Source organism: Panthera uncia, chromosome X (assembly GCF_023721935.1).
Source record: "Panthera uncia isolate 11264 chromosome X, Puncia_PCG_1.0, whole genome shotgun sequence".
Classification (NCBI taxonomy): Eukaryota; Metazoa; Chordata; class Mammalia; order Carnivora; family Felidae; genus Panthera; species Panthera uncia.
Genome location: NC_064817.1, coordinates 25,414,623 through 25,486,711, shown reverse-complemented (window position 1 = coordinate 25,486,711; position 72,089 = coordinate 25,414,623). Strand labels below are relative to the sequence as shown.

Here is a 72,089-nt window from a genome sequence, read left to right as displayed (position 1 = left end):
CACCTGAATTTTGACCACCCTGAAAGTGTTTCTCTCGTGAATGAATTTTACAACAGGCCAGCAATACCTATCATTCGAGTCACACGGGCATTTGGAAACTTTACCACCTGAGTTGTATATTCGAGTCAGACAAGTTTCCAGAAATCCAGAGAACCGAAGTGATTTTTTAGTGCTACCAAAATGACCTCACACGTACAGTAGATTAGATATTTTTTTTTCCAAAGATTAAATTGTAGAGAAGAAAAACACGCATGTCACTGCAGTATTCTGGCCTTGCTGTGGCCAACTGAATGCGAATCATTTATTTGGGAACTGTATTTTTAACAAATAGGGTGCCAGATTGCTATTGAGGTCTTGGATCTCTGCCAGAAAGTCTCAATTCCAATCACTGTGGAAAACGACTCCCTCCGGCCGTGGTGGCTCGTGAGACTAAATGTGTTGTGGTTAGCGCCAACTTGGAAAAAACACACAACCGCCCTAATGTTCGATGCATGGTGCCTTTGTGTTCAACAATCCTTGCTTAAGAATGGATTAAATCAATGCTTTCTACAGACGTATTTTTATGTCAACTCGTGCCTGAAGCTGACTGCAAACCCCTAAATCCTGCCTGCTTTTCAGTGCCCCTCACGTTCCTAGTGCGAGATTTTAATTTTGACTTCAGAAAAATCCGTCAGGTAAAATTAATGACCTCACTAATGTGCTGCCTTCCACACATGGATAATAGAACCAGGATCCAAATCTGTTTTCTGTATCCCTATCAAGCTGTAGTTTTATGCCTCCGGGGGATTGAGTTATGATTCTTTGGGGCAGTATTTTGTCAAAGAGATAGAATTTTTTTTTTTTTCTGGCTCTAATGAAAACCTCCGTGAAAAACATTGCAGTCATTACTCTGCTGAAACAGGTATTTGTAAATAAAGCAACCAAAGGCAGAATACAGATGCGATGAGGGGACTCTGAACGTTCTTCATTTTTCTAGCACAGGGACAGCCGTGAGGGCACTTGTGAACCTTGTAGACCGTCCAGACAGGTTACAGGCCACCTGGTGTTTTGTGGGCGTGGGCGTGGTGTATTTAAGAGTCACGGACGTCTCTTTTACCCAGTAACTTTTTAAATAGCAGACACCCCTAGAAGTGATGCCTCTGGAGAGGCTCGAGAATTTGCCTTCCGGGTAGTAAACTGAACACCGTTGCAAGAAGTAGAAGCGACACGTACGTGGCTGTATAATCCATGAGCGCATTTCCTCTCGAACTGCAGTCCATGTTCCCTAGCACACAAGCTAAAGTAAAATAGGTACTTTTTGATTATGATCAGTAAGCCCGCGGGGAAAAGGAGTTCTTCCCTGTTCGGTTTGTGTTTTGTAATACATGGTCTGTCTCCCAGGTGGGCTAGCCCCTAGTTGGATGTGGGTGATGAGAAATAGTTTGAGTTCTAGTCACTTACCAGCTTGTAAGGGTCTCAGGTTTTGTTTTTCCTGGCTTCGTTGATAGCTGCGAAGACTCCAAGTAATTGCAAACTTGCAGGTAGTCCACACGAGTAATCGGGTAGATCTCCCTGGGTTTCCCGGCAGTCCACAAGAGATACGAGGGGGCCGCTGGGTGGCTCAGTCGGTTAAGCGTCCGACTTCGGCTCAGGTCGTGATCTCGCGGCTCATGGGTTCGAGGCCCGCATCAGGCTCTGTGCCGACAGCGTGGACCCTGCTTGGGATTCTCTGTCTCCCTGCCCCTTGCCTGCTCTCTCAGAATAAATAAATAACCTCAAAAAAAAAAAAAAAAAAAAAAAAAAAAACCAGACACAAGGGAAGCCCTTCAACCTGGCAGCATCAGTTAAGTGTCTGTGCTCTAAGGAGCAGCCAGGGGCCCACCGTGTCCTCCAGCGGTTTGTATGGTTTAGAAAAGCCAAAGCTGATTTCCGTTCTTCACTGAGGACTGCCACACTGCTGGCTCACTCGAGGAACGGTACACCTGCTTTGCTCCACAAGTTTTTCTGTTTGCAGCCTCAACCAACATCCAGAGTGTTGTTTTTGTTTTGTTTTTTTTTTTAAACAGCCAGTTCTCGTTGGAACTCTTCGCGTTAATACAAAGCTCCACGAGAGTTACAAACTTCATCACCTCCAAGTCAGTGGCAGAATGGTGTTCAGTTTGTTCTAAGTCTTAACTTGATCTGGTGCCATCGCTGGGCAGGTGCCTGCCTGTAAATCCTCCGCAGACCACCCCCCCCCTTGCTCTCATTTAAAAAAATTGTTTTAATGTTTATTTATTTTTGAGAGAGAGAGAGAGAGAGAGAGAGAGAGAACGTGAGCAGGAGAGGGGCAGAGAGAGAGGGAGACACAGAAGCCGAGGCAGGCTCCCGGCTGTGAGCTGTCAGCACAGAGACCGATGTGGGGCTTGAACTCAACAACCTCAAGATCACGACCTGAGCCGAAGTCGGACGTCGAACCGACTGAGCCACGCGGGCGTCCCTCTGTCATGTGGATTTCTAAAATGCTAGGTCTCTTGAAATAAATATGAGAGCAGAACACCCGCCCTAGTCTAACACCGATAACGTATATAAGGTCGATACATGGCAAAGTAGTAATAGCCTAGTAAAGCATTTTTAGTTCCAAAGGCAGTGCTCCAAGAGTACGATGATTTACTAATGTCCGCGAATGAAAATCAGCCACATGAAAATATGGGACACGTATGAAAAGGCAAGTCATAAACTCGGTCTCAGATGATCTGACTCTACATCTGAATTTGGCCACAGAGTACCAGAGACACTGCGGCTTTTGTGCTCCCTGCTGGGGGATTCATGCTAGGTCATGTCACATTACTACTAAAAGGCTGTTCTGATAGTCCACCCTCATTGAGGAGGAGAACAAAAAACGCATTCACAGGATCCCCAAGTCCATGCTTTGCATGTGGGTCGGATCATAATTAGGCTTGAGAGCAATTTGGAATGAAAAGGGATTTTTTTTTTTTTTTTTTAAGAAGCAGCTTCCAGATTCAAAGGTTCATATCCCAAAAGGTCGAGTCCAGAGTTTGTTTTCCAATTCCAGTAAAAGCAGAGAGCAAACAGCCTCCTCGCCCGTGGCCTCGGAAGGAGGCAGCAGCTGGAGACGGCACGGAAGTGAAGACTCCATGTCTTGGTCACGGTGGTGGCCATGATAATGGCAAAGGCGGTAGATAGAGTCACGGTGGCAGCGGAGGTAGTTGGGGTGGCGGTGGTTTGGGACTGCAAAACTTGGAGTACAAGGACACAGTACGTCATCTCCCACAACAAGGTGGAAAAGGGACACCCCATCATGCAGCACTCCTGTTATCAAGGGAACCTTGTGCTTCCCCGTGCAATCCTTTTGCTAGATCCTTCCATGGGGAAGATGAGTGCACTCTCTGACACTCGTCCACGCCAACGACCCCAGTAGCCCGATCCGGTAGTCAGCCGATACTAACCACGCAGAATGGCTTCATTAACAAGGCTTTGCTTCTTCCGGGAAAGTGGTGACAAATCCAGTCGTGTCGTGTAAGACCTCGATGCGGCTTCTGTGTTGTCTTCACCTAGAAGCGGGGAAGGATTTCCCAAACGGCAGAGAGTCAGGCTCCTGTTCCCTGCACCTAGTGTCAAGTCTTTCTTTCTCTTTGTTTTCCAGGACACAATGTAGGAAGCCTTTTCCACTTGGCAGATGATTTGGGCAGAGCGATGGAGTCCTTAGTGTCAGTCATGACAGATGAAGAAGGGGCAGAATAAATGTTTTACAACTCCTGATTCCCGCATGGTTTTTATAATATTCATACAACAAAGAGGATTAGACAGTAAGAGTTTACAAGAAAAAAAAAAATCTATATTTTTGTGAAGGGTAGTGGTACTATACTGTAGATTTCAGTAGTTTCTAAGTCTGTTATTGTTTTGTTAACAATGGCAGGTTTTACACGTCTATGCAATTGTACAAAAAAGTTATAAGAAAACTACATGTAAAATCTTGATAGCTAAATAACTTGCCATTTCTTTATATGGAACGCATTTTGGGTTGTTTAAAAATTTATAACAGTTATAAAGAAAGATTGTAAACTAAAGTGTGCTTTATAAAAAAAAAAAGTTGTTTATAAAAACCCCTAAAAACAGACAGACAGACACACACACACACACACACACACACACACACACACACACACACACACACACACACTTGGAGGCAGCGCATTGTTTTGCATCGTTTTAGCGTGATATCCATATGAAATCCATGCTTTTTTCTTTTTCTTGCATATTAAAGATAGGACACTTCCTCTAACACCACCAGATGATTACTTCACAGCGCTCTTTTTGGAATCGCTGGCCGAGTGGGACTGGCTGTGGTTTTTCGCTTTCTGCATCTATATGTCTAGAAGTATGTAAATACTGTAGGGATATAGATAAACAGATCTGAATTTCTGGAGACCTTTGACATTTCTTGTTCAAATGACCTGGCCACTTCCTAATGCAAAGAGATTGCCTCTGGTCCCGCAGGCTTACCTGCTTGGTCTAGAATGAATTCTCCCTGGAGCCTGAAACCAGGGGGCAGCTACCACACTGAACCACTGTCTGGGGCCCCAGATGTTTCTCATTTGCAACTTTCCACTGACAGCGACGGTACCGAATTTTTGCAAAGGGACATGTGAATGAATACACAGGACTTAACTGTGTCCGAGTGATCCGTTAGTTGATACATTCAGCTTCCGGCCGCTGGCAAGGCCACCATCTACATTTAACGATGCTTCAGCGGAAGTCACGACATCAGAAGATATTTTTCACTCGCAGACAGTAGGAGATCCTTCTGGTAGGGCTGGAAGGCTGTGGCTTGCCAGCCGATCCCTGCGAGGGAGGGAGGCCACTCTTGAAGTAAAGGGCTGGATGAATGTTCCTAACCACACTGAGAGATCTTGGTGATTACAACGAATCCCCTCTGCCCTCTTCTCACAAACAGCAGTGGTTATTTTAGGGGTTTTTTTCTTTTCTTTTCTTTTCTTTTCTTTTTAAGGACTTTCCCCATTGCAATGAGTTTTTAAATGCCACGAGACTTCATTTAAAATAACCCTCGGGAAAATGTGTAAGACAGCCTCATCACGGTGTGTTACTGTTAAATATCCACCCACACGCCCATGAACTTGGTTGCCCTAGTTCACATTTCTCTACAAGCAGTTCCACACAGGTTTGTAAGGGGGAACGGAGACGGATTCGCGCGTTCCGAAAAGTACTCCAAACCCTTGGCTGGTGGACGAGGAAGGTTAACGATACAAAGATTGTTCAAAAAGAATAACCCAAGAGGACTAACTGGTAGGAACAAGCTTTACTCTTTCGTGTTCTTAGCCTTTCATTTTTTTTTTCATCATTCATTCAATAGAAATCACCGTGTGACCTATTATTTTGCAAATCTGTTACCTCTTAGGTCAAGTGTTAACTTCTGGGGAGTGGGTTTTGTGTATTATTTTATTAATGATGATTAACATCCAACATGGCTTCTCATGCTATTTCTACCTCACTTTGGTTTTGGGGTGTTCCTAATAATCGTGCACACATGCTTTCACCCACTTGTCTCCTGCGTCAACATTTTTCTCGATTTTTTTTTCCCCCCGTTGTAATTTCCACAAGAAAACCCAAAGCTCTAAGGTAACAAAACGACCTGAAGATTCGGTTTTAGTCTTGCATTTTTTTTCCTTTCTGTGACACCGGACTTTTTCCTTTACCCACAAGTTTGGTTTTTTTGTTTGTGTGTTTGTTTGTTTAACCATGATTAAACACAAGGGGTTGTGTTACTTCCTACGAAGCGGTTTTGAGTTTCCTTCTAAGAGCAGAGGTAAATAGAGTGCATAATTTTATTTTAATCTTTTTGTTTTATCTTTTAGACATTAGTTCTGGAGTGAGTCTGTCAAAATATTTGAATAAAAATTGAGAGCTTTACTGCTGCATTTTAAGCATAATTTGGACATTACTTCGTGTTCTTTATAACCACCAAGTATTAAACTGTAAATCATAATGTAACTGAAGCATAAACATCATGTGGCATGTTCTGTCATTGTTTTCAGGTACTGGGTTCTTACTTGAGTATCATGATAGATTGTGTTTTAACACCAACACTGTAACATTTACTAATTATTTTTTTAAACTTCAGTTTTACTGCATTTTCACAACATATCAGACTTCACCAAATATATGCCTTACTATTGTATTATATTACTGCTTTACTGTGTATCTCAATAAAGCACGCAGTTATGTTACAAAAAAAAAAAAAGTGTTGAGTGTGGTGCTTTGTTTTTCGTTGTTAAATATGTAATACAGTCACATGGTTGAAGGGTGAAAAAAATCGAGGAAGCCAAATGGTGAAAATCCCCTATTCCCATGCCATCCACACTGGCCTGTGAGTGAATGTCGCTTTCTTGTGTATCCTTCCACACTACCATTATTGAGAAAGCAGGTAGCAAAGATCTGTGCCTCCTTTTGTTCTTTTACTACACCTAAGATCGCTTTCTATGCACCCAGTTATATACCTTGCTTTTATGGGCTCAAGAGAGCCACATTCTTAATTATATTGAAACAATTTTTTCCGTTTCAATATATCAAATGCTTTCTCGTTGTTTTTTTTTTTTTTTTTATAGCTAATAATATCCCAGTGTATGTTAGTGGGATAGTATTTAGGCTGTCCTCTTTGGTAGGATGTGTGGGTTGTTTCCAGTCTTTTCCTGTGACACGGAGTCCTCCACATCTTCCATTTCATCAGGACACCTGTGCCAAACTTGGGCCGGGGGACACATTCCTATAGCTGAGATTTCTCGATCAAAGGCGGCATTTGCTTCTCACGACACTTCCTCACAGCTGAAGGGCAGTCTGAGCGACGGGGGTCCCACCTAAAAGGGTATACCTCAGAACTGGTTCTGGGGAGGATAGCCCTCCTATGCCCAAGTCACGATCACCACAGAAGGAGATCCCCTCACCCCTGCCCCAACTGCAGAGGCGGCTAGCGAAAGGAGTAGCCCATCGGCTCCCCTTAGGACGGGTCTTTTTTGCCTCTGGCCAAGATTCCTGGAGCGGAGTTCCCCAGCAGTGTTCACATGGCAGACAGAGGTCCAAAGACGTTGCAAAGCGCGCTCTGGACGTAACAGGAGATGGTCAAGCTTATTAAGAATGATACCAAGAGAGGGGCGCCTGGGTGGCCCAGTTGGTTGAGCGTCTGACCCTTGATCTTGGCTCAGGTCACGATCTCACAGGTTGTGGGTTGAAGCCCCACGTCGGGCTCTGCACTAACAGCACAGAGCCTGCCTGGGGTTCTGCCTCTCCCTTGCTCTCTCTGCCCCTCCTCCGTCTCTCTCAAAGTACGTAAATAAACTTAAAAAAATAAAAGGGACCATACTGAGTACGTATGGCATCTCTGATAGGAATCGCTGCTCAGTTTCTTCAGGTGGGCCTGAAGGCCACATACACCGAGACTAATTTTCACCATATTGCCATCAATCATTTATCCCTCCCACCATAACCTCCCCAGACCTGCGTTGGTTTCGGAGACTGGCTGTTTTGATGGACGACTGCACGGGGAGGACTGTGAGGAGGGCGTTTGGCTCTCCGCTCTCCCCTGGGCACAGGCCGGTGGGGAGGGAATCGTTTCGCTTACAATGTAGAATGGATCACGCTGGTGCAGGTTGTGCGCGAGCAAGCAAAATGCGTGTTTGGGGGAAAGTACCAAGACGAGTGGCTGTCTTCTGCGGAGCCGAGCTGGGATCTCCCTGAATTTGCAATCCTCTGACGGGGGAACGAATACAAAAACCGGCGCGGTGCACGTGCAAAGACTTCCCTTCCGATGAAGGGTGGCAAGGACGTGCCTCGGATTCTTTCCCACGGTAGCAAAGCCCCCAGACTGGGAACCACAAACACATTCTGCATCACTCCTTGGGCAGCAGGGTGCCGGGAGCTCATGAACTCCCTTGATGACCTGCGAGCAGCAACACATCTGACTTTCCATACAAAACAATATCCTGTGAGTGTGGGAAGGGGGGGGGGGGATGTCCGAGCGTGGCTTTCATAGGCAGCAAAGATTACGTAGAGTAACACACACACACACACACACACACGCACAGGATCAAGTTTCAGCTCTTCCAGGACTATTCTAACTCAAGCTAAAAGAAACATGACGAGAATAACACCAAGAACCCCTATCTCCCCTTTATCCCAATTCGACAACTGTTTACACATTGCACCATTGACTTTCTCCTTCCATAGTCTATTTGCCTCCTGAACCATTTTGAGAGTTACGTTTCAAGCATCATGCCCCTTTATGCTTAAATACTTCATGTGAAGTTTCTGAGAACTAGAACATGCTCTTGCATAAGCACCTTATCATTATCAGAATAAAGACACTTCACACATTCAACAAAGATACCATCTACACGGCCATATTCAACTGCTGTCAGTTTGCAATGTCTTTTGTAGTTGTGCGTGTTTCCCTGATCTGGTCTAGGATCTAAGTCACGATCTTGTGACATTTAGTCAGGTCTCCTTAATCTTTGATGGGGAATGGTTTCTCCGCCTTTCTTTGGTTTTTGGTGGTTTTTTTTTTTTAATTTTTATTATGTTTATGTATTTATTTTTTGAGAGAGGGAGGGAGAGAGAGAGAGAGAGAGAAAGCAAGAGACCGAGCCAGGGAGGGGTAGAGACAGACCGAGAGAGAGAGAATCCCAAGCAGGCTCCGTGCTGTCAGTGCCGACCCCCAGGCGGGACTCGAACCCACAAACTGTGGCATTATGACCTGAGCCAAAACCAACAGTCAGATGCTTAACCAACCCAGCCACCCTGTTGTTTTTTTTTTAATGTTTATTTCTCTTTGAGAGGAAGAGCAAGCATGTGAGCAGCTGAGGGGCAGATGCGGGGGGGGGGAGGCGCGGAGGGAGACAGAGACCAAAAGCGAGCTCTACACTGGAAGACCTTGATTTTTTTTTTTTTTTAAGAGTACAATCCAGTCACGCTGTAGGATGTGCCTCAATTTTGATTTGTCTTTTGCGCCCTTCACGATCAGATCCAGGGTGTGTGTTTTAGCAGGACCAGGACATGAGGCATGATGTGCCCTCAGCACACCGCAGCAGGAGGCACGTTATGGTGGTCGGTGCCATTCTCTGTGATGTTCACTTTATCCCCTGGTGAACGTGGGATCTCCAGGTTTCTCCGCTTGGCATACATTTTGAAACCTCATTACGCTTAAACCTTTGGGTTCACCTGGGAAATCGCAGTGTTTTCCTATGTGTTCGTGGACACGATCTGTGTCAAATAAGCACAGTCACTTGCAGAGAGACAATGCAGACTTGCAGAGATGGCAAGAGAGCAGCCTTCCGAATTCACCTGCTCCCACGGACACAGCGCATCCACAGCTACGCGCAGGACAAGTCCCCCTCAAAGAAACCCGGCTCCTATACGCGTCAGGCCAACGAGAAAAACGACAGGAGAGGCTAACACACGATCTCGCCACAAAGCCCCATCCCTCAACGTGGCGAGACACACAACCAGGAGGAAACTCCCAACCCCCGGCTTCTCCCTGGGTGGGGGGGGACGGGTGGGGACCCCACATCTGGCACCCCAACTTCCTTGAGAGCTATGGGACCCCAAGACATCTGGGTTTGAGAGCCAACGGGGCTGATAGCCGGGAGACGCACAAGGCTATGGGGAACTAGGAGACAGGTGTGAAAGGGTTCAAGCACACCCGGCACGGCCGATCCCCTTGAAAGAGGCCCCGGTGCTTATATTAATAGCTGTGGCCCAAGGGGCACGCTTCTAATTTAACGCACATCCAGGGACTGACTACAACACTCCCCGGAGAGCCAGGACGGCGGCCGATGCGATTCCTGTGCTCGTCCCCGGCCTGGCTCCAGCCGGCCGGGATCTCCCAACAAGAGCTCCTGCTCATGCGTGGCACTCCGCTTGCCGCAGCCACTGGCCAGGGGACGCCCCTCCGTCCTCTGGCCCGCGGGCCCAATGGGGCCCCCCTACGTGGGTGCCACAGGCCTGTGACAGAGAAGTGGCTCTTCACCAGCTGTCCTCCCGGGGTGAGGCACAGAGGCGGCATACAGAAACATCTGGTCCTTCCTTAAAAGAGGCCCATTTGTTTATCGTAATGGCCCCACGTGGCCTGAGAGACCGGCTGCTAATTTCACGGACGTGCGGGGGCAGACGGTGATACTCTAGAGAAACCAGAGGATGCCATCTCTGTGCTGTCCCTCTGTTTCACTCCAGCTCACCGGTGTCTCCCATAAGTCCCAGGGCTTAAGAATACCATAACTGGGGGCACCTGGGTGGCTGGGTGCAGCATCTGACTCTTGATTTTGGCCCGGGTCACGACCTCGTGGTTCCCGGATTCAAGGGCCACATCCGGCTCTGTGCAGACACTGCTTGGGATTCTCTGTCTCCCTCTCTCTCTCTGTCCCTACCCCACTTGCTCTATGTCTCTGCCTCCGTCTCTCTCTCTCTCTCTCAATAAATAAATAAACTTTTTTAAAAATTTAAAAAAGAATGCAATGACTGAACTGAAACACTCAATAGTGTTCAACAGGGTCGATGAAGTGTAAAAAGACCCCCACGAACTTGGCAACAGGGCAGTGGAATTGATCCAGAGGAGCATGAACAAAAAACATAGAAAAGTCAAGATCGCTCGAGAGACTTATGGGACACGGCAAGTATTAGGAGGGTCCCGGAGGAGGACAGAGAGAAAGGGGCAGAAAACTACCCCAACCTCAGGAAGAGAGAGAGACCTCCAAATCCAGGACACCCAGAGAGTTCCAAAGAAGATGAGTTAAAGACAAGAGAACTCTTAAAACTGCAAGGGAAAAATAAATTGTTACATTCAAGGAAACGCCCGTAAGACCATTAGCAGATTTTTTTTTAGCAGAAATTCACAGGCCAGAAGGGAGTTTCATGTTATATTCAAAGTGCTGAAAGAAAAAAATTGCCAACCAGAATACTCTATCCAACAAAGTTGTCCTTCAGAAGTGAAAGACAGAGTTTTCCAGAGAAGCAAAAGCTGAAGGAGTGTAGCCCCAGACACTTAGCCTTCTAAGACACGTTAAATGGACTGCATAAAGCTCAAACAAAAGGGCACAGATGAGCAACAGGAAAACCTGAAAGTATAAATCTCACCGGTAAACGGTAAATAGTGAAGAGTTGAATTCCGAGTAATCTAATGTAACAGCGGTGGGTTAATCACTTACAAATGGGTATACAAGACAGATGTAAATTGTGACATGAATAATATAAACTGGGGGGGTGAAGGTAAAAACGTGGAGCTTTAGAATGCACGTGAACGTAAGTTGGTAACGACTGAGAATAGACTGCTATAAATGTAAGATGCCTTATGGAGGCCTCCTGCTGACCAGGAAGCAAAAACCCGTAGTCAATACACAAAAGATAAAAAATAACGAAGTTAAGCATACTGCTACAGAAAAGCGTCATATCACAAAGGCAGAGAACATGCGAAGAAATGAACAAAGGAATTCCAAAACAACCAAAAAACAATGAGCCAAGTGGCATTAAGTCCATACCTATTAACAAGTACTTTAAATGTTAGGGGACTAAATTCTCTAGCTGAAAGACAAAGAGTGGCTGAAAAGATTAAAAAAAAAAAAAAAAAAAAAAAAGATGGGGCGCCTGGGTGGTTCAGTCGGTTGAGCGTCCGACTTCGGCTCAGGTCATGATCTCGCGGTCCGTGAGTTCAAGCCCCGCATCGGGCTCTGTGCTGACGGCTCAGAGCCTGGAGCCTGTTTCCGATGCTGTGTCTCCCTCTCTCTCTGACCCTCCCCCGTTCATGCTCTGTCTCTGTCTCAAAAATAAAAAAATGTTAAAAAAAAAAAAAAAAAGACAAGACCCAATGTTATGCTGCCTACAGGAGACTCACTTCAGCATTAAGATACACGGAGGCTCGGGGCGCCTGGGTGGCTCAGTCGGTTAAGCGTCTGACTTCGGCTCAGGTCACAATCTCGCGGTCCGTGAGTTCGAGCCCCGCGTCAGGCTCTGGGCTGACAGCTCAGAGCCTGGAGCCTGCTTCGGATTCTGTGTCTCCCTCTCGTTCTGACCCTCCCCCATTCATGCTCTGTCTCTCTCTGTCTCAAAAATAAATAAAACATTAAAAAAAAAAAATTTTTTAAAAAAAGATACACGGAGGCTCAAAAAGGAATGGACAAAGGTGTTCCACGTCAACGAAAACCAAAAGAAAGCTTGGGTGGTTATACAGGTAACAAACACAACAGACTTTACACCAAAGACTGTAGTAAGAGACAGAGGTCATCACATAATGATAAAGGGGTCAATCCGACCAGATACAGTATTTGTTTCTATTTATGCACCCAACATAGGAACGCTGAAACATATGAGGCAAGTATTAACAGACTTAAAGGGAGAAACAGCGATACATTAAGAGGAGGGGATTTCAATCCCCCCCTTTTACCAACAGATAGATCGTACAGACAGAAAATCAATACGGAAACATTGAGCTTACACGTATATTAACAAAACATCCTATCCAAAAGCAGCTGAATACCCTTTCTTTTCAAGTGTACATGTAACATTCTCCAGGATAGAGCATACATTAGTCAATAAGACAAGTCTTAACAAATTTAAGAAGATTGAAATCAGATCAAGCATGTTTCCTAAACACAGTGTTATTAAACTAGAAATCAGTCATGAGAAAAAAACCTGGAAAATTCACAATTATGTGGAGATTACACAACATAGCAAATTCAGGAAAAAACTCACTACTAGTAAGAAGATGAATCAGTAATCAAAAACCTCACAATAAGTAACAGTCCAGGACCACAGACCTTCAAAGGTGAATTCTACCACACATTTAAAGAAAATTAATACCAATCTTTCTTAAACTCTTCCAAAAAAAATAAAAGGGGAGGGGCGCCTGGGTGGCTCAGTCGGTTGAGCGTCTGACTTCGGCCCAGGTCGTGATCTCGCGTTCCGTGAGTTTGAGCCCCGTGTCGGGTTCTGTGCTGACAGCTCGGAGCCTGTTTCAGATTCTGTGTCTCCCTCTCTCTCTGACCCTCCCCTGTTCATGCTCTGTCTCTCTCTGTCTCAAAAATAAATAAACATTAAAAAAAAAATTTTTTTTTTAAATAAAAAATAAATAAAAGGGGAAATACTTCCAAACTCATTTTACAAAGCCAACATTCACCGGACCCAAAAACCATACAGTGACCCCGTAAGAAAAATCAATTATAGACCAATATCCCTCATGAACACAGATGCAAAAATCAACAGCAAGATATTAGCAAACCAAATTGAGTAATACGTTAAAGGATCATATACCATAATCCAGTGGGATTTATTTCAGGTCGGCAACCACGGTTCACCATCCACAAATCAATGTGATAGACCACATGAACAAAATGAATGATAAAAAACCATCTGACAATCTCAAAAGATGAAGAAAACACATTGACAAAATTCAACCACCATTTATGATAAAAACTCTCGGGAGCAGGTGCTATGGACAGAACATACCTCAACATGACAAAGGCCAATATCACACTCAGTGACTGAAAAAAAAAACAATGAAAACTCTTCCTCGAAGATCAGAAACATGACAAGGAGGTCCACTCTCACTACTTTTATTCAACATAGTATCGAAAATCCCAGGCAGAGCAGTAGGTCAGAAAAAACAAAATTCAAGGCATCCCCATCAGAAAGGAAGAAGTGCGGCTGTTTCTATTGGCAGATGACATATTATGTAGAGAGAGCACTAAAAAACCTGAAAAAGCCCACCAAAAACTATAGGAAAAACCCCCAAATTCAGTCAAGTTGCAAGAACAAAATCAGCGTACACAAATCCGTTGTGCTTAGCAGAAAGAGAGATCAGAAAACAGTCCCCCTGACAAGAAATAACAAGTGTTGGCAAGGAAGCGAAGGGCAACTGCGTGTGCTGTGGTGGGAACGTAAATTTATACAGCCACTATGGAAAACAGTATGAGGTTTCTCAAAACCTTAAAAAGAAAACTACCAGGGTGTCTGGGTGGCTCAGTCAGTTCAGCGTCCAACTCTTGATCTCAACTCAGATCATGATCTCACGGTTGGCGGGATGGAGCCCCGTGTTGGGCTCTGTGCTGACAGCATGGAGCCCGCTGAAGATTCTCATTCTCCATCTTTCTCTCTCTCTCTGCCCCTCAGCCACTCACGCATACGCTCTCCCTCTCTCTCTAAATGAACAAACCTTAAAAAAAAAAAAAAAGTAAAAAGAGAACTCCCTTATGATCGACCAACTCTACTTTTGTGTATTTATCTGAACAAGATGAAAACAACCAACTTAACGTTTATTTATTTTTGAGACAGAGAGAGACAGAGCATGAACAGGGGAGGGGCAGAGAGAGAGGGAGACACAGAATCTGAAACAGGCTCCAGGCTCTGAGCGGTCAGCACAGAGCCCGACGCGGGGCTCGAAATCACGGACCATGAGATCATGACCTGAGCCGAAGTTGGACGCTTAACCGACCAAGCCACCCAGGCGCCCCGAAAACAACCAACTTAAAAAGCTATCTGGACCACCATATACGCACCCTCCTTGTGGCATTATTTCTAACAGCCAAGATACGGAAATAACCTAAGTGCCCCTCGATAGACGAACAGACCAAAAAAAGAATGAAATCTTGCCATTTGCAACAACGTAGGTGAAACTTGAGGGCATTATGCTAAGTCAGTCACACAGAAAAAGACAAATACTGTATGATCTCACTTATAGGTGGAATCTAAAAAGAAGCCCGGTGCTCATAGATACAAAGATAAATACACAGAACAGACTTGTGGTTGTGGGGGCAGAGAGTGGTGAAGGGGGTCAAATTTTCATTTATAAAATAAGTTGCGGGGATGTAATGTACAGCATAGTGACTATAGTTAATACTACCGTGTTGCATATTTGAAATCGCTAAGAGATACATCTTCAAAGGTTTCATCGCAAGGGGAAAAAAACCTTTGAACTATATAGGGCAACGGATGTTAAGTACACTTACTGTGGCGACCATGTATTTTGTGTTCTTGGACTGGAAGAACTAACATCCTTAAAATGTCCATACTTCCCAAAGAAATCTGCAGATCTTTTGAAAAAAATTTTATGTGTATTCATTTTTGATCAAGACAGAGCATAAGTGGGGGAGGGGCAGGGAGAGAAGGAGACACAGAATCCAAAGCAGGCTCCAAGCTCCGAGCTGTCAGCCCAGAGCCCGACACGGGGCTCGGACTCATGAACTGTGAGATCGTGACCTGAGCCAAAGTCAGCCGTTTAACCGACTGAGCCACGCAGGTGCCCCAGAAAGCTCCAGATTTAATGCAACTAAATTCCAAAAACATTTTCACAGAAATAGAACAAACAATCCTAAAATTTATATGGAACCACAAAAGACCCTGAAGAGTCAAAGCTATTTTTGGAAAGAAGAACAAAGCTGGAGGCATCACACGCCCTCATTTCAAACTAGATTATGAAGCTACAGTAGTCAAAACAGTATGGTACTGGCATAAACACAGACATATAGATCGACGGAGCCGAACAGAGAGCCCAGAAATAAGCCCACACATATATGGTCATTTACAACAAAGGTGCCAGGAACAGAGAGTGGGGGAAGAGCAGTCTCTTCGGCAAATGGTGCTGGAAAAAATGGACAGCCGCGTGCAAGAAACGGGACTGTTATCTTACAGCATATTCATCTATTAAGTCAAAATGGATTAACGGTTTGAACCTAAGACCTGAAACCACAAAACTCCTAGAAGAACATACAGGGAGATAATATCCTTGACATCAGTCTCAGCAGTGATTTTTCAGATTTAACACCAAAAGCAACGCCAACCAAAGCAAAAATAAACCAGCGGGACGGCAAACGAAACCGCTTCTGCACGGGAAAGGCAACCATTAACAAAATTACAGGGCCACCTATGGAAGGGGAGAATTTTTTGCAAATTATACATCAGATAAGAGGTTAATATCCAAAATATATAAAGAATTCATGCAATTCAATGGCAAATATATACATACATACATATATATCTATATCTATATCTATCTATATATATGTATCCCCAACAATCCTACTTAAAAATGGGCAGAACATCTAAATAGACACGTTTCCAAACATGCCACAGAGATGGTCAACGCATACATGAAACGGTTTTGAACATCACTAAGCATCAGGGAAACGCAAGTCAAAAAATCACAATGAGCTATCACCTCACACCTGTTAGCGTCGTATTAACAAAAAGACAAGCAGTCGGGCTGGGTCAGAAAGCCAGCAATACCCGTGACTGTTGCTCAGGGGAGAGGTCTGAGAAACAGGAAGTGATACTCTCCTAGAATTCCAGACACCTCACACATTCCCCTGCTGCTAGGATAAACACGGGCCCTGAGACTAACGGGACCGTGAATTTGGGTTGCTGTGGCTTTAAATCTTGGCAGACAGCAGATGCGGGGGGAGGGGGGGAGGGGGGGAGGGGGGTTCACCCCCACCCCCACCCCAGGGGCCCACGCCAGAAGCCTGGCTGCCCAAGGTCCTTTCGCCTCCTGGAAGGCACCAGACTTTGGGCTGGCGCAGCTCAGTCCTCCTTTTTGGCTTTGGGTGTTTGCACCCCTGCAGGGCCTTTGGGCCACATTCCGGTCTCTCACACCTGGTGGGGCCTCCGGAGCGGGTCGCCTCCACTGTGACTCCGATGGGGCGTCAAGGGAGGGTGACTGGAGTTTGCCTTTTAAGTGGCATGAGCCACATTCCTTACGAATGAATCTGGGAGAAAGGCCTTCCAGGCCGGAGGCCCTCGGGCGTTTCTCCCCCCCCCAGAACTCTCTTGCTGTTCGCATGGGGTCCCAGATGCCAAGAGATTTGACTGCCTCTGAAAACAACGCCCCGGGCAGCGGCGCCTGCAGCTTGACTCCACCCTGCTCTGAAGCTCAGGGAGCCCCAGGCCATCCTCTCCCTGCCCCCCTCTCTGGACCCGTATTTACTGCCTGACGCCCCGTCACGCCCCGCCCTGCACCCATTAGCCAACTGGTGGAGTGAACGACGCAGGCGCCGGCGTCGCACACGGGGACGGGGAGCGTCTCGAAAATATTTTGATACCGTACAGCGTATAACACGAGGCCGTGTCTTCATACCGTTCGCTGCGCAACCCAATTTTAAAAAGACACATTTTTTTCCATGGGACCCTAAAGCCAATCTCGCCAAACTGCCACAAACATTTTAAGCACTTGAACAAGTTGTCGCTAAACTCGACAAAGCATTAAAACCGTGGATTAGGTATCCTTCACCCGTGTGTTTTATCCTTACCTTCTGAGGCTTCCAAGACTGACTTGGTAAGGCAGAGCTCCCCAGTGGTGCACGCCAACACGTCCCCGGTGTGGCGACGTCTTAAACCTTGAAGGCTTGAGGGTGGCCAGATGGAGCCTGTAACCTTCAGCCTCCCGCAGTTAACCCAGGACGCCCTGCAATTAACAAGCAATCTGTCGGTAAGCCGTGCAAACACTTGGGACGTGCACTTGCGACGTGCAAACACTTGGGAAATACTGCACTGGGGGAATACGTGAACCCCCACGAGTCGAGGTTACTGGTTCGCCAATTCCCGTCCGTACTACAACTGAACATCCGAGGCATGCTGACAATTTTCATGAGTCAGGTGTCTGTGGCTAAGACGGGTAACTCTTCTTAAGCCAGAAGACGATCAACCTTCAACCCGTTTTCACAGTCAAGACAGCAACAGGGGACTCCAAGCCATCAAGGAAGTTTCTGCATACATCCTTCACACCCCGGGGTCCCGGGTTTGATTTCGCCTTTAACTTGCCTGCATAACCGCAAGCCCCTATACTAGGGCTCCGATTAAGTCCTAGCTCACCAGCCTCATTCATGGTTTATGCTGGTTGTCTTTACAGATTTTTTTTTTTTTAGTTTAGTTTTTGAGAGAGAGAGAGAGAGAGAGAGAGAGAGAGAGAGAGAGAGAGCGCAAGCAGGGGAGGGGCCGAGACAGAGGGAGAGAGAGAGAATCCCGAGCAGGCTCTGCCCTGTCACTGCAGAGCCCAGCGTGGGGCTGAAACTCACAAACCGTGAGATCACGACCTGAGCGGAAGCCGGGAGTCAGACGCTTAACCAGCTGAGCCACCCAGGCGCCCTTGAGAGAATTATTAGTGAAACCTTTTCACTCCCAACAATGTCCTGGTTAGTGGAATCAACTGCCTGGCCACCTACCTGTAATCAGGCTGCACCTAAATTGTTTCAACCACAAGAGTTTCTCAGTAGACATGGTTTTAGCCTTTGGGGAAGGACCATTCATCACACACGACTCTCCCCCACTTAGCAGTCCCCCGGTCATTGGGATGACACAGTCTCCTCAACCATTTCCAGGGGCCTCTTAGGAAAGAGGCAGGGAATTACCAGTTCTCTTTCCAACCCCAATACAGGCTGTATTCTTTGCATATTCTCCCGCACGGGCGGTCTCCAGCTCCTGGAGACATTTTAACGGCGTTAGTTCCTGCATACTTTCCCTACTTTGTCCAACCCTGTAGTCACTTCTCTAAAGTAATTTCATGACACTACCCCAGATAGAAACGCTGACGATCTGAGAAAAGCCGCGTAACAGAGATGGTTTCCGAGGGTGGAGAAAGAAGTTATCCCCATTCCTTTGCATTCACTGAAATGTAACCTCTGACCTCAGTGCATTTACAACTTGTAGCTACTTACAGCGCAGACCTCAGTGCTCTGGCCGCTTTCCCCCTTGTCTTCAGGGCCAGCACTCCCACACCCCAGCTTCAGAGGATGCCGGCGGGCCGGTGATGGCTCACAGCCGCGTCCCTCTCTGGGCATCGCCTTCGTCCACAGGGAACGGCCTTGTGCAAGGTAACACCGCCTCTCTTGAAGCGACAGCCTGGGCCAGTGACTGGCTGATGGGATGACACAAAAACCTAGTCCCCCGGTTTCAATTTGGGACAATGTTGAAGGGCCACCCCAGCTCCAGAGCACCCTGCGGGATCCGCTGGGGCCTCAGTGGCAGACACACCTCGATTGACCTCCTCGGCGCCCCCTGCCTGCCTCACTTCCTTCACCTGTTTCTCCCACCAGCTCGCCCAGGAAACCCGCGCGTGAACAATCCCAGCAAACTTCCTGCAGCTGAGTACTCCGTCCGCGAACACACTCCATCTCAGAGATCGATTCCAGGGAGGGCGGCCCCAAACCCTGCCCTTAGCTTTCCTGGGAAACAGCCTTGCAAACCGAGAGTAACTTAAAACCATTCTACCTGTCTCTCCATCAGCGGACCGTCAGCCGCTCCGTCCCTCTGCTCCTAGCCCTCAGCCTGGCCTGCAGTCACCGCTGCCTTCCTACCCCGCAAGGTTTCCTGTCGCCACTCGGGCTCTGCACATCAGTGTCCCTCCCTTCCTCCGTACTGAGCGGAATCACCCTCCTCCTCCAGAGTTGACTCACTCGTGGTTGCTCCCACCAAAACGCTTCTGTGTGATGTGAATGTCCGTGCGCTTCTATTTTTACAGTCCATCCCCCCTGTGGTACGCCCCCGGGCTCACTCTTTGAGCCACTTGTCTTTAACGTGAATGCCAGCTTGGTAAACTCATTCAGTCTCAGGGCTATAAATACCTTCAATATGATGATGTCTCGGGTTGACGTCTCCAGCCGGAATTTCGTCCGTGAACTCCTTCCTTGCAGGTAGATTCAGCTGCTTCCTCAACATCCCTACCTGGAGGTCTCCTGGTCGGGCTTCTCTAACTTCCCACGTCTGAAACTGAGCTCCTGAGGTACCCACCACAACCACCCCCGGCCACCATCTAGAACGTTCTCTACCCCAGCCGTTAATGGCAACTCCATCCTTCCAGTTTCTCAGGCCAAAAAGCATCATGGTCCTTGACTGTTTTTCTTTCTCATTCACATCAGCAAATGCCGTGGGCCCTGCCTTCATCATATATCTAGAATCTGGTTACTTCTCCCCACGCCTGCTTCCCCTGCTCTGATCGGAAACGTCATCATCACGCTACTGGATCATTACAATAGTCTTCAGCTGGTCTCCCAGCTGCTACCTTTCCTCCTTCACCCTCTGCTTCACACAGAGTGATCCTTTTTGTTTATTTATTTTTTTGAGAGAGAAAGAAACAGAGCACGAGCAGGGGAGGGGCAGAGAGAGGGAGACACAGAATCCAAAGCAGGCTCCGGGCTCTGAGCTGTCAGCACAGAGCCCGACGCGGGGCTCGAACTCACGGACCGTGGGATCATGACCTGAGCCGAAGTCGGACGCTTAACTGACTGAGCCACCCGGGGCCTCCTGTAGAGGGATCCTTTTAAGGCATGATCAGATCTGGCCAGTTTGGGGCTTAAAGCCCACCAACGGCTCCCCCAACCCAGAATAAAAGCTCAAGTCCTTGTAGCCATCTGCAAGGTTCTAACACAGTCTGACCTGTGCCTCTGTCCCCAGCCCTGCTACCTGTCCCCTCGTCCACTCTGCTACATGCACCTTACTGCCACCTTACCGTTTCTGAAACCACCAGTTCTGACCTCAGGGCCTCTGTGCTGGCTGTTTGCTCTGCCCCGGAGGCCTGTTTTGCTGGCTTCCTCACTTCCGTGGGGTCTTTACTCAAAAGTCACGTTGTTGCAACAAACGTCTGGGCCCAACATGGAGCCACTTCTGCTCGGGAGCCACATAAGCAGACTGAAACTTAGATCAAGTTTTGTGCTCCTTCAAATGCTCTGCTTGGCCAGAAACACAGTATATCCGGTCAGCCAGTCCCCACCTGCCAAGCCAACTCTGGGCTCTATACTTGGTTCCTCACTCCTTTCTCTTTATCCTATAAAGTTTCCTGCCTTCTGCCCGATTCTGCTCTTCTCTGGACCCTTGGAAATGGGGGCCACCCACTTCATAAAGTGTAATGGTTTGTCTGTTTCACCTAAATTGTCTTCGTGAATCATCTTCTTAAGTGTATTTATTTATTTTGAGAGAGACAGTGCGAATCGGGGAGGGGCAGAGAGAGAGGAGACAGAATCCCAAGCGGGCTCCGGCACCGTCAGCGTAGAGCCTGACGCGGGGCTCAAACCCACGAAACGACGAGATCATGACCCGAGCCGAAACCAAGAGTTGGGCGCTTAACCGACTGAGCCACCCAGGCACCCCTTTCTTTCACCATCTGTTAACAACCTTCTCAGTCGCACCTATCCTGGCCACTGTTAGAATCGCAAACCCCAGGGCATCTGGGTGGCTCAGTAGGCTGGGCATCTGACTTCGGCTCAGGTCGTGACCTCAGGGGTCATGAGCTCACGCCCCGCACGGGGCTCTGCTGACAGCTCAGGGCCTAGAACCTGTTTCGGGGGCTGCGTCTCCCTCTCTCTCGCTCTCTGCCCCTCCCCCACACTCACTCTGTCTCTCAAAAATAAACGTTAGAAACCATTTTAAAAAACTGCAACCCCCAAACACTGTCTGCACCCTGTCCCCACTTCAGTTGACTACATCACATTTATTACCAGCTGGCATACTATAATTCTTTACTTCTATATTTGTGTGTTCTCTGTCTCCCCTAGCTAGAAGGTAAAGTTTGTGAGGGTAGGGATTTGGGTCGTTTTTGTCCACTATGATACGCCAGAGCATCTAGACCTCCCGGCCCATAGAACGTGCTCGGAGTGGATGAAGCTACTAGGGAGGAGAGAGAGTACAGGTTGAAAAGTCACATTTAGGGATCTCATCTCTAGCTTTTCTTTCCCAGGCATTTGTCATGTTCTTTTCATGGAGTGGTGTTCAGGGCTTCAGGACGAAAGAGACAGCCGCAGCCACGTTCCGGCAGTCACAGTCGTGACTGCTCAGGAAGTAAGATCCTAAGAGGAATCAGTAAGGGAAGTGGAATTTCGTACAGAAGGGGAAAAAAAAACTAACGAGGGTGATTTAACGTCCTACATTAAAGACGATGACGAGTTGTTCTCCAGCCCTGCTGAGGAGAGAACCACCCACCCCTCCAACCCCCAAAAGAGTTTCAGTGAGAACTTAAAGAATTTGGGAGGATATACGAGGAAGAATTCAGTAACACCCACCCTGGCCAAATACTGGTTGCAGTGGATTCATCTTCCGTTGGAAGTTGTTACAGGAGAAAGGATTCCCCTTCAAGTCTGGTCCTACTCGATAGCAACGTGGGTAAAAGCTAAAACCAGAATGTCTGATGGCCTCAGAACAAATCTTTCCCTCCTCCGCCTTCTTTGGCCGGACGTCTTCTCTAAGCCTGGCCTTTTCCGCATATGACAACACTTCACAGCCCACCTCGCAACTTAGTTAGCACCCTGCAGCCCATTCTGGCATTTTGATCAAACACAGCTCCGTAAGTAATGTTCAAGTCTTCCTTGAATCTTCCCTCCACCTCCTCCCATCCTCCCACCATGTTTCACTTTAACATGTTTGGCATCCCAGCTCCTAGATACAGAAAACAGATCGGCGGTTGCCAGAGGTGGGGGCTGGGGGGGGGGGGGCAAATGGGTGAAGGGGGACAAAAGGTACAAACGTCCACTTATAAAATAAGTAAGTCCTGGGGATGTAATGTACAGCCTGGTGACTGTAGTTAACAAGATTTCAAAGTTACTAGGAGAGATTTTTTTTTATTTTTGGAGAGATACAGAGAGGGAAAGCAGGGGAGGGGCAGAGAGAGAGAGAGAGAGAGGGAGAGAGAGAGAATCCCAAGCAGGGTCCACGCCGTCAGCACAGAGTCCGATGCACGGCTCGAACTCATGAACCATGAGTTTGTGACCTGAGCCGAAATCGAGAGTTGGACGCTTAACCGACTGGGCCAGAGATCTTTTTTTTTTTTTTTTTTTTCAACGTTTTTTATTTTTATTTTTGGGACAGAGAGAGACAGAGCATGAACGGGGGAGGGGCAGAGAGAGAGGGAGACACAGAATCGGAAACAGGCTCCAGGCTCCGAGCCATCAGCCCAGAGCCCGACGCGGGGCTCGAACTCACGGACCGCGAGATCGTGACCTGGCTGAAGTCGGACGCTTAACCGACTGCGCCACCCAGGCGCCCCTGGGCCAGAGATCTTAAACGTTCTCATCATAAGAAAAAAATGCATAATTATGGTGACAGATGGTAATGACACTTATTGTGGTGATCATTTGGCAGTGTATACAAATGTCGAATCATTATGTTGTATATCTGAAACTAACATGATGTTACAGGTCAATTATGCCTCAATAAATAAATATTTTCGGTATCCGCAAACTGTATATAATACCCTGATGTACTGATGCAAAACTCAGCCTATTTATATATGTACAACATACAAAAGTTTTTGTAAACGGTTGTAACTGTAAAGTAGGGGTTCGTTTATTTTAAAGGGGTTTTTTCTAACTCCGAAAATACAACAATCTAAACAATTATGTCAATATTCATAAAATACGCATTTACTGGGTTTGTACTTCACGCCAGGCACTTAGGATATGAAGTTCAAAGGCGGTTGGTGTGTAATTTCCAGTCTACTAGAGGATAGAGGTAAGAAGTACTTGCTCTAGGGGCGCCCGCGTGGCTCAGGCGGTTAAGCCTCCGACTTCGGCTCAGGGCACGATCTCACGGTCCGTGAGTTCGAGCCCCGCGTCAGGCTCTGTGCTGACGGCTCGGAGCCTGGAGCCTGTTTCGGATTCTGTGTCTTCCTCCCTCTCTGCCCCTCCCCCGCCACAGGCTCTGTCTCCGTCTCTCTCAAAAATAAACATTAAAAAAAATTCTTAACAATAGTTTAAAAAGGAAGTAATTGCTGTAGGTCATGATTAAGCTCACACGAGCTAGGAGTGGCAGTACCAGGATCGTTCGCTAAGGAAATACGGAGAATCGGGCAAAATTCCATAGGGAGGACCCCTGCACCGGGTCAGACACTTACATTTGCCAGCACTATGATAATATCCTTTCCTGCGTTTTGTTTGGAAAAGCCCCTTTTCCATTAATTTGATCTTTAGAGTGAATGAGCGTTCCCTGCAGTATCCGATGGTCATGAAAAGATCCTGCGTGGAATTGGCACCAGATGTCTAACAGAGTACATGCAGCCCAAGGATCGTCATTGCCAACACAGAATTCCCCATTTCTGGTCACATCTAGCAAGGATTATTTAACAGAAAAGCAGCTTGAATCCAGCAACGACCCTATCTGAATACCAGCCCAAGAGCATTGCTGTACAACAAAACACACATAGTAGGTCCTCACTAATTTTTGGTTGGATTTCATTCTTACGTAAGTGAATCAACAAATTAAACACATAACGTGTGCCTGTATTTGATAAATTGATACAACCCCTCTTTCATCAAAAAGGCCGGGTATTTGGAGCTTTCGGTCAGACGTTGCAGATTTCTAAACTATAAAAAAATTAGAGAAGAAATGAATGATTCATATTAATAGCAAGAATTGTTATGCTAATTGTGAGTTATTTGTGCTCTGTACTATTTTTTGCTTTCTACTGAATAGTCATTATCTTACTCCATGTCTCTCTTTCAAATCATTTGGAAAACAAAAATGAAGACGCTGAATAAGGAGATAGGATCCGACATCTGCATTCTGACGTGTCAAATCAAAGGGACCACGGAAGTCCTGCCCAACTTAAAAACAAGCGGAGTGACAAAAGTTTCTCTGGAAAACGGTGCAGTCAGGAGAAGCCAGGCTGGGCTGCAGTAACAAATAGACCCCACTATCTCAGTTGCTAACCTCAACAAAGATTTCTTTCTAGGCCACATCACAGGTCGGGGACCAGTCTCCCAACATCTTGCAACTCCACCATTTCAGAAGCCTTTGAGTCCAGCCACACGGAGCAGAAAATGAGGATATGTAGAAAGCACATTTGTGGGAGGCACAGATCACTTCTGTTCATATTCCCATTGGCCGGAATTCAGTCACAATTTCCCAAACCCACTGCAAGGAAGCCTAAGAAATATAGTCTTTCTGGGTGCCCAGGGAAAGAAAATGGACTGGTGAAGAGGTAGCCAGTCTTTGATACAAAGGGAAAGAACTTAAAACACACTTTGTATGCAAACAGTGTTGTATACTGTGATGAGGTTCCCGAGTTAACCCACCCAAAATGCAACTGAAAATCAGCGCTGATAGAGTAACACCCCGGTGACACGAATGTCACCTCTCTGGCCATCTTGTCTACCGAGGCCCAAGTTGAAAACTCGTTAACATAATAGAGGTTCTGCATTCTGTACCTTCACTCATCTTTTCTTCCACATTTACTGCACCTTCCTGCGGCAGGCGCTGATCTGGGCACTGAAAACGGGAGATAAGATCTGGTCTTTGCTCCCAGCGGCGATCACAAAACCAACCCCCGTCAGACCGAGATAAGAGCCAAGGTGTTTTCAGAAATTGCACGTACATCGGTAGGGCTGGAACAGAGTGGGCAAGACAAGCGCAGCAAGGTCCATGGAATGAGACGCTGTGTGTCATGCTGACAGTTTGGGCCTTAAATGGGAATCCACTGAAAGAAGTGAGGCAATCAGATGGGTACTTTTGAAAGACCACTCAGACTGCCTGCTGTATGGAAAATGAACTAGGAGGACACGGTGGAGAGGGATGTGGCCGCTAGGCAGCTGCCACTGTTTTGCCATCAAGGACGTTTTGATGTGGACACCTTTGTGCAGGGGGTATTTTCCACGGGGTGATTTTGAGGCAGAATGAAAAACAAATCATTAGACATTCTCTTTCTCTTTTCAGAATGAAAATTGCTTTGTTGCTTTTCCCTCTGATTATGTGCCCATTGTGAAATATTCAGACAATACGAGGAGGTAGAGAGGAAAAGTAAAAATCACTCATAACCCAGTGCCTGGTGAAGACCACTGTTGACATGTTCAGTGTATATATTTTTATTACTTTCCCCAAGCATACTTTTTCTAATAGAAATGTGATAACACCGTAAACACAGATATAACCTGCTTTCTTTGTTTAGCAAGCAATTCGGAACATTTTCTCAAAGCACTAAGTCTGGCTATCATAATTTTTAATGGCCACAGAGAATTCCATGGGTTGGATGTCTGTGTATGGTGGTGGCTAAGAGTATAAGCTCCACATCTGAATTGTCTGGGTTCTTTTTTTTTTTTTAATGTTTATTTATTTTTGAGAGAGAGAGAGAGAGAGAGAGAGAGAGAGAGAGAGAGGGAGGCAGGGGCAGAGAAAGAGGGAGACACAGAATCCAAAACAGGCTCCAGGATCTGAGCTGTCAGCACAGAGCCCAATGTGGGGCTCAGGGTCACAGACCACAAGACCATGACCTGAGCCAAAGTCGGATGCTTCACCGACTGAGTCGCCAGGGTGCCCTGAATTGTCTGGATTGCAATCCCGGCTCCAAGCTAAGGGTCGGCAAACGAAATCTGTAAAGGGCCAAATAAATGTTAGAGATTTTGTGGGCTATATTGATCAGGGTCCTCCAGAGAAAGAGAACCAACAAGATATACAGATAGATAGAGACGCAGAGATACAGATCTATGTAGATATCTACAGAAAGATAGATCTGTATCTCAATGTCTCTACCTATGGATATCTATAACTTTGTGTCTATAGATAGATACTTCTATTTCTGTCTCTGTCTCCTTATCTATATATTTCTATATGAAGAAGAGAGATATTTTAAGGAATTAGACCACATGATGGTGAAGGTGCAGAATATACAGAGTGGGCCAGCATGCTAGAAACCCAGGGAACTGTTGCAATCTGAAGGCTGTCTGCTGGCAAAATTCCCTCTTTCTCTATGAATTGATTGTAGGAGGTCTACCCATTCCACGAAGGGTAACCTGCTTTACTCAAAGTCTAGCGATTTAACTGTCAATCTCATCTGAAAAACGCCTTCACGGAAACATCTAGAATAACGTCTGACCAAATATCTAGAGACCGTGGCCTACCCAAGGTGACACATACAATTAACCATCCCATGAGCCACGTGATTTCCGTCGCGATCTACTCACCTCTTTCATTGTGGTGTGAGGGCAGGTATATACCATACGTAAACAAAAGGGCATGGCTGTGTCTCGACAAAACTTTATTTAGAGAAACAGGTGGCAGGCTGGCTTTGGCCCATGAGCTGTAGTTCGTTGAGTCCTACTCTTGGCTACTTTCTAACCACGCAACCTTGGACGGGTCCTATCCGTCCTTTAAACCTCAGTTTTCTCATCTGTGGGAACCGGGGATGATCATAGTTCTGAATTCAAAGGGCTCACGTGCGAATCAAGAGACAGTACCTGTCGAACACCTGGCCCAAGACCAGGCACGTGTTAAGTGCCCAACGAATCTTCCCCTCATTGTCATTTGTGCATGATCTACTGACAGAAGTTTTTAAACACCTTCATTAGGATATAATTGACATACAATAAACTGCGTATATTTAAAGTATACAACTTGAAGAGCTTTAACAGATCTATACTCTCATGAAATCATGACCACAGTCAAAGACGGTGAATCCGTCCATCACCCCAAAAGCCTCATCCACCCCTGGGACTCCTGCCTATGTGTTCAATTACTTCCTTAGGATAAAATGCCACATGTAGGATCCCTGATTTGTAGGGTACGTTCACTTCGTACTGTTATACATGTTGACAGGTTGCCTTTCAGAAAGGTACCGGTCGGCAATGACTGTCTCTCCTCGCTTATTTTCACTTGTTACGTTGACGCCGTTTCCGGATGGACCCAAGGTAAGGCCACGTGCTCAAGTCTCGAGTGTCGAGTGTGGGCTCGCATTTGACACATCCGGAGACGCTTACACAGCAGGTGATGGGCACTAGATGACGACAACGGACATCCACGGAGGTGGTGCTCCCTTGCGGGAACAAGGTCTGAAATTCCAGCCCAGGTGCGTGATCCACTGAAGGAGCATCCTCGCTTGGATTCTGCCAGACGCTGACTCGGCTGCAAAACCAGCCAGTCACGTGATCAGGAGTAGAGGCGCATCCAGCAGGGAACAAGCCTTCCTACCTCTTAAGGACTTGCTTGCTAATAACTGTTTGTACGCTTGCGGGAATTTGGAGAAGTGGGTTTAAAATTTAATTTCATAGTTGACCCACCAGCCACTCCCAAGGTGGTGAGGACAGGTACGTACGGCCACCACCCAGCTTTAATATGTTCACTAAAGGACCTTGACATTTGCTGGACTGCCCAATTGGTTAAGTTCTGTTTGCAACATCTTTCTTGTCCCTGCCAGTCTGAAAGAGAGATTATGCCTTATTGTTTTCACTTGCATTTTTATTACTAGTTAGGTCGAGTGTCTTTCATATGGCTGGTGCCTTCTTTTGTGAATTACTTGTACATATCTTCTGACCATTTTTATACTATGGTGTTAAAAGCTTTCTTATCGGTTTGTAAGAGATCTTATTATATTAAGGACATTAGTCTTCTGTCATAGGAGTTGCACATGTTTGCCCGTTTGTCAAATGTTTTAACATTGTTTATGGTGGTTTTTTTTTTTTTTTTTCTGAAGTAGCAAAGGTTACCAATATTTTTCTTTATGGTCTCTGGCTTTGGTGTCGCGGCTTAGACGTTTCTCCCCCAAGAATATATAAATAATCACGTAAATTTTCTTCTAAGGGTAAGAAGGACTGTTTTACACATTCCTTGGGAAAAAACATGTAACAGCTGAAAGTTTAATGGTTTGTAAAAAGTAGTACTCAGAGGTTTAAAATTGCCTTTCTGATGGGACGATAAAGTAGCAAAAATGGGTTTTGGCGTAATTTCTGAAATTTGGCCTTCTTGCTCTGCAGACACTCCCTCTCTCTCCCTCCCTCTCTCTCTCTCTCTTTCTCTCTCTCTCCCTTCTAACTAACTAATTCAAAATAGAAGGGGAGGTAAATTGGGGAGGCAGAAGACTCAAGAATATAGACATAGGACCCTAACCTTCACCAATGAGACACATCTAGGCCAGCCTTTGAATCAGAAATCGGTGACCCTTTCAACCAAGTATTGGGCTGTAAAATAAAAAATAAGTTTACAAATAACATAAACAAAATGTCTAGAGAGAGAGAGAGGTTGGTGGTCTAGAGAAGCAGACACTGCCCGAGTCACTGCGACAAGGTCGCAGCAGATAAACCCAGTTTCCAGAAGCATCAGTGGCAGAGTCGCCTGCAGCTGTGCCCACGCCCAGCATTAGTGATGTGATCAGGGCAGCCTGTCCCCAGGAATGGCGGCGACGTGGCCTCCACCAGAGCAGTTCTGCTGGGTGATTGCAGCCCCACTGGAAAGCATGTGAACCTTCAGATGTCTCTCCTGGCTGAAACTAACAAGAGGGGTGACGTTGTTTGCAACGGTGGAAGCAAGGGCAGGAGTGGCTACGGAAAATAGAACCTCAGGGCACTGGGTGCCTAGGTTGGTCTTGCTGGCCTGGTGGGCCTGGGGGCGGTGAGAATTCACCCAGCCTCGGCCCCTGTCAGGGGCTCTCACCTAGCGGTCCTTACTGGGCATCGATTACGAACAAGAGCTAGATTGGCTCTACCAAGCCATACCTCCCATCCCCCAAGACCAACCCACTCACGAGTAGTCGAATACTGTGAGACGCTTACCAGTCACATATTAGCGGGAAGGAGAAATCCCCACCCTCTGTAGTGAAGCAGCAGCAGGCCAGAGTCACAGCAATCAGATATACTTCTAACCAGCTTTTTAAAACATTTGGCCATCGTGGTGACGTTACGCATCAGAATATTCTATGCGTACCAGAAAGTGACTCAGTGTTTATGACCGTCTTTTGCCTGAGATCCTGGAGGACATTCAGGGCTATTTGTATCCCGGGAACTGGGATTCTAACATGGAACTTGCTAAAACTTGCATACACACATATAATTAAGACATCTGGCTACATTATGTTGGAAATGTGGTTCTTTGAGCCTGAAAGTGTTCATTTAAATGTGGGCTGCACCGAGGTATAATTTTTTTAGAACACAAATCATAATCCAGTCTTAAAAGACAGTATATAAAAATGTGTAAAAATGTGTAAAAAACAATGGTCTTGCCTCGACAAGTAGACCCTCACCCCAAACTGCTAACGATAATACGTATTAGATGTTCGAAAAGCTCGTGAGATTATTTTCTAATAGAAACTGTTCAGCCCATCCTACCTCTAGGAAATTGACTTAAGGATGAGGTAATACTTTAAGTAAACAATTTAGGAAGTCGATCCAAATTGCTCAGAGTGCTTTGCAGACATGAGCTAATTCCGCCTTGTAAAGAAGCTTGTGTAACGGGATTCATGTCTATGGTTCCCTTTGAAACTGTTTCTGGCAGGTGGTGGTTTGCTGAGGGAAAGGTATCTGTGGTAAGGCACGGCCCTCCCCAACCTCAGGGCATCTTTAGGGATCCCGAGACGATCCTCAACTTTTGCGGGCAGACTTCCTGATTATATCATAACACCTTCCTGCCTCCGTCTCTTGGGCCCTCAACTCGAGGAAACAGCTGTGGAGGGACGCGTATGGGGGAAAACACCTTGAGGGAAAGGAGGCTGGTGATTGCTATGGTTTAAAAAACACGCAAACAAACAATATCCTGAGACCACACAAACTTGAGCTATTTTGGCCATTACCTCCTCTGAAGCTCACGGCTCAGTCCCTCCCTGGGAACTGCTCTGTTGAGAGTCGCTTTCTCATCCAAAGCTGTGCCCGCTTCCCGGCCGCAGCCTGCATCCAACGCCTGGCCAATGCGGGGTAGGCCTGAGGGCCCTGTTCCCTCACCTCAATTTAGGAGGGCTCTGAAGGGCCACCCGAGGCCTACAACTCCCCATGGAGGTGGCTGAGGGGTCTGCATCACAGTTTAACTTCTCCCTCTGCCCGGCCCTGCTGCCCTCATTCCCCCCACAAGTGTATCTCCCTAGATAATTCCTCAGGGAAGTTCCGGTCCACTCATCTCCATCCTACAGCCTGTTTCCAGGGAACCTGACCTAAGACACACCCATTTGAAGGACAAGGTGCGCGAGGAAGAGTCGAAAAGATAATCTTACGGGTCTAACTAATTCTTTTACATTTTTATTGCCTATAATTAACTCATCTCTGAGGGAAATACTGACTGGCCTTGAACTTTGACTCATGGTTACTGCAGGCCTGGCCTGGTGCCAGATAAAGGTTTCGTTCAGGATTTGCAATTATCGAACCACAGCAAAGCCAACAGGGTGGGGGCAGGACACTAAGGGTTGGGCCTGTATTAATTCCCGAGGGAATTAATGTCAATTCCACTAGGAAAAAAAGAAGGAAAAGAAAGAGAAATAGATCGTTGGATAAATCCATAACTACATGGTGAGCACCTACAGTATAAGCAATTGGTTACCAAGAAAGAGGGAAAAACAACACGCCTCCCCACCCGCCCCAGAAGCCCACAGTCGAACTGGGAAAACAAGCAAATACACTACTAGAGAAAATGTGGTAGGTTAGTAATGGGGGGGGACGTAGGGTGTCATGACAGAACAAGAACACCTAACCCTGTCAAGTGTAGGGTTAGGACAGGAGAGAGAAGAAAAGAAGTGTCCACGTGGAACAAAAGAGACGAGTCACGGACGGGGAAAAAGAGGACTTCAAGAAAGCGAATCCAAGGAAATAGTAATCTACAAGGCAAGAGGAGGAATTTGCAGGAAGCCATTCTATTTATAAAGTTGCAAAACTGGAAATAACCCAAACGCTCAACAATAGGGGAAGGATAATAATAGAATATTGCAAAGTAGTCTAAATGGAAGTAATGCACATTCCACCCATTTGTGGAAATGTGATGTGAAGTAATATTAAATGAGTAACGCGGAAATGGTGCCCGCTCACTGGGCTCTGACTCTATGAAAATGTGTGCCTTGATAAACAATGACCAAGAAAACTCTGCGTACCAGAGGAACAAGAATTTAATGTGTCATGTGTCCTTTCTGCCCCTTTTCCCCTATTTGAGTGTGTCACCTTTCTGGCCTGATTTTTAAAAATATCCTCCTTTCCCCGTTATGAAAGCCTTATCCATGCATGCACCAGCCTAGAAATATTTTGGAAGCCTTTTAGAAATATTCAGAAACTCCTGCTCTTAACTACAACGAGAAAAAATAGCAGTATCACCCTGAGGAAAGACCAGCATTTTAGACTCTGTGGATCTTTGACTTGGAGTTGAACACTTTGAAATGACATAAAGGACATACGTATTTTAATAAACAAGAAAGTGACAACCTTTGTAGAAAGCCTCCTCGGTAACATATCAACAGCTTTTTTAAAAGTGTACATTCTTCGATTCAGAAATTGCAATTCTAGGCTGTACCTAGTGCTGTGGTGGCAAATGTTCAACAACCAGATCTCTGGGGGGAAAGCCTTGGATCTGTAGTGCTTGCCAATTTCTATGGTGCAAATACCCCTCTCGTGGCCAATTCCAAATTACCAATGTGATGTCAAGAGATACGCACACATGCGTCCACACAAAGACTCGTACACAAATGTTCACAGCAGCATCATTCAAAATGGCCAAAAGGTAGATGCAATCCAAATACTCATCAACTAGTCAATGGATAAGCGAATTGTGATATTACAGCAGGATTCTCGCACAGAGAGACAGGACCGCGGGGCTCTCTTCGTCCAGGAAGCAACTTCAGGAAGCAAAAAAGACTGAGTCCCGGATGCAGCAGGGTGTAGCCTTTTATGCAATGTCTACCTCTTTGTCTCCCATATACGGTGACACATGTCGTCTGAGTAGACACGGTCCAAGTCAGGGTTGTGTCGGAGTTACGCCATCGTGTATAGGAGTTGATGGGGCCAAGTGCACGTTGCCTTCCTTTGTTCTGAGAAGGCCTCCGCCACGTTCCTTAGGGAGGGGCTCGACCACAATATATGCAATCAATGCAGTACTACTCAGCAGCAAAAAGATAGGAACTATTGATGCAGGCAACAACCTGGATGAACACCGAATGGAAGAAAGAGGCAAAATAAAAGTACGTATCGTACGATTCCACTTACATACAATTCGACACAATGCAAATTATTGTGACCGAAAACTGATCAGTGTTTGTGTGGGGCGTGGGAAGGAGGCAGAGGGAGGGACTGCCAAAGAGCAAGAGAAAACTTTTGGAGGTGACGCCTCTGTTCATTATCTTGCCTGTGGCGATAGTTTCCTGGGGATACACTGATGTCAAAATTTAACAATCAATCCACTTGAAATGGATGCAGTTTACTGCATGTCAGTTACACCACAATAAAACTGGTTCAAGGAAAAAGACCACTCAGGGTCTTCTGTACTCCTATCCCTTGCGATCTCCTTAAACTTCTCATGCGCCCAGCCTAACTTCCAATGGCTAACACCCCCATCTTTGTGGGAAGTCTGCCCTCGGGCTGCCTGAACCCACATTGTTCTACAAACTAGGTGAAAGTGCCCAGGAGTTAGCGACTCCCACCTCTCCCACCTCTTTGCCCCCAGTACCCTGGGCGGCCTTAAATGGCTGACAAGTACAAGGGCATAAATGCCCAGCACCCTTGAGCCTTGGCCAGGATAATTCTGGGGTGGATTGTTAATCCAATTGGGGTTAAATTCTAGAACCTCCTCACGGTAGCTGGCCTCATAAGGACCCCAATGACGGGCTGTCTTCTATTCCCTTTATCACTTCTCCACTGCCCTACCCGGGTCCATGCACCCAAATAAATTACATGCACTCCAGTCCTTATCCCAAGGTCAGCTTCTGGGAAAGCCCAATTTAGACAGGGTCAAAGGTCTCGTGAGGATTTCCCCCTGGAAACTAGAGGAAGATTGATTTGAGGATTTGAGTTTGAAGGACCTTTGAAGATCCCTTTGAGTTAAAGCACAGTTTCTAAAGCTAACGTCTGGCACAAAAAGGTTTTCGCAACAATGGATGGGTAACAAAAAACAAAGCATTAAAGGGAGGTCATTGTGATCTCTCTTATGTTTCTGAAAGATAATACTGGAAGAGACAGAGAAATTCTAGGAAGAGGAACCACTGATTTAAAATATCAAGATATTTGGGGGCACCTGGCTGGCTCAGTCACTGGAGTGTGCGACTCTCGATCTCAGGGTTGCAGGTTCGAGCCCCACTTTGGGTGTAGAGATTACTTTAAGATAAGATTTTTTTTTTTTTTAAAGATACTTATGTAAGTTAGGTTTGGAAAAAAAATAAGTGGCTTTCAAGGTCCTTCTCCCCAAACGAATACCTGCAACTAACATTCGTTCTTACCAGGCCCCTTGTCTCAGCCAGAAACTGTTCCAAGGGGTGGGGGAATAGGGCATTGAAGAAGACACATAATATCTTTGCTTTCGTAGCACACGTGATCTAACAAAGGAAGACAGGCAATAATAATAATAATATTAATGCAATATTAATACAATATACAAGACAGGCAATAATAAATAACCACAAAAAATATCAGAGAGTGATCAATTATTTGCAGAGAATTAAAATCGGGTGAAATGAAGGTAAGGGCTGATGGTGTGCCTGCTTTAGGTTTGACAATATCACACATTTGATTGTTGTTGTGCAAACATCTCCCTCATGGGAAGAGTACTTCCCCTCTCCAGTGATGTTGGCCGTGTGAAGCGATCTGAACCAAGTGGAGGGAGCAGTGTGCGAGTTCTGAGTTGGGGCCGTGGAGGCTTGAGGGTTTTCAACTGCTCACCTGGGAGGCAATGCGGACCGTAGCCCGAGACAGCGCGGACGGCTGCCCCAACCGCCACACGGGCCTGCGAAGCAGAGATTCATGCTTGTGCATTTTGAGGTGGTCTGTGACCGATCGTCACAGTCAGGGAAGCTTCTCTGAGGAGGTGACATTTCAGCTGAGATCTGAATGGTAAGAAGCCAGTCCCGTGACGGCTGTTCCAGGCAGGAAGAACATCTAACGTGGGTAAAAAGATGCAAAGGTGGGCACCAGCTTGGCATGCTCAGGGACTTGGAAGGCCACGTGTGAGGCTGGACTGTGCACGTGGTGGAGTGGAGGGAGGGTGGCACGAGACGAGAACGAAGGGGAATCAAGCACAGGCCAGAGGGACCTGCAAACGGGAATAAGGAATTCGGTTTTCCTTACAGGTGCAGAGGAAAGCGCCGAAGGATATAAGCAATGTAGTGACCCAATCGCACTGATTTTTAAAAGATCACGCGGGCTGGTGGGTGGAGCATCGATAGAATAAGGGACTTGCATACCTTTCTGCTAAACCAGGATGCAGTCTCGGAACCTCCCTCGACCCAGAGTTCCTGAACTACGAAACAGTTACGATCTTCATGCCAACGTAAATTTAGGGGTTGATAGACAACTAGATACAATCCATACATAAAATAGCTTAGGTACCATTTCACGCGTACGTAACAAGGTACCCCAAAACTCAACGGCTCAAAACAACCACCACCATTCACTGACTCACACATCTGCAATTTGGCCAGGACTTGATGGGGAAAGCTCATCTCTGTTCCGTGTGGAATCAGCTGGGGGGGGGCTCCACCGGGGGTTGGAGGATCCATTTCCACGGTGGCCCCATTCACAGAGCCGGCAAGTTGGGGCTAACTGTTGGCCGGGGGCCTTTGTTGTCGTCCACCTAAGACTCTCCAGGTGGCCACTTGGACTTTCTCACAGCTTGGTGGCCGGGTTCTAAGAGCAAGCTTTATAAGAGGACAAGCCCCAGTGTGTAAATGCTTATCAAGCCTCTGCGTGCATTGCACTTGCGAGTTTCCCACTGGCCGCATGTAGTCACAGGCCAACCCCAGAGGCAACGTTGGGGGTGGGGAATATCCAAGGGCATGAATACCGGGTGGGTGCAATCTCTTGGGGGTCAATGATGTCACAAAACGAAAGCCAGACCAAATCAAACTTCAAATGAATCGGTTTTTTGAGAGAGAGACAGAGACAAAGAAAGGGTGCAAATGAGCAAAGGGCAGAGAGAGAGAGAGACAGAGGGAGAGAGAGAGAGAGAATTCCACAAGGGGCAGAGAGAGAAAGAGAGCAAGAGGGAGAGAGAGGTGGGGCTCACCCGGAGTGGGACTCATGTTCACCCAAAGCAGGACTCGAACTCACGACCATCAGATCATGACCTGAGCCAAAGTCAGATGCTTACCAGACTGAGCCACCCAGGCTCCCATAAGTGAACTTTTAAAAGGAACCCACAGATGGGGTGCCTCGGTGGCTCAGTCCATTAAGCATCTGACTCTTGATTTCGCCTCCGGTCATGACCTTACAGTTTGTGAGTTCGAGCCCTGAGTCGAGCCCTGAGTCGAGCCCAGCCTTGGGATCCCGGCTTGGGATTCTCAATACCTCGCTCTCTGCCCCTCCCTCACTCCCTCTCTCCCTCTTTCTCAAAATAAAGAAATGAACTTTAAAAAAATAATAAAATAAAATAAACCCACTGGTTTTCACACTTGCTCTAATAGTCAAGGGGAAGGTTTGTGGTACAAAAAAACAGGTTCATTTTTCAAAATCTCTTTGCTATAAATAACTGCCTAGACTTCTTTTCAGCACCTATGGCATTCACCTTTTTTATATGTATCTCATTCATGGTTGCAAATACATAAAAATGTAAATACTTAACACGATATAAAAAGACAACAGGTCATAACGGTGGTTGTTCATTTTCAGAAAGTTAGAAAGCACGAAGGGAGGAAAGAAAAACAAAAAAAAGATATAGTTCTTGTTGTTGTTTTTTTTTTTTAAAGTTTATTTATTTTTGAGACAGAGAGAGACACAGCATGAACGGGGGAGGGGCAGAGAGAGAGGGAAACACAGAATCGGAAGCAGGCTCCAGGCTCTGAGCCGTCAGCCCAGAGCCCGACGCGGGGCTCCAACTCGCGGACCGCGAGATCGTGACCTGAGCTGAAGTCGGACGCTTAACCGACTGAGCCACCCAGGCGCCCCCAAAAGACGTAGTTCTTAACAGCGTTCCAAGGCAGAATATCAGACGGTGGGGGGATTTTTCCTCCTCTTCGCGTGGAAGTTTCACATTTCAGTCAATGCAGACTAGATAGCGATCCAGCGCCTCTGCAAGCTTATAATGCGATCCTTTGTGGCGTTCAAAGGGAACATACTGGTCACCCTTGCTTCCCTTCTGTCCTCTTTCTGCACATGTCTGTCTGCAGTCACCGCAGCTTTCCGTACCTGACGCAGCTCCTTTCACCTGCCAGAACCACGCTTGACACGCGGAAGACCAAGGACCGTAGTGCGTTCCATTCTCAACCCCTGGAGGACCGGCGGTTTGGCTTTAATCTTTCGCGACATCAAGGATTTCTATTGAGCCTGAGCAGAGGAAGAGGGAGCTTTTCTGTAACCGTGCCCTGCCACTATTTTGACCATGAGCTGTTAACAGGAGATGAGCGAAGTCAAGGCCGGCCAACTCCGCGTGGTGAGTCAAACCCCACTCTCGCTCTCACGCTCCTCCTGGAAGAAAGTAAAGTTGGGACAGTGAAAATCGATTTCCTCTGACTCAATTGACCAGAGAGCGATCTGGTCTAGGGTCTAGGGTCTAGGACCTACCTCTTCAACATTTCTGCAATATTCCCTGAGGGAAATAAGCAGCAACAACTGCAGGGAGTACAAGTTAGGTCGGGGGTCCCTGAAATCTGATACCTTGAATTGATCTTGTATTTTTTTTTAATCAAAGCATAATTTACATACCGTAAAAGGACAGATTTTAAATATACAGCTTGATGGGGCTTTAACACCACAGTAACTACCATCCTCATTAAATCGATGAATGTTTCCCTCATCCTGGAAAGTTCTCTTAAGCTCCTTGCTAGTCAACCCCCCTGCCAAAGACAACCACTTCCTAACTTTTATAGCCATAGCTTAGTTTGGCCAGCTCCTGAACGTCACCTAAGTCGAAATATCTAGTATTTTGCGTGTCTTAGACTTCTTTTGCTCAACACGGTCTGTTAGAGAGTCATACGTATTGTTGAGCGCATCTGTGGCTCGTTCCTTTTTATCGTTCAGTATTATATAACTGTATGAATATACCACAATTTACTTATCCATTCACTTACTGATGGACATTTGAGTTATGTCCGGGGTGAGGATATTCTGAATGAAGCTGCCATGAACATTCTTTTATCATTCTTGGTTTTCTTAGATATTACTGCTTTCTTTTTTTTTGTTTTTTAAGTTTATTTTTATCTATATTGAGAGAGAGAGAGAGAGAGAGAGAGAGAGAGAGCACAAGCTGGCGAGGGGCAGAGAGAGCGGGAGAGAGAGAATCCCAAGCAGGTTCCGTGCTGTCAGGGCAGAGCCTGATATCAGGCTCCAACTCCCAAACGGGGAGATCACGGCCCGGGCCAAAGTCAGGAATCCGATGCTTGGGGCGCTTGGGTGGCTCAGTCATTTAAGCGTCCAACTCTTGGTTTCTGCTCAGGTCATGATCTCACGGTTTGTGGGTTCAAGCCCCACATTGGGCTCTGTGCTGACAGTGCAGAGCCTGCTTGGGATTCTCTCTCTCTCTCTCTGCCTCCCCTGCTCTTGCTTCGTCTCTCTCTTTCTGTCAAAATCAATAAATAAACGTAAGAAAGAAAAAAAAGTCAGACACTTAACTGACCGAGCCACCTAGGCTCCCCCTACGGTCCTTCCAGTGTACGTGTGGTTCTATTTCACATCCTACATACTTAGGAGTAGAATTTCTGGGTCGTGGGGTAGGTCCCCACGTAACTTTATAAGAAACTGCCATACCATTTGCCAAAGCGGTTGTACCACTTCACGTCCTCACCGCTTACTCACCAATACTTGGCGTTGTGTTTTAAAAATTCTAACGCTAAAATAGGGGGCACCCTAGGTGGCTCAGTCGGCTGAGCACCCGACTTCAGCTCAGGTTATGATCTCTCAGTTCAGGAGTTCAAGCCCCGCATCGGGCTGTCAGCCTGCCAGCACAGAGCCCACTTCGGATCCCCTGTCTCCCTCTCGCTCTGCCCCTCCCCCGCTCTCTCATGCACGCTCGCTCGCTCTCAAAAATAAATAAACATACAAAAAAATAAAGCTAAAATAGCATCTCGTTGTTGACACACTGGACCGTTACCTTGAAAATCTGGGGAGCCCGGAAGTTGGAAGTAGAAAAATGTCAGCCCAAGCCCTTCCCGGTCAACCCAGATATAGGCGCAGATGTACGGCCACACTCAACTCCCACTCTGCCTGGGTAAGCATACACTTGGCGTTTCAGAAGCAAAGCGCTCTGAAAAGTTGACATCACACTATATTCAGTAGAACTGAGCTACCTTCCATCTTCCATTGCCCCTTTCCCTCTAAATCTCAACGCGAGTATTCAACCAAATATATGACGGGTAACTGATCACTACTCTGACCGAAACGGGCTGAAATCGCACTTTCCACGTATTGCCTCTTCCACCCAAAACCACGTCCAAATTCACCGCTGAAATGAAACCCATGGATTTATTGCCACAGGAAAGCCGAAGGCTAAGTTGTAAACCCTAAAAGACAGCCGTCCTGAAACGACTTTGCACCTTCACCGGCCAGCGCTCCCGAGTACTCATCTATAAAACGGGTGTGCCCAACCTGGGAGTCGCTGTATCGGCTGAGAATGGATTAATTATGAAGAAAAAAAAAAAAAAAAACCTTCAAACTTTCTGGAAAAAGGTTTCCTACAAAATACAAGATTTTTTTTTCTTTTGCTTCACAACTATGCTTTACTTTGCGTTTAACGAAGAGGAAAAGATAACGATAAAAAGGCAAAGGCAGGGTCCCGTGGCTTTGGTCTTCCCTCGTTATTTTATATTTTGTCCTTTCTGTCTGGCTGTGTCTACTCCTACGTCACGCCCGTGGACTGACCTTCACTTCCCTCAAGTGGGACAGATAGCAGCTCTCTTTAGGATAATATCTTCTTTGCAGAATAGATCCCAAAGGGTCCGTGAGCTGAATAAATAAGCAATGAAAAAGAGATCGCACGAGAGATGAAGAGGCAGAGAGAGAGAGGAGTGGTGCCCTCTCTTCAGCTGAGGTGTGACAAGCCTTGGGAACTAGAGCCTATGCACGTGGCACCGCGACAAGGGAAGAGCTCGGCGCCGGGGCCGCTGCTGTCCTGGCACATTTCGAACGCCTTCCTCGGCAGAGTGGACGACACCAAGGTGCACAGCCTATCCCCCTACCGGGCCTCCCTGTGCATCCAGTCCCGATCAGCTACCTACCCTGGGAATTCATGACACTCCCGGGGGGCAAGTCCGGAGAGCTACGGGCCCAGGGCAAGGAGCTCAGGGTGCCGGTGGCCTCTATGCTAGAGAACTTGGGAAATAAAACTACGGAAACCGTTTGGAGTGTTCGCCAAATGCTCTCGGGTCACCCCTCCCCAGGCATGTGATGAGGTGGCATTTCTCTGTCGCCTCGGAAACCAGAGCACGTGATGGTCTTTGGCCAATGAAACGTAACCACAAGTGACACGTGTCACTCTAACGGCCCCTGTGCAATCCGCCATGTTTTTGTTCCACCACTGCGGTGACACCGCCGTCATCAGTCTGGATCTCTGCGTGGCAGTAACGAGCGGGTCCTGGTCACTGACGCGCCACGGAGACCTAGCAAAAGCAAGACCCTGTGCTTTCAGGACCCTGACGGTAGGCGCCTCCTTACGTTTTGTGTCCCAGGCACTTCTCTGGCCTCACTGGTCCTGAGTGAGAATTAAGCTCGTATCGAGTTACCACGCTGAGATCGAGGGTGTAGCTCACGCTGCCTGATGACACATCCCTGGTCGGGACTAGAAAGAGGAGAGAGACACTAGCACTGGGCCCGGGCTTTCCGTGACCTGGAGGCCCCAGCTCGAAAATCAGGTCTGTTTTTGCTCGTAAGTAAGCCTTGACGTTTGGGAAAATACAATCACGTGAAGTAATCGGATTAAGTGAATTTACAGGGATTCCTGTATGGGATAGGCACGGCCAGGGGGAAGAAAAATGAGCAACTTAACAACATCATTGAAGATGGTCCCAGGGTAGATTGTACAGAAATAGAAACGAATAAGCAAACAGCCTGGTCCAGATTCAGATCGAATGCCTGCGGTGCTCTTCTCAGGACTCGTTAAAAGCAGTCAAATTCCAGGGCGCCTGGGTGGCTCAGTCGGTGAAGCGTCCGACTTTGGCTCAGGTCATGATCTCGTGGTTCGTGAGTTGGAGCCCCGCGTGGGGCTCTGTGCTGACAGCTCAGAGCCCGGAGCCCGCTTTGGATTCTGCGTCTCCCTCTCTCTCGGTCCCTTCCCCGCTCCCACCCTGTCCGTCCCTATCTTTCAAAAATAAATAAACATCTAAAAACAAAAGTAGTCAAAGCCCATTTATAACCTGCACACGGATCTGCCACGACATACCTGCTGGGGTCAAACCAGGCTCTTCACATACACAGCAACGGGGACGGGGTACTTGCTTCTCCCCCAGCAGAGCCCGGGAAGCCTGCCATTCTCTCTGTTCCTGAGCTCCAGGCACCCGCCTAGAAGCTTCCATTTGGCTTCTAAATAATCACCTACTTAAGTACCACATGGTGACAACATTGGGTTCTTTGGACTCACAAAACTGTGATGAGCTCTCAGGCCTTTTCTAAAACATCAAAGTAACGTCCCCGTGCTGTGCACCTTTAGATGCGTCAGGATTAGGGTGACTGGCATTGCAAGTGGCCTTAGGGGGGAGACGGCTCAGGTGCCTGGAGAGTGGGCCTAATGAGACCATGGCGGAGCGCCAGTCCAGGTGGGTCAGTTAGCTTCACACAGAGAAAACCCTTCGCAGCCACAAACTACACCCACGATTGCGGTCTCGGGACAAATTCGGTCAAATTAGCCACAAAGGAGCCTGGATAAGCAATGCCTACAGCTTTCCACAGCCCATCGTTGCTAACGTAAAAAATGAGTCCTCGCCCTCCTCTCGCTGGTTACGTCACCTCTCCAGGGTCCCGGCCACTGACATGCTACCTTTCATAGACGATCTTCTGTAAAACACGACTACTTTACAACAGGATAAATACCCACGAGGGAGCTTCACTTCGGCACAGGTCCCGGACAACTTTTTTTTTTTTAAGTTTATTATCTTAATTTAGCCCCCTCGCCTGAGCTTCGAACCCAGCGGCCGCCGTCCTCCAGTGCCCCTTGGATGTCCCAGATCTCGCAGAGCTCGGTTAAAACCCAGGTCGCCACCTTCTTCGCCCTCCTCCTTGGTCTCCGGCATTCGCCCAGGTCGAGAATGGTGAGCCAAAGCCTGACGGCTGGGCGTCCGATTCCTCTCTTTACCTCGTTACCTGCGTCCATCTTCAAGGGCTATTGATTTTCCACCTCAGTGACATTCGTGTCCCGTCCTTCCTCTCCATTTCCCTCGCCTCTGTGCCACCCCGTGCCTCCCCTCCCCCCCCCCCCCGACCCCGAGTCCCTACGGAAGATGCCTGGCTGTCCTCCCCTTAGTGTCACGGCCCTCTGAAATACCTCTCACTCATGCCAGAGCAGTCGGAGACAAAAATCCGATTTGGACATTCTTCTGTTCTGAAAAGAACCTTCAGTTCTGCTGGGGTGTTTTTACTCATCAGCTCAAACATCACCTCTCGGAGGGCATTCCTGAACTTCCTTCATCCTTTTCCTTCCTGTGTGGAGCCATTATACTGACCCATATATTTCTGACCCTGGGTTTCAGTTCTCTTCGGCTACAACTCAACCCCCGTCGCTGGCGAAACATAGTGGTTTAAAACGACAACCATTTTATTATTATTATTCATTTTATAATTATTATTATCATTATTATTCAGCTGGGGCCGTGGTCATCTGAATATCTAAAATGTCTCGCTCATGGCTGCCAGTTGAGGTTGGCCGTTGGCCGGGAACTCAGCCTCTTTTCCCCTCCTTGTTGCCGCTTCACGTGGTTTGGTCTTTTCACGACATGGTGGCTGGATTCAGAGGGAGACTGGAATTCAGAGGAGGAGGGCGAAACTTCTGAGCGGAAAGAAGACAATTCTCGCCATCCTCTTGGAAGTCCCAGAATGCTGCTTCCGACACGTTCCATCAGCCAAGGTAGTCACTGGCAGCAAAAATAAGTGCCAACTCTAAATGAGGAGCAGCGCTCTGGAACTGGGAGGGAAGGAACCGTTGGAGCCATGTTTGGAGACTAGCTACCACATTCTGTTGGTTTGAGTTCGTTCTATCTTTAAAATTCTGAAAGCCCCTTAAGGACAGTCACTATGTTTTAATAATCTCTCTACCCACAATTCTTTGCACAGATCCTAGAACATGGCACTTAGAAGCTTAATACACATTTGCTGACTGTATCAATCCTATTAAATCAGATTAAATCAGCCCATGGTCTTTGAGCACCTGGCCTGTGCTATTCTGTCTTGTTGGGTGCTCTGGAGGTAAAGAAAGGGCATCTGCCCTCCGACAGGTTATAAGTCAGGACGACGCTGCACCAAAGGGACACAACAGAAAAGGAGAGGATTAAGAGTTCAGCGCAATTGGGGCGCCTGGGTGGCTCAGTCGGTTGAGCGTCCGACTTCGGCTGAGGTCACGATCTCACGGTCCGTGAGTTCGAGCCCCGCGTCGGGCTCTGTGCTGACAGCTCAGAGCCCAGAGCCTGTTTCCGATTCTGTGTCTCCCTCTCTCTCTGCCCCTCCCCCGTTCATGCTCTGTCTCTCTCTGTCTCAAAAATAAATAAACGTTAAAAAAAAAAAAAAAAAAGTTCAGCGCAGTTGAAGACAAGCCAACGAGGGGTGGTCCGTGATTGACTGCCATGCTGATTGCGTGGGCACCAAACCCTATAGATCTTCAGAGAAGTCTGTGTTCACTTCAGACAGAAGAGATTTTAGGTAGGACATGGGGTTGAATCTGAGTGCGAATGTCAAGCTAGGACCTGCGATGCAAAACATCACAGAAACAATTATATAGAAATGGGACCACACAAGTTGTTATTACTTAGTACGCTAACACACACACATACACATACGCTGGTAAATGTTTTTCAGAAGAATTCTTGCTACAATCACACTCGAATAAGTACATAAATAACACTGGCCAACAATGTGAGTTCTAAATAATTTTTTTTTAAATAAGAGAGGGGTGCCTGGGTGGCTCAGTCGGTTAAGTGTCCGACTCTTGGTTTCGGCTCAGGTCACGATCTCGCGGTTTGTGGGATCAAGCCCTGCTTAGGATTCTCTCTCTCCCTCTCTTACTACCCCTCTCTCTCTCTTTCTCAAAATAAAATAAATGAACATTAAAAAATAAAATAAGAGAAATGGATACAACATGCATGGCAGAAAATTTTGCTCACTGGATACCACATGTTTTCCCTACATTTCCCAGCCTCCTTGAAGTTGGTTTGGGCTGCAGTGAATATGATTTCTGGTCCAGGGCAATAAAAGAGTAAGTGGGAGGTCTCCATGCTTCTTGTTTCCCTCCGTGCAGTTTGAAGTGAAGAATTCCGGGAAGGTGCAACTAAAGGGTGGAATTTAGCCTGCATTGGTAAGTTAACCATTGGCGAAGAGTCACGAAAGAGAGTCACTTCACCTGCTTCGGGCTGTGATGTGAGCAAAAAATACATATTGTCTTCTGCCATTGAGTTTTTTAGGTCTGGTTTGTTACTACAACATAGCTTTCCCTATCCTGACTATTACACCTTGTGTTTTCTATGAAGGAATGGAAGGTCACAAAATAAAAATTATTCATCTCCTATTTAGAAAAGATAACAAGCAAAGAAAACTTTTAAAATCTCCTTTTGCCTATCTGCAATTGAGGGTTACGCCTTCCTGTCTGGGAGTAAATGATTAAGAGGTAGCTAATTAGTCAGCATCTATAATCCCTTGCATACATTCACTGGACCCACCCATGCACTGCTGTGCAGAGCAGTCTGAAACAGCTCTGATCAGGAGAAGGTGGGCAAGGAAGGACAAAGGTTCACTTGAAATAAACAGTTAATCCTCAAACCTTACTAACTCAACATCTTCCCTAACCAGACTTTTAAAAAAAAATTTTTTTTAACGTTTATTTATTTTTGAGACAGAGAGAGACAGAGCATGAACGGGGGAGGGTCAGAGAGAGGGAGACACAGAATCTGAAACAGGCTCCGGGCTCTGAGCTGGCAGCACAGAGCCCGACGCGGGGCTCGAACCCACGGACCGCGAGATCATGACCTGAGCCGAAGTCGGCCGCTTAACGACTGAGCCACCCAGGCGCCCCTCTAACAGGTCTCCTAATTGGGTGAGGGGTAACCAAAAGATCAATCACCTAAGGAAACAAGGGGGCCAGGAGCTAGAGAAATCCACAGGCTACACAACTGGAGGCTGAATCCCGAGTGGCAGCTTCACCTGGGCTGCTGTTTTGTTGCTTGAGACTGTTGTCGATGAGGGACTTCATTTCTTCTTGATTTCTATTTAGTCTCTGTGTGGCCGAAGCAATGGAGCGCTGCATACTGGATTGTGGGTCCTCATGCATTTCTTAGGCTGTGCATTAAACCTGACCCAAAGAACACCTGTTCTTTGGGGTAAATTCCTCCGACGTGAGCAATGTTTGCAGAAAGCCCCTCCTGAGAACGGTCCCTACTTCATCCGGGGAGCTAGAGCTACAAAGAGGTAATAGGTTTGCCTCTTCCTGATCTTCCCTAAAGAGAGAGAGCCAAGAAAATAAGTATCCCAAACTCCCTCTCCTCCTGCCTTCCCGTCTCCTGCCAGTGCCGCCCATTGGCTGAGCTCAACCAGGGGCCAGACGGCCAGGGCCCCGTGGATGCCATCCATACAAGCCGGGCTCCAGAGCTCAGAGGAAGACGGAGAAGGGCAGAAAAGAGCACTGGAGAAGCACATGGAGAATGTGTAGCACGCTGAATAAAACCGAAAGGTGACAACTTGAGAGCAAATTTACGTCCAGCTCAACTACTGTCAGTCATCAGCTGACACACACCGGGACGCACGACAGGCGTGTTTAAGTGGAGCGGCCTCCGCTTTGCCTCTCAAGGTGGCGATCTCCCTCTCCGCCCACCCCACATCAGAACAGTGAAGAAGTGGAGACCAGAAGGAGCACTCCCCTCTTCAGAACACAACGCGTGCGGGTGTTGGACGTCGCATCGGTACCCAACCAAACAGGAGCCCTCACCGAACTTTGCTATGCCCTTCGGTTGAGCCAGCCAGATGCGCGAGAGCTTCCCTACTTCTGATCACCAGCTGGAAGGAAGCTTCTCTGGAAAACAGAGTTCATGGCCCAGTCCCAAGTATTCTACACCCTCAGTATCTGTGGGTCCCAACACGCTTTTCAGGGCTGTGACTTAGGAAGCGTGAAATCGCTGATGATGGGATCCTTTCTCCTGGCTGCAAAAGCTCACGTCCCTACCTCCTAATTTTAGGTAGGGTTAATTTTAGCCAGATCATGCCTCTCAGCCTGTCAGATCCCCTCAAGTCTCTGCTGACCACTTCCCCTGCCTGGAAGCTTTCAACACTCCCCTGGTTCTCAGCCGCTTCTGGTTCCGTACAGACCTTTACTGCTCATGCTTACTTCTCTGCCCTCCCTAACATGCCCTGGGCCAGCCTCAGCCCCGCAGGGATTCCAGTGTCCCCTGGATGAGGTCCCTCCTGTGGCCCGCTCTCTATACGTGCTACCTTCCTCCACTGGTTTGCTTTGGCTCCCTGTTTTCCCAGAGTTACACTCGGCCTCCTTCTCCTCAGAGATGCTCTCACTCCATATCCCACTCAGGGATGCTATGCCTTTAGGTCTCCAATACTTTTCAGGATTCACAGCTCTGGTGAGCACCCCCCAGGAGTGCTTACCCTACTAAGTAAGACAGCTCCTGTGGGGTTTGTTGTGTTCCCGGTGGGGTGGGGATGACAGTGGGGACTGTTAAAGGATAATTAAAGAAAAAGAAACTGAAATCTCTCGCAAATATGAGATACTACAGGTCAAAGATTTTATTGAACTCATTAATTAATGAGAAAACCAGTAAGATGTTAGCAATGATTCAAAGGAGAAGAGCCCTATTTGGCTAGGCAGGAAATAAGGGATGTTGAGATAAATGCACCCAAGTGATGCAAAATGAGCCCCGAATAAGTTGCATTCCGCTCAACACAACTCACTTGCATTTCTTTTCTTTTTGTTAATTTTTTTAATGTTTATTCATTTCCGAGAGAGAGACAGAGTGTTAGCGGGGGAGAGGCAGAGAGAGAGGGAGACACAGATTCTGAAGCAGGCTCCAGGCTCCAAGCTGTCAGCACAGAGCCCGACGCAGGGCTTGAGCTCACGAACCGAAAGATCGTGACCTGAGCCGGACTCAGATGCTTCACCGACTGAACCACCCAGGCACCCCTAGAACTGGAAGTTTGAAATGTGACACCTGAAACCATAAAAATCCCAGAGGGGAGGGGCGCCTGGGTGGCTTAGTCGGTTAGGCATCCGACTTCAGCTCAGGTCATGACCTCACAGTCTGTGAGTTCGAGCCCCGCGTCAGGCTCCGCGTTGACAGCTCGGAGCCTGGAGCCTGCTTCCGATTCTGTGTCTCCCACTCTCTCCGCCCCTCCCCTGCTCACACTCTGTCTCTCTCTCTCAAAAATAAATAAACATTAAAAAAAAAATCCCAGAGGGGAGCAGAGGCAGTAATTTTTTCTGACGTTGGGCATAGCAACATTTTTCCTGATATGTCTCTTGAGGCAAGGGAAACCAGAACAAAAACAATCAGGATTACATCGAAATAAAAAGCAGGGCAAAGGAAACAATCAGCAAAACTAAAAAACAACCTACTAAACGAGAGAAGATACTTGCAAATGACATATCTGATAAAGGGTTAGTATCCAAAATGTATAAAGGTATATAACTCAACACCAAAAAACCCCAAATAATCCAATTAAGAAACAGGCAGAATACATAGACAGACATTTTTCTAAAGAAGACAGACAGACGGCCAACAAAAACAGGAAAAGATGCTCAACATCGCTGAGCATCAGGGACATGCAAATCAAAACCACAATGAGATATCACCTCACACCTGTCAGAAAGGCTAGAATCAACAACACAAGAAACAACAAGTGTTGGCGAGGATGTGGAGAAAGGGGAACCCTCTGGCATCGTTGGTGGGAATGCTGACTGGGGTAGCCCCTCTGGAAAATAGTCTGGAGATTCCTCAAAAACTTAAACATAGAACTACCCTATGATCCAGCAATTGCGCTACTAGATATTTGCCCAAAGAATGCCAAAATACGAATTCAAAGGGATACATGAGCCCCAATGTTTCCATGTTTAGAGCAGCATTATCTACAACAGCCAATGAAATATTACTCAGCCATAAAAAAGAATGAAATCTTGCCGTCCGCAACAACATGGATGGATCTAGAGGGTATTACGCTAAGCACACTAAGCCAGTCAGAGGAAGACGAATGCCATATCATTTCACTCATGTGTGGAATTCAGGAAACAAAGCAAACGAACAAAGAAAAAAATAGACAAACCCCAAAAATCAGACTTGTAACTATAGAGAACTGATAGTTACCAATGGGGAGGTGCGGGGTGGGGGGAAGTGGGTGAAACAGGGGAAGGGGGTTAAGAGTACACTTATGATGAGCACTGAGTACTGCACAGAATTATGGAATCACTATATTGTATACCTGAAATTAATATAACAGTGTATGGTAGCCATACTGGAATTGCAATTTTTAAAAAGAAAAGAAGCAGCCAAGAGAAAAAGAAGATATACAAACGGCCAATAAGGACATACAAAGATGCTCAACATGCTTAGTCATTAGAGAAACGCGAATCAAAGCCACAACGTGATATTACTTTGCAGTAACAGACAATAACACTGTTGGAAACTTCACACGTCATTGGTGAGAATGCAAAATGGTGCAGCCGCTTTGGAAAAGATGTGGCCATTCCTCAACATATTAAACACAGAGTTGTCATATGACCTAGCAATTCCCTCCTAGGCATAGTCCCAAGAGAATAGAAATATGTCTATGCAAATACCTGCACACAAATATTCATAGCAACACTATTCATAATAACCACAAAATGGAAAAAAAACCCCAAATGCCCATCAACTGATGAAAGGATAAAGAAAATGTGACATATCCATATTATGGAACACTATTCAGCAATGAAAAAAGGAAGATTAGAGACATTCTGCTAAATACAGAAATCAGACACAAAAGTCCACATACTGTAGGATTCCCTTTATTTGAAATATCCCAAATAGGCAAACCTGTAGACACAGAAGAGAGATCAGTGGTAGCCAGGTCTGGGGAGTAACAGCTTATGGGTAGGGAATTTTCATTTTGGAGTGATGAAACTGTGAAATTAGATTGTGGTGATGGCTGCCTAACGCCATGAACAGCCTATAAACCGGGTAGCTAATCACTTTCAAAAGGTCGAGTTTATAGTATGTGAATTGTATCTCAAGAGTTATTTTACGAATGTTTGACAAATACGGGTAAAAAAAAAAAAATCCGGGGGTTTTTTTTTTCACGAGATATATTCACAAACCACAGCAATATATTAAAATATATTAAATATATATTTTAACAAGAGTTATGTTTTTATTTTTATTTTTTTTAGGATTTATGGCTTTATTTTTTTATATATGATTTACTGTCAAATTCGTTTCCAGACAACACTCGGTGCTCATCCCAGCAGATGCCCTCCTCCATGCCCATCACCCACTTTCCCGTCTGCCCCCCCCCCCCCGCCCCATCAACCGTCAGTTTGTTCTCAGTATTTCAGAGTCACTTAGGGTTTGCCTCCTTCCCTCTCGTAACTTTTTTTTTTTTTTTTAACGGCTTCAAGACACTCAGCGCGCAGGCGCCCCGGACCTCGGGCACGGATGGAACCTTGAACGCGGGGCCCCGCCCACCACCCCTCCCTCGCCTTCGTGACCACGCCCCTTCTCGTAACGGATTCCAACCCCCACCTCCCGAGTAACGGACCTCATTCCAGCCGCATCTCGGAGACTGCCGCCGGGCCTGCCTGGTCGGCTACTCTGAAAAAGCGCCGGAGACCCGCCGCCACCGCCTTCCGCCTCGCCGCCCTCGTTTCTGAGCCGCCTTCGCCTTCGCCTTGGTGCCAGCGCCGCCAGCCATGGCCACCGCGCCGTCCTCTCAAGTGCGCCAGAACTACCACCCCGAATGCGAGGCCGCCATCAACAGCCAGATCAACCTGGAGCTCTACGCCTCCTACGTGTACCTGTCGATGGCCTTCTATTTCGACCGCGCCGACGTGGCCCTGGAGAATTTCTCCAAGTTCTTCCTGCGCCAGTTCCACGAGGAGAAGGAGCGTGTCGAGAAGCTGATGCAGCTGCAGAACCAGCGTGGGGGCCGCATCCGCCTCCACAACATCATGAAGCCTGACCGCGACAACTGGGAGAGCGGCCTGAAGGCCATGGAGTGCGCCTTTCACCTGGGGAAGGCCGTGAACCAGAGCCTGCTCGACCTGCACCAGCTGGCCACCGACAAGAACGACGCCCATCTGTGCAGCTTCCTGGAGACCAACTACCTGCACGAGCAAGTCCTGGCCATCAAAGAGCTGGGGGGCTACATCACCAGCCTGCGCAAGATGGGGGCCCCGGAAGCCGGCATGGCAGAGTACCTCTTTGACAAGCTCACCCTGGGCAACAGCGACAAGAACTGAGTTGGGACTGCCTTCCCATAGCCACAGGGTGCATGGTGACTTCCCCTGGTCACCATGCCAGGCATGCATTTTGCAGTATTGCGCTTGCAAAACGTTCCAGTTTCTTCTTCCAGTTTTCCATAAATAAATAAAGTTATTTTGTTTCAATAAAGTTATTTGGTTCCTAAAGAAATAAAGGTCTCTGGGTGATTCGTGTGCAAATCTCTCACCTTTTAAGTTTTTAAACAGGTATCCAGGAGTCTCTCCACCCACCCAGCCCCATCCGTATGCAGCTCAGGATCTCCAGAAATGGAGGGAGAAGACATTCTGTGGGACCCTAGAAAAGACAAACCAATCCCCTGATCAATGGTTCTGAGGATGGGGGCGGGGTGGAGTGGGGTGGGGTGGGGTGGGGTGGGGTGGGGGGGGGTGGAGTGGAGGGGGGTGAGGTAAGGTGGTCTGGGTGGTCTGGGACCCTGGTGTCGGGTGGGTGCATATGTATGATAAAAATATAAAAGGGGAGGGTGGGTGATGGGTATTGAGGAGGGCACCTCTTGGGATGAGCACTGGGTGTTGTATGGAAACCCATCTGACAATAAATTTCATATTAAAAAAAATTAAAATTGAATAAAATTTAAAAAATAAATAAAAATAAAAATATAAAAGAACATGGTCTAGAATTCATCATAGTAGTTGTCTCTGGGAACGAGGTAGAGGGAATGGGATTGCGCGTGGATCCACTCTAGGCTGCAGTGATTATGGGAAATGACCCTTAGGCCGCCTCCCTCAAGGACGGGGGGGGGGGGGGGGGGGTTGTGACGAACTAAAATAACAATGGCGCTTTGCAAGTCCAAGTCCTTTTATTTAACATTGGCGTATTTTATTTTTATAGGACCCTCGGGAAGAAAGAAGGGCAGGTGTCACGAGCAAGTCTTAACCAGCGAGAAAAAGGGAGGCCACACAAATACATTACAGACTGTGGACACGAACATCGATTTTCCGATGCCGTGTTCCATTGTTTTGTTTTTGTTTTTTTTTCCTCTTGCCCCACAGGTATATCAATGGGTTAAGCAAGACTGTGTGGGTAGACTGGAAATCCAGCCAGATAACCAGACCCGGAAGGGAGGGAAATCCCCAACACTCTTAAAGACAGCCCTGATCACTCTAGTCCCTCCCCTAATTACAGGGATGCCTTGCAGTCTCGGGGTGGGGACAGCCTCTAAACCTCAGCCAAACCCTTCCCCTACGCCAGGAGTCCTTAGAACCAGTGACAGAATTTATAAGGGCTAGAGCTAGTCGGCACCTGTACGCCTGACTCCCTCCGTTCAGGCAGCAGCCAGCCACGGCGTTACCTGAATTGGCACCGAGCACCTAGGAAGACCTCAGGACTGGAAAGCCCCAGGGCATACTCTCCATCCAGATGGCTTCACTCTGATGGCTTCTGCACAGGCACGACAGGATATTTTTTTTTTTTTATGTTTATTTATTTTTTGAGAGAGGGAGAGGGAGAGAGACAGAGCGTGAGCAGGGGAGAGGGGCAAAGAGAGAGGAGGAGCCACAGAATCCGAAGCAGGCGCCAGGCTCCGAGCTGTCGGCACAGAGCCCGATGCGGGGCTCGAACCCATGAACCTCGAGATCATGATCTGAGCCGCGGTCAGACACTTGACCGACTGAGCCACGCAGGCGCCCCTGGGCACAATAGGTTTGAAAGGGGAGGCTGCAAAACATACCTGTTCGGCCTGCACATCCAGCTCAGCTGCACAGAGATAGCCTGAATCCTAGCCACACACAGGGTACCCGACTGTACGTGCCGAACCATGGCCCGTTGTGGTCTCTTCCCTGGGATGTAAAGCTGACCCCAGTCTGGTTCTGTCTTGGCCGCTGGGCGCCCCCTTTATCCCATCCTTCCCTTTGCTGTGATTCAGAGGGACTCCCCGAGATAATGCGGAGAAGTCCGCTTAGACCTACATCCTCTTGTTGTACCCGGAAACGAAGGATTTCCTCCCCCTCGAGACTCAAAGAGAATTGTGATTACACTCCAGCGTCTATTACAAGTCACTGCTTGTGCTGTAGCGTTTCACAGCTTTTCTTTAAGCATCCCGGGCAGGGAAGTCTAGAAACGGTGGCAGCTCAATTGTTGCCCTCCTTCTTGTTCTGCGGGACAAGAGGAATTTTCGAAATCCCCTCCTTTAGGTTCCATTTTGGGGTCCACGAGCAGCCTTTTGAACACGTGGGGCGGTGGCAGAACGATGTGAGAATTCACGCGACGGCCACTGAAGTTTCCGAGGGTCCTCTTCTCCCGTCCGGTGCCGTCGCGTTTTCCCGCCCTCCTCTGCCACGTGCCCCTCAGAAGGGGTGAGCGCCCTTCAAACACCACCCTGGTGGGTGCACCCCCTACCTGCGTTCTCACAGCCTTCCAACTCCCCCGATCGCCTGACCTTCAGGACGTCTGAGTGACTCGTGACTTGGTCTCTTCCAGGCCTGGAAAATACCACCCCGAGACACACAGCTGGACGCGTGTCAGCCGTTGGCCGTTGTCGTGGTCAGTCTGTTGCTTTAAGGAATGATGTCGGAAATGAGCGCTGTTGCTACGGGTACGGGGGTCGCAGGCAATGATCCCACCAGGACAGACTGGGGGGAAGATGATAAAACTGATAACTTCATCTCAGGCTCAAACACGGATTCAAATTAACCGCGTTGAAAGTCCTCACTGTATCACAAAAGAAAACTTCTTAATAGACTGTTGTCACTGACAGCTTGTACTTCATTTTCCAGAAAAAGGAAAAAGCAGGTGTTTTTCCCCCCTCGGAAACGTGTGACAAGAAGTACCAAGCACCCGCTAATTGCTTCTGACTCCTTTAAAATGATGAACGCTGTTATTACGCATCGTTTGCTTGCAGTCCTGAGTTCAGATTCAGAGGGATATTGATGGAGAATCCGCTTCAGCAAGGCTGAGGCGAAGGGTAAAATGAGGGTCGTTAGCAAAGTGTTAGAACACCGAGAAGGTCAAGAAAAAATGACGCCTCGACTGACTAGTCAAGGAGTATCTAAGAGTGGTGTATGTTACGGTGAGAAAGCAAAGCAAGAGTGGCTAACCTGTTTTTAAGAATCGTATGTCAGTTTGCGGGCGCCCGGGGGGCTTAGTCCGTTAAGCGTCCAACTCTTGGTTTCAGCTCAGGTCACGATCTCATGGCTCCATGGGTTCGAGCCCCGCATCGAGCCCCGCTCTGCGCTCACAGAGCCTGCTTAGGATTCTCTCTCTCCCTCTCTCTCTCTCTGCCTCTCTGCCCCACCCCCCCCGACTTGCGCTGTCTCTGTCTCTCTCAAAATAAATAAATAAACCTAAAAAAGAAGAATCCTATATAAGTTTGGATTGGGTTCAGTTATGAGTAACAAAGCTCACAAAAGCAGTAGCTTTAAAAAGATAGGGTTTCTCCCCTGTATGTAAAACAAGTATGGAGGAGAATAGTTCGGGCTGCCGTGGGAGCTCCTTCCAAATATGATTTCACTGATTCCAAGCGGTACATTTTTTCACATCTTCGACATCGGGATGCATCTTACAATCGCTGTTGGCCATAGCTGTCAATGCCTCAGCAGGCACATCAAGATTCGACAGAGTGGCATTGTTGGCCAGGAACAAAATCCTGGGGGCATTTTGTCCTCCAAAAGAGGACTTTTGAGAAATGCTGCACTCTTTTTTTTTTTAATTTTTTTTTTAACGTTTTATTTATTTTTGAGACAGAGAGAGACAGAGCATGAACAGGGGAGGGTCAGAGAGAGGGAGACACAGAATCTGAAACAGGCTCCAGGCTCTGAGCTGTCAGCACAGAGCCCGACGCGGGGCTCGAACTCACGGACCGCGAGATCGTGACCTGAGCCGAAGTTGGCCGCTTAACCGACTGAGCCACCCAGGCGCCCCGAAATGCTGCACTCTCGATGGCACAGAGGATGACAGCAAGAGCCATCAACGATGCAGAGTACAAAAGCAATTTAGAAGAGTTCAGATTTGGTTTTTTTAAATGATTTTTTAAGTTTTTTTTTAATGTCTATTTTTGAGAGAGAGAGAGAGAGAGAGAGCAGGGGAGGGGCAGAGAGAGAGAGAAGGAAAGAGAGAATCCCACGCAGCCTTTGTGCTGTCACTACAGAGCCGGACGTGGGGCTCAAACCCGAGAACCGTGAGATCATGACCTGAGCTGAAGTCAGCCAATTAACCCACTGAGCCACCCAGGTGCCCCTGATATATTTTATGTTTTATTCCAACTTTATTGAGGTGTTATTGATGTACGGCACTGTATAAGTTTAAGGCATACGACATGACTTGATAGGCGGATGTAATGTGAAATGAGCACCACAATAAGGGTAGGTGACACCTTCATCACCTCCCATAGTCGCCTTTTTGTGTGTACGCATGAGTGATCCCCTGACAAAAAGGTATGTGTCTAAGTCAATGTACAAGAGAACTTCTAATAAGTATAATTTGAAAAACCTAAGGAAAATCTAACGGAGGGGAAAAAAAATTGCGTCCGAATGTGATAGCATCTTCTTGCCTTCTTTATGGTGCATAAGATAACTAACGGTGTGCCTTACAATTGAGACGTTTGATTTGATAAAATGTATTTGTCTGTTGCTCTCTGGGACAGAGCTTGCTTCCAGTGTTGTTTACCTCACATTCCAATATGACTAACAGAGCTCCAAGCATGACATCAGCACACCAGGAAGAAGACATTTATCTGATCTGTTCGTGGCAGCAAAGGGAGCGTGGCCTTCTGGGAAAGGAGGTTCGAGAAAAAGAAAATGCCCCACTTACCCAAGAGGCTAGGAAGAGAAGTGGGGACCTTGAAGGTGTCAGGAAGACGGAGAACCTGATGATAATCATTACAGCCCAACTCATAATGGTGTTACAGTTGGCAGAAAGGCACGCTCTGGCCCAGAAGATTTCACATATAAAAACGTGATAGGTCCAGGGGCGCCTCGGTGACTCCATAGGTTAAGCGTCCGACTCTAGATTTGGGCTCAGGTCATAACATCATGGTTCTGAGTTCAGGCCCCACGTGGGGCTCCGCCTGCTTGGGATTCTCTCTCTCTCCCTCTCTCTGCTCCTCCCCAGCTCTCTCTCTCTCTGTCCCCCTCTCTGTGCCCCTCCCCAGCTCGCTCTCTCTCCCTCGAAGGAACTAGATAAACTTAAAAGAAGAAAACATGATAGGTCCACATTGAACGAAGCAACTTTAATACCAAAACAATGTCTGCTTTTTTCCCTCCACTTGTTCTGCCAAGTATGTGAATGTGTATGGAAAATGGAGAACAAAGAAATGAAGGAAAAGAGTGCCCTGTTGATTAAAAAGCCATATACGGATCATTCTCTGGGAGACGGTTAGCTTTACACGGAACCTCGCGAGACGGGGGAGAGCTGGCCTGACAGATGTCAAGAAGAGAGTGTACGACGTGAGACCAGTTTTCCGAATCTGGGCCTGACTGACGGGGACGAAGGCCAGAGAGAGAGTCCGCCTGGTGTGAAGGGAAGAAGTATACAACTCAAGGTCAGCTGATAAAAGACGAAGCATTCGGGACGGCTGAAGGCCAAGCATGAAGTTTTAAGGTTTAACGAAAAGGCCATTTGAGGCAGCCACAGATTTGGATCTGGGCTTCAGGAGGGGGTTGCTAAATCCCTTCTTGGAGAAATCCTGGGCTCATGAGGGTGCCCGGCGACAGACGCTTGGGATGAATATTAAAACGTGAAACCTAATGATCTTGCGTTTGAAGAGGCAGAGAGAGTATTCTCTCTGATGAGGCGAGCGACATCCAAACGTTCTGTACAGGGGCGCCGGGGTGGCTCAGTCGGCTGAGCGACCGACTTCTGCTCAGGTCACGATCTCGCAGTGCATGAGTTCGAGCCCCGCGTCGGGCTCTGGGCTGATGGCTCGGGGCCTGGAGCCCGCTTCGGATTCTCTCTCTCTCTCTCTCTCTCTCTCTCTCTCTCTCCCCCCCCCCCCCACTCATGCTCTGTCTCTCTCTCTCTCAAATAAATAAATAAACATTAAAAAAAAAAAAAAGTTCTGTATAAGGCCTTGCTGTCCGTTCGCCTTTCATGCAAGAGTTTCGCTATGGTTCCAATTTGCCGCTTTGGAAGAGTCCGAGTCCAGACGTCAGAACGTCAGAAGTGCCGGGGGAGCATCCAAGCCTCCCGTGGTGACGGCACAAGCGTCTCAGCGCAACATCGAAGAAAGGCGGGCCCCGCACCCTTGCTCCCAGGGGAAGAACATCACGCCCCGCTCGGGCCCGTCGGGCCGCTCTTAAAAAGCCATTCGCTGTTTGTGTCAGACACGAGGAAGAAGGAAGTTTTATCAGCCACCCCCGAGGGTTACCAGATGCCGGCACACCTTCTCCCGCCAGGCCGTTCCCAGGGAACGCGTGCGTGTCCAGACGGAATCCAGCAACGACGGGGAGGCTGGACGGCGGGCACTCACCCGTGTGCCTCTCCAACGAACGACACGTGACCACCGTTGCCCGACTTGACATCTCTCCGGGCAGATGTGAAAAGGGGTCCCCTGGAAACTCCCCAGCCTCCAAAACTGACGCCTTACCAGGACGGTCCGCCTCGCCCTGGCAAGGTCTAACCTCAAGCGGTCTTCACCTCCGCTTCCGTCTGTCGCCGCGAGAACCGGACCGCCCAGCCCTTTCCCGAAACACGCCTCTACCCTCACGCTCTAGTCCCCGCGAGGCGGGCCACTTCCCCTGTCCGCCCCCTTCCCTCCCCCTCCCCCAACTCTTGAAAGCCTTCCCCTGAGCCGTTTGGAACTCAGGGGCCATCATTAGCACAATCTCCTACATTCGCAACCTCTTTTCTGAACGCTGTCTTCTTCACCTTCTTGCTCCGTGGGAAATCAGCAATGCCCCTAAGCACACTCCTTCTGGTGCAGCCCCACTGAGTCATAGCCATCCCCCGCCCCCCCAGTACCGCTGGGCCTGAAAGTAAGACAGGTGTCCTCCTTCTTCCTTGTTCACACTTCCAGGCCTTTCTTCCTCTTGGCCCTCTGCCCTTAAATGCCCCAGCTTAGAATCGAATGCCACCACATAATGGCCCGACACGATCCTTTCTTGTTACAGTTACCTAGGGACCCCCACCCGACATTTCTCGACTATCTTAGCTCCTGGCCAACGGCAACCTTCCCCAGTATTAGCGCTGGCCTAATTCCTGGTGATTTCAATATCCACAGAGATGATCCCGCCACAACCTGGCCTCTTACTTTCTTGCTGTTTCTCCTCCCACCATCTTGTCCTATCTATTCGGCCACTTATTGCCATAGTCATATCATAACCCTTGTCACCCGCAATAACTACTCTCTTCTCGTAATCTCTAGTTCATGTACCAGACTCTCTGACCACCACTTCCTCTTTTTCTAGTTCGTGCTCCCTGGTGCCCTGATGCCAAAAACAAAACAAAACAAAACAAAACAAAACAAAACAAAACAAAAAAAAATCCTTTAACCCCTCTGGGAAATCCTATCAATTGGTCCAACGGCTTTTTCACTTCATCTGAACTCCTTGATCTCCTGTATTTTCTGAGGCTGCAGCCCATGGTAAGTGACGATCATCATTCCCTTGTAGGTATGTCCACCCCACCTGTTCCTCTGGCATTGTTGTACTTGCTCGGCAAAAATCCCTACCCTGATTATATTCATTTCTCCCCTAGACCACACCTGCACCCGTGTAACTGAATGTGGCTAGAAAAAAGCCCAAGCAGACTGACTGAATGTCCTTAAACTCAATGAGTAGGACTCTTAAGTGGTCCCTTAGTAACACCAGCCATCCATACTGTATGTCCCTATTCTACCAACTCTACCAGTTATGGAAAAAGGACAGGACCTTTTTCCGTAATTCTCCTCTGTATCTGTTAACCTTGGCTATACAGCAAGCCATCCCAGTAAATAGCGTCTTAAAGGCGGTAATCATTTTATTTGCTCACGATTTTGTGGGTCACCAGTTGGGTCGGGATCAGTCGCGCGGTTCCTCTGCTGCATTTGTGTGGGGTCACTCACGTGGCTGTGGTCATCTAGTGACTTGAATGCGGCTGGCTGGTCTAAGACGGCAGTTGGCACTTGCTAGTGGATGGGTCACATGTCCCCAACAGGCTAGCCTGAGCAGCCTCAAGTGGGGGTGGCAGCTCCTAGAAAGAGGCATCTTGTAAGCCACTGCTTGTATCATATTTGCCAATGTCCAGTTAGCTACAGAAAATCACATGGCCAGCCCAGAATCAGCGGAGGAGAGGAATGTCAAGGGTCTTATGCGCTGGGAGTTGTTACTGGAACAATCTACTACCCTCTCCAGTCTCTAACCACTCACACATCATCCCAAACCTCACTCTCGGCTGGTAACCTTGCTTCCCATTTCACTGAACAAATACAAAGTATAAGGACATCTGAAGACTCCCATCTGCCACCATACCTCCCACCCACCAGCATGTGGGCCCATTTACTCTACTGTCTCTCCTACTACCAGATGAACTCTCCATGCCCCTATCTAAGGTTAACCCCTAAAGCCCATCTCTTCTTGTCCACTCAAAGACTTTCCTTCTGTGTCTCATCTGGAGGTACTCAGGCTGATGCAGTAATCTGGTGGCTTTAATGGACATCGTGGTCTAGGACGGCCTCACTCCCTTTTCTTTTCTTTTTTTTTTTTAATGTTTATTTATTTTTGAGACAGAGAGAGACAGAGCATGAACAAGGGAAGGTCAGAGAGAAAGGGAGACACAGAATCTGAAACAGGCTCCAGGCTCTGTGCTGTCGGCACAGAGCCCGACGCGGGGCTTGAACTCACGGACCGCGAGATCGTGACCTGAGCCGAAGTCGACGCTTAACTGACTGAGCCACCCAGGCGCCCCCCTCACTCCCTTTTCTACATCATCACTTGCTCTGTCTTCACTGGATCATTCTCTTCAGAACAAAACCATGATATCTTTTATCTTACTCTAAAATATCCCTCTAATTACCCTCTGGCTACTGATTGGTTTCTCTGTTCTACTTCATGGCTAAATTCCTTGAAAGTGCTCTCCATACTCACAATCTCTTCCCAAACCCATGCCTATCAGGCTTACGTGTCCATAACTCCACCAAAACGGACTTTGTCATAGTCTCTAACTTCCTCTGTATCGATAAATCCAAGGGTTAATTCTCAGCCCTCATCCTCCTTGAACACTTTCTTGAGTTGACCTTCAGGATATTTCACTCTCCTGGTTTCCTTTATACTTCTCTGGCCTCTCCTTCTCGGTCACCTGCTCCTTTAGTGATCAATTCCTCTTCATCATCTCCCTGATATCTTAGAATTGGAATGTCCCAAGGCTCGCTTCCTAAGGCTTTTCTCTTCACTGTGTACATGCACTCCTTTGGCAATAGCATCATTTTCATGCATATGAAATGTCCTCTGTACCTCAACCTAATCTTTTTTGAACTTTAGACCCGGGTACACAAATACCTACTCGAACGCCTAACAGGCATCTTAAATTTGACGTGCTGCATAGAACTCCTCATACTTTGCCCCAGAACTTCTCTACCTACAATTTTCTTCATCTCAAATTAATGGCAATTTCCAATTTTTTAGGACAAAGGCCGTGATGTGATCTTTAATTGCCTTCTGTCTCCTATAGTCCACATCCAAATTATTAGTGCATCTCATGAAAAATATACCCAAATTTGGATCCCTCTCGCAACCTTTAGGGTTACTACCCATCTCCAGCCTACCAAACCTCCCACCCAGGTGATTGTAATAGGCTAAGTGACCTCCCTGCCTCTGCCCTTGTACTCTACAGTCTATTTTCAACACAGAAACTAGACTGAGCTTTTAAAAACATAAGTCAAATCAGGGGCGCCTGGGTGGCTCAGTCGGTTGAGCGTCCGACTTCGGCTCAGGTCATGATCTCGCGGTCCGTGAGTTTGAGCCCCGCGTCGGGTTGTGTGCTGACAGCTCAGAGCCCAGAGCCTGTTTCGGATTCTGTGACTCCCTCTCTCTCTGCCCCTCCCCTGCTCATGCTCTGTTCTCCCTGTCTCTCAAAAATGAATAAACATTAAAACAAATTAAAAACATAAGTCAAATCACATCACTCCTCTGCTACGGTGGCCCTCGCAGCTCTTACAATCTGCCTGTCCTATTCCTCTATTCTGTTTCTTCTGTACTTATTTTTTATTGCTCGCCTCCTTGCTCACTTGGCTCCAGTGACACTGCTCCCTTTATAATTTCTAGGGTGACCCAAGCATACTCCTTTGTTAGGGTTTTGTATCTGGTGTTCTCTGTCTGGAACACTGTAGCAGTTAGCTTTTGCTGTGTAACAAACCGATCCAAAACACAATGGCTTAAAATAACAATGGTTGCCTCTCATGGTTCTCTGGGTTGACTGGACCGTTTTTGCCTAGGCCAGCTTGGCTAAGACAAGATCGTCTAGGAGAGGACTTGGCAGGCTATAGGCTGCCAGCCAAATCTGGCCTGCCACCACCTCTTTTTGTAAATAACGTTACGCTGGAGCACAACCATGCCTCTATGTTTACGTATCATCTGTGACTGCTTCCATAGTATAGTAGGAGTGGCTTGATGTTAATGGGGCAATATTAACCCGCTTAGCCATATGTTTCTCATCATCCATCAGGGTAGCCCAGGTTTGTTTACATATGGTGGTCACAAGAGTTTCTGAGATCAATTGGATCACATTTGATATTGTCCCATAGGTCAAAGAAGAACACGTGGCTAAGCCTAGAATCAATGTGGAAGGGCCTACCCAAAGATGTGGCTGTAGGAATGGGAATTTTTGTGGCCACTTCTGCAAACAATCTACCGTCAATATTATTCCTCCTTCCTGAATTGTTGCCTCACCTCCTTCCACCCTATGCGCCGCTATCACTTGTCTAGTGAGCCTTCCTTGAACTCCCCTTCTCTATTTCCTATGCCCCCCTCTTTCTGTTTAATGTCCCTCTGTAACAACTATCACTTTCTTACCTTACTTATTTGTTCTGTTCATTGTCTGTCTTCTCCTTCTAGAATATAAAATTCATGAAGGCAGGGATTTTTAGCTGTTTTGCCCACGGTTTTATTTTAGATGCTTAGAATACTGCCTAGAACAGAGGAGATCGTCAGAAAATACGTTTGACGGAATGAGTGAATGATCGGATGCTCTTTAGGATTTGAAGCAGGAAAAGTCCTTGCCAGCCACGACGGCATTATTGATGTTTGGGTCTACAGCCCACCAGTTGTTCTTCTTAGGGAAGCAGTGCCAGCATCGTGATGGAATGATGTATATTAAGCACCGTGAAAACACCAAGAGCGTAAGAACAGAATTACCATTGCTTCACTTTTCATTCCTTAGATAAGTTTGGTCTTAAGTCACTCAACAGGTAACCGTCACTAGTTATTATATTAAAGCCTCTTAGTGGAGGGCAGGGCACTGCAATGATCTATTTTGGCAGAGTAGTTTCTTGGAGGAGAGGTTATTCCTAAGACAACGCGCCGGCCGCATTGAATATACCCCATACGCAACCACGTTGGGATTTTTTTCTGTCTGCAGAATTAAGTTCTCCCAAATTAGTATCCCTTTTGCCTTTGAAGCATTATACACTCTTGACGGGTTTAGCTACATCTTGAAAGAGCATGACTTAGAAAAGGGTGACATGAGGGGTGGGGGTATCTAGGCAGGAGCCAGAATGTGAAGCATTTTCAGGAACAAGTTGTGGAGCAATTTGGCTGGGACAGAGGAGCCATATGATGCCATATAATACAGCAGGAGTGTGGCAAATGCATGGGAAGTGCCATGTTTTGAATTATCATACAGCATGATCAAGCCCCGGGTCCACCAGATGTCCAAAGGAATACATGAAACCGGAATAGTTTGGCAATATGTGAACTTTCCTTATGCATTTTGGTTCTTGCATTTATCCGTGTTACTGAATTACATATACTTTCTTTTTCATGCTAAATTCGGCATAGTTTTAAGAAACTGAAACCACCGTGGCAATAGATTTTTTTATGTCAATAGTTTCATCAAGACCAGAATTCTGGCTTGTGGGATTGTTGATCCGCTATTATTTATCTACCACACCACTTCCTCGGTGGTTATTTATGCCTCGTCTACAGCTCCCAGACATTAAAATGAAAGGTCTTGAAACTTATGGGAGAAGTTTAGAGGGAGAGCTCTCTATATCTTGTGAAATAGACAAGGTCACTGCCTAGTCAACCTTTCTTACAAAAGAGTTCAGTGATAACAGCCAAATTAGAGCCCTGGTCAACCGCAGCTGATGATGGGCTCTGTTGATGGGTGCCCTTGGCTAGACCTGAAAGTGATGTCCTGAAAAATGATTACACTTCTACTCAATAAGCCAAAGATGGATCCGTTAAAAGCTGAGCAGGAAGGGGGAATGAAAGTTTAAACAGAGCCTCTTGATCAGTTCACATATTTGACCTCTTACTCTCAGTCATGATCTCTAGTGTATCTATCATAGTTGTTCACGTGCAGAGGGTGATTCCAGTGCAGTTTTAGATACACAGCGTTTTTTATTATTGAGGTCCTTATAACCTTAGAAAGATATATTTATGTATGTGAACCAACGAATAATTCTTAAAAAGCCAAGGAGAGAATACTAGAACTATATGCTATTCATTCGTTCAATAATTATTTATGAGGGCTTCATTATGGTCAAGTACTGTGCGAGGTGGTAGGCGTTCTACCCTCAAGACGTTCATATTTAAGTTGGAGAGACCAACATAAAAACCGATTATGTGAGTGCTATGTTCGAATTACGGACCCACAGAGAAATGAAACGTTATCTTGCCTTGGGAGTGGTGGGTATCCTGGAAGCTTCCTCGGGCACGGTGATACCTGAACAGAATTTTGAAGATTGAATAGGAGATGTTGAAGAGAAGAAACAGGGGAATACATCGCAGATGGAGAGAGTGGTGTGGGCCACATCGACCTTCCCATGTTTAGGGTAAAAGTGGAGAAGCGTAAGGCAGAGGGTAAGGAAAGAGAAAAGACACTGGAAAAGAACCAGGAGAGATCAGAGAAAATCTGGCAGTTCAGCCAGTTAAGAAGAGAGGAGAGAGTGGTGTTGAGAGATATGGAAGATGAGAAATTGTAGTTCTTGGTGACCAGATGGGCAGGAAAGGAAAGGAAAGGAAAGGAAAGGAAAGGAAAGGAAAGGAAAGGATTTTGAAGGATAGTGTTTGGATTTCTAGCTCTGGGCACTGGATACAGGGTAACATCATTGTTAGAAAGAGGGGACCGAAGAGGGGTATGGGGATGTTGGGACAAAGCAAGGACTCTTCCCAAGTTCAAGATGCCATAGGACATGTAGGTGGAGCTGAAAAAGGAATGAAATGTAGCAATTATACATTTAGACTACATGGAACGAAAGGTGAGGGGTAAATGTTCCAATACCTAATTCCCTTCTGCCTTTGTATATCCTGGCTCCTTTCCTGCAGGAAATCTCCAACCAAATGATAGGAAGATAAAGAGAAAAGGCTTTGTGGATGGTGTGGAAGGTGAATGGGAACTGGAAGAAAGGCCGGGATGTGAACAAGCAGAAGAGAGAAGAAAAGTCAGTTCAGGGAGGCAACGCAGAATCAACGAAGGCAGAACACTGGTACCAAGCAAGGCAAGGGCAGAAGGTTCAAGATGTAGAGAAGAGGAAAATGAACATTACCAAGAGGATGGCACTGGATTTCCTAATAAATTTATTCTCTGGGTGGATGCTGGGAAGTTTAGACTTGAAGCATTCAGCAATTAAAAGCCATGGTAGGTGTCCGAACAGAGGAGGAACATGATATGATTCATATTTTAGGAATATGGTCTGGAAATAGCATCCAGGAGAAAAAGTAGGCTCAAGTGGGGGCAAAGAGATCTAGCCAACAGATGACTGGGATCTCCCAGCACCTCCAGCTTCTTTGTAGGGGGAGGAAGAGGTTCCAGGGCTTCTGCTGGCACAGCTGTCCCGTCAGGAATATGGCAGCCTTTGCATGACTGGGATCGAAAAAGGTCATGCTAGATACTCCTTGCAAGGGGATCGGACCACAGCCTTTTTGAAGAAGCAGGAAGAGACTCATGAGTATTTCTTCCTTTAGAGAAATACAGAAGCAAACAAAAATCAAGATTGCAGTAATGACTATTTTTACCCAATTACACATGCATTACTAAGTGTCACAAATCCCATGAGCTGGAAGGTGTGATTTTCTGAGTCGGCTGCTGTGTTGAGATGAGAGGAATCGCTCACTGTTGATAACACTGTTGGATGTTGCTAATGTAATTACAGTTTCCCGGACTGGTCTCAAAAATTAAGGTTCATGTATTTTCGATTTCCCTTTTCATTTTGGAAAGATAATAATAATAAAAATGTACAAACTTGCTTGGTTTGACTTTACACCCAGTTTCTGTGACATTTTTATTGTGTCTTGTATGGAATGGATTGATTTTTTTTCCCAACTTGTCTTTGAAAATGTCATTTACACAAAGAGATTGAATGCACTTAATTTGTTTAGTCTCCCGAAGTGATGCTTCTAAGTGGGCCACGATCATTCAGTAAATATATCGTGTGAAGGAGGACGGTATGAACAACCGAAAGAATTATTCATAGTGTGCGGGGAACAAAAATGGATAAAAGGAAGCTACAGAGCAAATTGGACTGTAATGACAGAATAAAGACAGATCTAGAGTAGTCACATTCATGGTTCTATTAAAACACAGAGTTAATTTAGAGAATTTCTACGTGTCTTTAGAGCTTTATTGTTGCTGTTATGGTTGCTACTGAAGTATATATATACAGGAGTGGCTCAACATAACTGACGTACATTTCTCGTCCATGCTTCTTTGAGCATCGACGGTTGAACTTAACGGAATTTCTGCTTCAGAGAATTACAAAAGACGATGATAGGATTTAAAATGTTTCCCATTTCCTGTCCCTTACCAGTATTCCTATTCTTTTTTTAAATTTTTTTTTTAACATTTTTATTCATTTTTGAGACAGAGAGAGACAGAGCATGAACAGGGGAGGGGCAGAGAGAGAGGGAGACACAGAATCTGAAACAGGCTCCAGGCTCTGAGCGGTCAGCACAGAGCCCGATGCGGGGCTCGAACTCACGGACCGTGAGATCGTGACCCGAGCCGAAGTCGGACACTTAACCGACCGAGCCACTCAGGCGCCCCCAGTATTCCTATTCTAACACAGCCTCCACGTTGGGATCTTAAACTTCCTAATTCATTATAATTACGTGTGTCGCAACGACTGATAACCATAAATCCAGCAAGTTTTAAGATACTCCGTAAAGGACATGTAAATGATCAGAGAAGTAACTGTTTTAAGCGGCATTTTTAGGCATGTAAAATTCATGAACGATCTGAGAGGCCATATACATGGACCACGTGTTCGGCATCTACAAAGCGTTCTCGCGTATAGCATCTCACGGAAACCTGTCACTTTTATTTGAAGCAGGCCTTTAGTGTAGCATGGTCCAAGGGGCTACGTTAAAAATGGTAACTAACTATGTGGCCTTCACCGTGGGAACTCCTTTTCCCCCCTCATGTCATCTTAAGGTACCAACGTCCCCTGGAACGGACCTTGGAGACTTGGGAGAGAGAAATCTGAGGATAAGGACTTGTTCAGATCGTTTCCTTTAATACAAACTAACCAATCACCCTAAGTAATGTTTTCCAATCATGCACTGCATAGGGAGGGGAGGCCGAATAGAGTTCAGAGTCAGACTTCCTGGGTTCGGATCTACTTGCTGGCTGACCCTGGACAAATTAATAAATCTCTCTGTGCCTCAGTATCCTTCTCTATAAAATAGGAGTAATAATTGTCTTGCCTCGCAGGGCTGTTGTATCTGTAAAATACTTCACATGCAGAGTGCAGAGTAAAAACTCAATAAAGGTTAAAGAATAATGACAGATAAGAACCCAACACCTAGCATTCTATCCTTTGCATAAAGTAGTTCCAATTATACTGAATGGACACTTCGGGTTTCTACATAATAAGAAGAAATTCATTATCCATAGTGTAACTTAGAGCCCTCTACAGTCCTACCGAAAATAAATTTCTCTATGCAAGTTCTTGACATACGCATAAAACCTGGCTTATTGGCTCTTGCAAGAGAATTTTATGGACCGTAATGCAGCTTTCTCAAACCGACAAAAGCACCCATGTTCCCAAGGCGCGTGAGCCTCCTCGGCGATAGCATAACGTCCAGATCTCTATGGTGGAAACACATCCAGAGTATTGCATCCAGCTCCGGAGGCTCGGTTTTGTAGAGGCCACTGACAAATGGCGCAATCTAGAATGTCGAAGGACATGAAAATCCACGTTATACGAAAAACCATCCAAAGGACAGGGATTGTAGCCTCTAGAAAAGAAGAGCATAGAAACTGCCCAGAAACATCAAAGAGCTGTCACAAGTAAGAAGAATTGGACTACTTCAGGAAGTCAGCGGCAGCAGGGGATGAACACTATGGATCATTTTGCACAAAATATCGGGCAGTGAAACGGGCTGCTTTCCGAAAGGGCAAGTAGCCATAACTAAAATGTATTTATGCCAAGTTTGGACAACCGACTTAAGGAAATGATGAAGACAAGACTCCATCTTTGTTTGGGAAACAAGAATTACAATTTCCAGATCCTGGAACCTAAGATCTCTTCTAATTCTAGTTTAACAGGCTTCTTGGTTGGGGCGCCTGGGTGGCTCAGTCGGTTGAGCGTCCGACTTCTCTCAGGTCATGATCTCACGGTCCGTGAGTTCGAGCCCCGCGTCGGGCTCTGTGCTGACAGCTCAGAGCCTGGAGCCTGCTTCAGATTCTGTGTCTCCCTCTCTGTCTGACCCTCCCCCGTTCATGCTCTGTCTCTCTCTGTCTCAAAAATAAATAAACACTAAAAAAAAAAAATTTAACAGGCTTCTTGGGATGCATGCTTCCGCCAAGAAACGGAGATATGGTCAGCATCCTCTGTGCCACCGTGACCAGGATATTTTTACCAAGAGGCTAATTAGAGCTTCTGAGAGAATTGGATAAGATTTTAAACTTCTAGTGCTTAAGTTCACATTTGCCATGGTTTTAGTTTGGCCCTGCGCTAACTGGAAAAGAGGTGCCGTTGAAAGGAAATGAATGCATCCACAAGGCCTAAAAATCCCTGGAGGAGGAGACATTTGCCACCTGTCTGCATCATTTTATCTCATTTGATCCCTTAGCAGGGCCGGTAAGACCATTATTTCCATTGTACAGATGAGCTTCTGATGGTTAAGCGGCAGAGTTGAGACAGGAGCACAGACCTTCGGACTCCAAATCCAGTGCTCCTTCGACGTGCCCCGCTCACTCACTGCTTCCCGTTGTTGAGTCCACGTACATCGGAAGACCAAAAGCAGAGACAGACAGAAAAAAAGAAAAAAAAGCCTCTCCAATTAAATTCAGTGATGAAGGAAAAAAGAAACCAAGTAAATGCTCTGCCAGAAAGAAACCTCACAAGAAAATACGGGAGCTGGAAATTCAATTAGAGAAAATTGTAGATAGATTCTTAAGAATAAAACGCAGAGGGATTAATTAAAGAAATAACATTAGTTAACGAAAGGGGTCAAGGTTTAGAATCGATATATTCTTGGAGTTGGAAGCAAGACCTGTCTGAGATCTGAGAAACTACGAGGGAGTGGAGAATTAGGAAAGGGACACAGACAAAGCGAATGAACGGGGCGAACGAAAAGCAAGGATCATCAAGAACAACATAAAAATGAGCAGAGCTGCAGCAGCCAACGGAACAGTAGGGCCAGCAAGACAGGCAGGAGGAGAGGTTAAGCAAAAGGACACCCGAAGCTGGCAAAAGCACGATTAAACACAAATAAAATGCAAGACGCAAAAAGGCAGGCATGGAAGCCGGAGCCTGAAGCGAGAACAATAGGTCTGTGTTTGCACATTGTTTTTCGACGGGGGTAAATGCTATTTTCCTTTTCTTTCGGCCGATTTTCTTCCCACTCTGCCGCCCTCTGAGCTCTCCAAAAGGGAAATGCAGAGGGTGTGAAGGGGATGAAAAGTCAAGCTGCATATTTTTAGTGTGTTTCCAAATGTCACTGAGAAAGCTACCGCAGCCTACTTGGTATGTAACGTGTATTTTAAAACCGCTAAACCGTGATAGTCAGGATGATGGCACTAGCTAGCATCAGGGAGGGGAGAGCCATGAGTCAGATTTGAAAAATATTAAATAGTGGCCGTTAGCGTCTCAAATTTTGGGTCTCCAACAGCATTATGAGTCCATGTTTAAAACCGCGTCGTGTTGTTTGAAACTGATCCGTTGACAAAGAACTTTCAGACCCTGGGATAAAAAGAAAAAAAAAAAAGTACCCTATAACTAAAGTACAGTATTATCATATATATTAGAATGAGCAGAACGGTGCTTTTGAACCTGCCTCAGCGTATCATCCAAACACCCGCCGGCTGCCAGAGAGAGATACTGATGTCGTGAATCAGGCAACTTGACCTGCCCTTGGCCACCCCATCAAACATGTGCTCCAGAAGCAGCTCGTCCCCCAGGAGCAATGTCCTCAGAGAATGTCCGGGACAAAGGAACTTCTTTCCATCATCGACGTCAGGGATGCTCTCCGCTGAGAAAGGGTGAGTGTGGCTATAAAGCGGACAGAGGAGGGGGAAGGGGGCAAAAAGGGATACGAGAGAAGCTAGTACAGGATTCAAAAATGTTACCACCTACGTAGCCTTGAGCAACTTCCTTAAACTCTCTAACGCCTCGGTTTCCTTATCTGTTAAATGGGGGATGAGAAAGGTATTCACCTCAGAGTTACGGTAAGAATTAAAGAGCACAACATTTAATTAAAGAGCACCAACGTTCGTTGAGCCCCTAGTATATGCCAGGCACGGTGCTGGGTACCGGGGATGAGCGTCTGTGTTCAGTGAGACATCTCTCTGCCCTTGCAGCCTTTACAGTAGAAAAGACATCATGCAGAATGTGACTACCGCATTAATTGTTTAATTACATCTGTCATAAATGCTATGAAAGAAAAGTCCAGGCTGCCAGGAGAGAGTGGACGAGGGGACTTGATCTAATTTAGGGCTTCCTCCCGGAAGTACGTTTTGAGCTAATTCTGAAAGGATGGACAAAAACTGACCTCTCAAGGGCAGGGGCAAAGCTTGAAGTAGAAAGACAGAAGAGCACTGCAAAGAGAGGGAACAGTATATACGAGGGCTCAGAAGCAGGACTTCTAGAAAGCAGGTAACTGAGAGTTTTTGTTGCTTCCTCTACCCGAGACCTTACTGTAATGTAACCAAGCCAACCTCGCTGGCAACCGGGAAGAAAAAGGATAGTTCCCAGTCGCTTACTTCTTGCCGGAAAGAATAGCCAGAACAAATCGGAAGGAAGCCTCGGCTTGCCCAGCCTATATCCCAAAGTCCGTTTTGTCAGAGGGAAGGAAGTGACAAAAGTCCATTCTAGAACCCAAAGTCTGAATCTAGTCTGTGGGTTAGAATACACATGGGGGTTTACGGTTTAATTGTGCATGTAGTTCTGGGCCACGTCTGAAAGTTCACAGATGAAAAGCATAGAAATGCAAGCGTGACACTGACTATTGAAACGTCTCCCATGCCAGAGGGAACCAAAATAATACATGGGGCTTGTGAGTCAAGCCCACCTTGCGACATGAGAGTTAACGCTGCTAGTGTATTTATATTATAGACTTCATCTTTAAGGCTCCGAGATTTGGTCATAAAATCTCTCCCCAGCCGAAACGTGGCATATAAATAAGGTCTCTGCTTAAGGGTTGAATTGTTCTGTTGCTCTTTTAAAGCCGTCCTGTCACCAGATACAGCTCTTGGGTGACTTTTTCACCACCCACTTTTAACTCTTCCTGGTTAGGAAAAGCCACTACCAAAGTCACCTGATCCTTGCTGCCTACAACTGAGAAGTGGGCAGAACATTAGACCTTTCTGCAACGTGGCCAGAAAAAGAGACATGGGTACAACGGGAAGAAGGCTATATGGCGATCAGAGAATGATTCCAACACTAAATTCCTTTTAAAACTGTATTCCCACTCAGTGTTCCGTAGGATTGGTAAAGCTCTGATGAGAACACGACACGTATCCAGTTCTAGAAAGCAAAAAACACAACCTAGTAACTGTCTGAAGGAAAATTCAGTATCAAGCATCGATCTCTCCAGAGTATAGCTCGTCTCCACTGAAATCACCATGAAAACCAATAGCAGGAGGGTAATTTTTTTCTCTCATTTTGCCGACTGAATGGGCCGTGGACTCGGTGATTGGGGCTGCAATTTTGTTGCCGCTAATTTTTTTTTCACTTTTAATTTTGAAATAATTAGAGATTCACGGGAAGTTGCAAAAATAGTACGACACAATGTGCCCATCACGGGGCTTCCCCTTGTGGTGACATCTTACAAGGCTATCACGCATCGTCAAAACTGGGCGATGAAATGGCCTAAGTTATCAGACCACAGATCTGATTCCAATTTCACCAGTTTCTGCCTGCAATCATTTTTCCATGTCTGTGTAGAGTTCCGTGGCATTTTGTCACACGTAGGAACGTGCGACATCACCACCACAAAGGAACTCCCTTGAGCTGCCTCCTTTTTTTAGTCACACCTCCTTCCTTCCTTCCCCTTCCCTCACCCCTGGAAACCGCCTGTCTGTTCTCCATCTCCAAAAAAATGTAATTTTGCCATTACAAATGTTATGTAACATTGAGGAAGTTACATAAGTGAAACCATAAAATGTAAGGCTTTTTGAGACTAGCCTTTTTCACTGAGCGCTATGATCTGAATGTTGTGCCCCAACTCAACCATATTCTCACGCTGAAATCCTAGCCCCCAAAGATGAGGCTGTTAGGAAGCGTTTGGGAGGTGCTTAGATCATGCCGGTAGGACTGTTGTGAACGGGATTCTTGCTTTCATAAAAGAGATCTCACGGGGCGCCTGGGTGGCTCAGTCGGTGAAGCGTCCGACTTCGGCTCAGGTGGTGATCTCACGGATTGTGGGTTCGAGCCCCACGTCGGGTTCTGTGCCGACAGCTCAGAGCCTGGAGCCTATTTCAGATTCTGTGTCTCCCTCTCTCTCTGCCCCTCCCCTGCTCACACACACTCTCTCTCTCAAAAAAAATAAATAAACATTAAAAAAAAATTTTTTTAAAAGACCTCACTAAGGTCCCTTGCCCCTTCCTTCATGGCAAGATGGTTCAGGCTATGAACACAGAAAGGGACCTTCACCAGAATGAGATCGTGCTGGCCCCTTGATCTTGGACTTCCCAGTTTCCAGAACTGTGGTAAGTAAACTTCTGTTGTTCATAAGCTACTTAGCTTGTGGTATTTTGTTACAGGAGCCCAAATGGATTGAGACATTGGACACAACTCCCCTAAAATCCATCCAAGTTGTTCTATCAATAGTCGATTCCTTTTTATTGCTGACTAGTATTCCATTGGATTGGACGTACCATAATGTGTTCAACCATTCACTTGGTGAAGGACGTTTGGGCTGTTCCCAGTTTGGGGCTACAAATAAAGCTTCCACGAGCACTCACGTATATGTTTTTACGTAAACATAAGTTTTCATTTCTCTAAGATAAATGCCCACGTGTGTGATGATTGCCATACTGCTTTCTAGAGGATTGTACAACTTTACGTTTCCACCAATTATGAAAGATCCAGTGTCTCAGCATT

General features: G+C 46.8%; 2 protein-coding genes across 6 annotated transcripts in view; both read left to right on the top strand.

Annotated features, from left to right (window-relative positions):
* Nucleotides 1-3,741, top strand: part of DMD (dystrophin) — a 1,998,908-nt gene extending 1,995,167 nt beyond the window's left edge. For 4 of the 5 annotated variants that reach the window (XM_049644566.1, XM_049644563.1, XM_049644565.1 and 1 more), the window contains one exon: nt 3,626-3,741. In XM_049644566.1, coding sequence (XP_049500523.1) covers nt 3,626-3,637 — 12 coding nt within the window. In that variant the 3' untranslated portion in view covers nt 3,638-3,741. The remainder of the gene's footprint in view (nt 1-3,625) is intronic. The other variant, XM_049644567.1, reaches the window with a different exon arrangement.
* A 45,703-nt stretch (nt 3,742-49,444) lies between these two features.
* LOC125931587 (ferritin heavy chain-like) lies at nt 49,445-50,596 on the top strand. Its single transcript, XM_049643658.1, has one exon. The coding sequence runs from the start codon at nt 49,888-49,890 to the stop codon at nt 50,434-50,436; it is 549 nt and encodes a 182-aa protein (XP_049499615.1). The 5' UTR covers nt 49,445-49,887; the 3' UTR covers nt 50,437-50,596.
* Nucleotides 50,597-72,089: the final 21,493 nt, after the last annotated feature.

What these genes read in the sequence shown, in the direction of transcription:
- LOC125931587 (XM_049643658.1), top strand. Translation starts at nt 49,888, where the DNA reads ATGGCCACCGCGCCGTCCTCTCAAGTGCGCCAGAACTACCACCCCGAA.